The following is a 72,089-nucleotide window of genomic DNA, read 5'->3' as shown; positions in this document are numbered from 1 at the left end:
ATCCTTTAGACACTCAGAGGACTAGGTCACAGCACAAGTCATTTCCACATGCATATAGCCATTGCTTTAGATCTATAGTCTTTTAAAGAAGCATCAAGGATTCTAAAATGGGATAAGGCTATGGAGGAAGAATATAATTCATTGATGAAAAATAACACACGAGACTTAGTCCCCCTTCCTAAGGGAAGAAAAGTGGTTTGATGTAAGTGGATCTATCAAACCAAATTTATAGCGGATGGTAGTGTCGATAAGCATAAGGCTAGACTAGTTGCCAAACATTTCTCGTAGGTTCTAGTTATTGACTATACAGATATTTTTGTACTAGTTACCAAGATGAACTCCATTCACCTAACACTACCAATTGTTGTAGCTCAAGGATGGGTTGTACACCAGATGGATGTTAAGAGCACATTTTTGAATGGTGACCTTCATGAGGAAATTTATATGGAGCAGCCACAGGGGTTCATATAGATTAAAGAAGTCTATTTATGGTCTTAAGTAGGCTCCTCAAGCTTGGTATTTCAAAATGGATTCATTCCTCCTCTCAATAGGTTTCACCAGATGTCATTTTGATTCGAATTTCTACATTCTTTAGAAGGATGACTCTCACTTGATCCTAGTGCTTTATGTCGATGACTTGATCATTATAGGGAGCACTTCATCCATCATAGCTAGTGTCAAGACCTCTCTATAGGAAAAATTTTCCATGACAGACTTGGGTTTGCTACATTACTTCCTTGGCATTGAGATTACACAGTCTTCAGGAGGGATCACACTTTCACAGCCCAAGTATACTCTTGACTTGCTTTCTCAGTTTCACATGAGTGACTGCAAGCCTACTCTTACTCCCTTCTTATCAGGTGTAAAGCTAGAGGCTAAGTGCAAAACTCCACTTGTTGATGCGACATTATACATAGTTAGTTGGGAGCCTTATCTACTTGACACACACACGCCCTGATATTGCTTTTGCAATTGGTATGGTTTCATGCTTTATGCAAGAACCTCATGAGCTTCATTGGAAGGCTTCCAAGCGCATTTTGCACTACATCAAGGGTATACATACACATGGGATTCATTATGTAGTAGGTATAGGGCTTCATTTGATGAGATACACAGACTCATACTATGCAAGAGACTTAGATTCTCGCAAGTCCACTTCAGGGTACATCTTTCACCTTGGTTCTAGTCCTATTTGTTGGCAAAGCAAGAAGCAAAACAATGTTGCTCTTTCTTCCACAAAGGCTGAGTATCGAGGTGTTGCTAATGCAGCTACAGAGGCTCTTTGGTTACAACACATCCTGGAGGAGTTTGGATTTGATCTACCTAAGCCTATAGTTATTCATTATGACAACCAGAGTGCCATTGAGATCTCTAAGCATCCAGTTCAGCATCAGTGGACTAAGCACATTGAGCTTCATATGCACTGTATCATAGAGCTTATACATGAGTAGATCATTGCATTACAATACTATCCTATAGCAGAGCAAGTCCCTGATATCTTCACCAAACCCTTCACCAAGGTCAAGTACACTCATTTGTGAGATCTCTTGGGGGTGTAGGATGTTGTAGAAAGCGGAGTCCCTTGACTTCTCTCTTCTTCTTCTTTTGGGAGGGATTTTTTTCCTCTTCTGAGGTCTTCTCTCTCATCTTCTCTATTTTACTCATCTCTCTTTTTGGAGGAGGGTTTTTCCCATGAGGTTTTCCCTCTTTCTTCGCTTTATGAGAGATTGCATTACATCGTTCTAGCATTGCTTTTGTACATGGGTACCTAACATGGCCTCATAGCTGGGACCCATTATGCATTTGTGAGCTTAAGTGCACTCCCCTAAGTTGCACTTAAGGGGGGGTGTTGGTGTAAATAGGCATTTACTATTTACACTTTATTTAAGTTTACTTAGGTTAGTGCATTATGTTATTTTGCATTATTTTATTATTTCTCTTTATGAGACACTTAGGAGTTTGTGCACCTTCTTGAGTTGTCATGTTGACAGCACATAAGTACACAACTCTAATTATGCACAAGGTGTCTACAACACAGGAGTATGCATCATTCACTAAATTTTCATGTAGACAACACAATTTTTTGCTCCTAATTTAGCACATGTTATCTACAACACTGATGTGCATGTTTCACCTTTGTAGGCTTATCCTCTCATCATCACACTTACTTTCGTGCATAATGGAGGATAACCCATATCTGGTGGACATGTGCTTGGTTGTAGGACTTATCATAATGCTTATTTTGAGGCATTCTAGATGCATCTCAGAGGCCTTTATATTGAGGCACTCCTAGTGAACTTGTATATTGTATTGAATACTATACAGTTATTTTGATCATACTCTGGTCGAATTTGTGCTTGTGTTTTGAGTTCCTTGGTCTTGGGTAAATTCTGCCCTAAGGAAAATTCTTACAAGGAAAAAATCATCAAATTGGATGAAGAAATTAGAAATGAAGAAGAGGAAGAAGAACCTAAAGAGCAAGAAGTGGACCTTGAGGAGGTAAAGATGGCTAAGTTGGCAAAATCCATAAGGAATGGAGATGCAAGAGTAAGGATAGACTTACTTATGTATGGAGGGAAGATGGATGATGAAGAACTAATAGATTGGTTCGGTGCAATTGAAAATTGCTTTAAGTGTGAAGGGATAGAAGAGAAGGACAATGTGAAGATAGAAAATTCTAGGTTGAAGGGACATGCTTTGTTGTGGTGGGATTGTATCGAGGCAGATAGATGGAAGAATGGTAGACCCAAGATTACATCTTGGTATACTATGGTGGACAAAATGAAGCCAAAATTTTTGCCAAGGGATTATAGAGTATAGTTGTACAAAAAGATGAGGGATTTCAGGCAAAAGGAGATTGATGTATAGAAGTACACTGAGGAATTCCACAAGCTTGATATTAGAGTGAATCATGAGGAAAAGATGGAAGAAAATATTGCAAGATATATGGGGGGATAAGGTTCAATATCTAGGATGAACTTAGTCTTTCTACCCCAAGTTTGGTTAATGAATGTTATTAGTTAGCCTTGAAGGCTAAAGAGAATATAAAAAGGAGACAAGAGAACCAAAGCAGCAATAGGGGTGGATCTTCTATGAGAGGAAGAGGGGGAAGAGGTACTACTGATTCCCAGAATCAGAATGACAAAGACAAAGACAAAACATTTTTAGAACCAAGAGGATGTTATAGAGGTGGAAGAAGTGGAGGGAGAGGAGTATTCCTAGGAAGATTCTTCAATTTCAATGACGTAGGCCATCAATCCTTTAGGTGTCCTAAATGGAAGGAAGACAAAGGGAGAAACAGAAGAGTGAACTTGGTTGATGAAGAAACAAGAAAAGATGAGCAGAGAGAACCCATTGAAATTCATCCAGAAGAAGGAGAGTACTTGCTAATGGGAAGAAGAAATCAAATACCAAAAGATCCAAACATATTCATATCAAATTGTCTCATTCAAGGCAAGGTATGCAAATTTATAGTTGATTCAGGGGCAAGTAATAACGTGTTATCCTATGAAGTTGTTAAGAAATTGAATTTGAAAACTTTTGCGCATGTTGCTCCTTATTATGCTACTTGGGTCAATGAGAGTCAAAATTTATTGGTTAAGGATCAAGTGATGGTTGATTTTTCAGTTGGGAGTTATAGGGATAGGGTATTGTGTGATGTCATGCACATGACTTGTGGGCATCTCATTTTAGGAAGATCTTGGAAATGTTCAAGGAGAGTTATGCATGATGGCTATGAAAATACATATTTAGTCCAACAAGGAAAGATGAGGTATAAGTTGCACCCATTTTTGAGGAGTCATAAGTAACCTATACTAATTTGTTTTGGTAGGGATGTTCCAGTGCAAGGTCAGAATACCCTACAGTATGATACTGGTTAGGGTTTGAAGTAATGCCAGATTAAGGGGCAGGATAGTCCAAGGGTGGTAGGGTTGTTTTAAAAACCTTTTGGTTTGATTGGGATAGTGAAGTGTCCTATTGGGGGATAGGTAGATGAAGATAAACTAGTGACAGGACAAAGACAAATGGAGTTTGTTCAGGAGTACCAAGTACAGTAGCAATACTGTCATAAAGAAAGATAGTCATCTCCAAATAAGTTAGCACCTAATCTTTTGTGTGTGCATACATGTAGGAGGAGACAATAGCAGGTCACTTTGGGGGAGCATATCATTCCTAAACATCATATTACTATGAGAAAATATAGTGGGTACAAGGATAACAACTCTTGGGGCAAGAGTTCTTTTCATGGTGGAGACAATGGTGCTGGAGCACCTCACACAATCAATTTGGGGGAGACTATGCAAACTTTCAAGACCTTCAAAGAAAATTAGGAGGATGGATGCACAATCAGGGTCAACAGATCAATTGGAGGATCCAAGCACCTATCATGACTTTCAAATAGTACAATACATTAGCATATTTACAATGTCCTGAAAGGACTACTTTTCATTTTTTAATGTCCTCTTATGGACTAAAGACTTGATTGTAATGGACTAAAGTTTCCAAGCTTCAATAATGTTTGGAGAAGTGTAGAATGGGCATGAGATAGGTCTAGGTCATTAAGGAACAAGTAGGAAGGGGTTAGATATTCAAATAAAGTCTTTTGTTATTTTAAAAATTCAAATATTTGAAGGGTAATGGCTAGTTTGGGAATAAGCAGGAAGTTTTTGATTCGTTATCTTTTTAACATTCAACTCAATGAAAGTTGGTTGAAATTAGTTAATGAATATTTTTTATAAGTTGCAAAGTGTCTCTGTTACGAGACAGACAGGAACGAAAACTGGTGTACACAATGTTAAACTTAGCAATACAATCTTTGGTCTGCAATTTGACTCATTTCCTTAGAATTTCAATTTGAATGCTTTAATTTCCACATAAATTAGAAGGAGGTTCTTTATTGTTATAGCACTTAAGTGGATGAGTTTCTCATTCTTTTGAATCGACTGTTGTATTAGTTGTTGAGCCTGTGTGTTGCTTTTAACTATTTATTGTCACAATAAGGTTTTAGAGGATGGAACTCATCCATGAATAGTTTGAAGGCATTATATTCATGGATGAAAAATTCTAACATGTAATATACACTACTAACAATGCATATGTAGAATTGTGTAGGGAATAGTGTGATCACAAGATAACCTGTGGAAGAAGACCGTGGAGTGAATACAAATGAATAACAGTGAGTGATCTGTCCAAGAAAGGGTGAACTTTCATGATGTGGAGCATTGTATAATGTTTGTAAGATGGTGAATCATCCACCAATTTTGATTTGAAAGGTATATAATTGGGTGATTAAGAAAGCCCTAAATTACAAGGGTTTGGGGACAAATTTGGGTTTTTGCAGTTGCAGCGCATGGGGTCTAATTCCTCTGATATTTGAGCATTTAAGGACACAAACTTACACTGTCCAGGAGTCGAGGTTGATAGGGTATCATTAGTTGATACTTCCTTTGTTAAATCAATCATTTTCATATGGTCAAAACAGAGCATCGGTCTTAGACAAGAACATTGGTCCAAAATAGTCATAACAAAGTTTTTGATATGTGATCATACTTTGGAAAGGGTTTTCATGGATAATTCTAGGTTGTCAAGTGCTTTGAGAAAAGACCAAGTTATTGACATTCTAAGTTTGTTGTAGGGCTATTAGGAAAGATAATAGGCCTATGTGACCAATTTGGTAGAACCTTGATAATATGAAGTATGGAATTGAGTGAGAGTCTCAGAATCTTGAATCCAAGCTAGTGAAAGATTTGGAAACCAAATCCACCCTATTGAGTATTAAGCCTTGTTAAGTCAATTTCTTGAAGTATTTAGGATTGTTGAATAAGTCTTAGTGCCCAAACCCCTGAGATTTACAATTATCATTATGTTTTGAAGACCACCACCTTACTCTACTACATCACTATCCTACCAACATCTATGATAAAATAGTAAAAATTCCTTGAAAATAACAAAGAAATAGAATAAAAAGGGATACTATCCATGTATTTAGATGCTTGAGTCCTCCCTTTGTTTTCCTATCATGTATTTGTTGTCTTCCGATTCCAATTGTTCAACCATTCACTTATTCTTCCACTCACACTCTACATTGGGCGCAAGATCCATATTTATATATCTTCCATATTTCCATCTATCGGCCATCATCCTTTTCCATCTTTAATCTTGACTATCATTTTCTTTCGTTCCATCCATCCATGCTCACTCGACATAACCCTTGCACATTATCCACACACTATCCTACATACTCCCACTGTTTGTTTACATATTTGATCTTGACATCCTATCAATATCTTGCATCTCATAGTCCTTAGCATTTTCCTTTCCACTATCCACATCCATACACCTACATACTTCCATCCTCCTTTCATATGTCCTTGTTCTTGGTTATCCCATCCATTTCATGTCCCACATTTCATCTATGCTCTTTATATCATCATCCCTATTTAATACCCTCCCTCCCATATCCCTTATTCATTACACTTTTAGGCCTATGTGTGTGATCAATACTAGAGGCACAACAACACAATAGTCATGTGCGCTTTTGAAATATACAAGCCTTCACTTCCTCCATAAAATAGCCTTCACACCATCTATCCATTTCCATGCATCCTTTCTCACCACATTTCCTTCCATTTTCATATCCTTGGTATGGGGCATTTTAACTCCTTTGAAACATAGCCCTTGGCTCCCCATTGTCCTATACTAGATCCTTTGGTCCCCCATATGATTCCTCCATTCAGATATCCCCACCCTTTTCATCCATTTACCATTCCTTGGATCTCCCTTGTCAGTGGTCCCAATCTTGTCATTCTCACCAATTCAATCAATTCATTTCTCCTCTAATCTAATCATTTTCCCTTCTTCTAATCCTTTCATTCAAAACATTTTGCATAATCAATTACTTCATTTTTCTATCTATTTGCATATACCTTGATCAAATTTCTAGTATTCCATTAAGCAAACTTTCCTCTAGAGAATATTTATCACTTGCTCTCTCACATTCCTCTTCCATCCAATCAAATTCTTCCATCATCTGATCACATATTGTCCAAATTCTTCTATTCATCAACTAATGTCATGACACCAAGCTTCACCCCAACAAACTAAGCTTATCAAAATAGTGATTGCAAACAAACTTACACAAATTCACATCGAGACTAAATGATTTGAGAACCTTGTTCCTTTTAAACCATTGTGAGTGAAAAATCACAAACATTTCAATATAATTCAATCAAACAATCAATTTTTGCCTTACAGGATGAATTTTTCCTACACAAGCTTAACAAATTCACCATCAAAATTAAATTCATGGCAAAAATTGTGGACTAAATGACTATTTGGTTATAAGGTCTTTTGTTGATTTTATCTTTGTCTGTCAATAATAGTCTTCCCAAGTGTGCCTTGATATTCAATATCTTGGTATCATTTGAATGACTTAACCTCATTACAGGTGTCATTTTGTGATATGATCTATTTTCACAATTCTTTAGCACATCTATGTCAATTTCAAGTTATGGTTATGCATTTCTCACTAGGGGCAACGGGTTAGCACAATTTCCACCAAGATCCCTAAAAAGACTTTGGGTGTGCCCAGACCTCTCCAGTGCATATATGTCATTTGTTCCATCATGACTCTAAAACCTAGATCTATTGTGTTGAGAGTCTAGTCCACGCAAAGGAATCTTGTCATCTATGCTACTATAGCATTTGATTCATAACTCCTCTTGCAATATCAAACTAGGGTGTTCTCTCCCATATGAAAACAACTGAATCCCATGCATTCATGTAGTTAGGATGCATTTAGATTAATCATTACCCAATTCACCCTGCTTCACTCTGATCTTACCAACAAGTCATGCAAGGCCTTCTTTTAAGCCTTTTTCCTTCCCTTTTTTTTGTCGTGTCTATTTTTGAGAAAATGGGGCAAAATATATCCTTTTTCACCCCATTTCCTCGAGGGGGCACCCTCCTCCCTTGTCCTCGCTATGACACAACTCCTAGGACTCCTATCCTCTCTGGGGCAACCTATATTTTATTTTCTTTGATATAATGTCATTCTGACATAAAATCAAAGAGGGGCAAAATGTAGACACTTAAAATCATCCCAAATGCTATATTAATTTATTTACTATTTCCTATGACATTATAATTAATTATTTATTAATTATTTATATTTTTCATATTCTTCTACTTATTTATTTAAATTCATTTAATTAAATAAGTCCATTCCCTTAATGTATTTAAATTTAATTTAAATACAGCCCCTCTAATGTATTAAATTTATTTAATGCATAGTGCTCCATATATCCCCTTTTAAATAAATTCTAATTTATTTAATTCCCTCCACTTTATTAAATTCTTTAATCTTGTGATTAAGTTAAATCCTATTTAATTTAATCATAATCCCATCCTAAAACCTAGTCTACACCCATCACTATCATCCTTCTAAGCCTACCCACTACTTAATCCCACTTATTTATCTTAAACACCTTTCTAAACACCTTTTAGCTCCTAAGTGTTTTCTCACACACATGTGAGAAACTCATGATCCAATAAAGCTTCCACTTCATTTACACCTCTTACACCTTTGTCCCCCCACTCTTTTCCCCAAGGTTGCTCACACGTGTGAGCACACCTTGAGCCTCTCAATCATAAAGGCTCTATTTTACTTTTGCATGGCTTGTCCTTTAGCCCATGTGTCTCCCTTTTGGAACCTATGTGGATGCCACATAGATGCTGATGCAGAGTGGGTAGCAGAAGTGGTGGTTCAATACAAATGCTTCTTCAATTGTGAAGGTTTCCCACTAGTCCTTAAGACACTCCAAGGGTCAAACCCCCACAAAACACACAATCTTGCCTTCAAATCTCCAAGGTGGATGTAAAATGTGTAAAAAAAGTGTTTCAAACAAGAATCAATCACTTTTTACCTTTTACACAACTCCCATTCATCAAATTCTTCAAAACTATCTATTAGGCCTATTAGCCCCAATTAGCCCTACAGTGGCTTTTTTTTCAACTTTTCTCCAAACTTCACCAAAAGACTCAACAAATAAATTAAATTTTTTAGATACCCTTTTCATGGTTTTACAACATACCCAAATCCCAATATTTACTACTTTGGGAAATGTGCCTACAAACTTGATTGTCTCAATTTTTGAAAGGTTAATTTGATGGTTTTACAAAGGAACTATGCTCAAAACATCTCCAAACTCCATGAAATTCATAGGATCATCATTATTTATGTCCAATTAGGTAAATCAATGACCAATTTCACTCTATGAGGTGTTTAGATACAAAAACCCCAATTTCATGCTTCAAAACCCTCAAATCCTAGGGTATCACCAATCTAGGCCAATAACTCACTTCCAAGACTCCAAATTCAGGATTCACCATATATTCATCAGGTTATAAAAGATTATCAAATAAAAATTATATCTCATTCAGCCAGATGTACGGCTGTGTAACAGTTAGCATCAATTTGGGTACCCAAAATAATCCTTTTACCACTCAAACTTGCATATTCTCACTCCTAGGCCTGCATTCTTCACATTTATTGCGTTTAATAAGTTATTCAGACATGTTATAAATTATAGGGTCCATCCTATAGGTCAGATAAGCATTCATTGGATGGATCCCTCAATTTCCCATTGAAAACAATGCAAAACTGTATGTTTCAACGTGACAGCAGCAATAGAAGTTGTAACTTGTTAACAAATGTATCAAAATTGATTCAAAACCTCAAAATATTACCCTACCAACATTAATGAAAGGTTACTCCATCAAATAAACTCCAAATGTGCAAGAAATTTAGAAATTCATTCAATATATTGTTGTTTCGTACAGTTCCTGTCCTTTTTTTCATACTAACTATATACCATCCTTGCATAAGGCCGTGACATCTTAAATAGACTCCTAACCGATTGCCCAACTGACCAAGTTGGTTGAGATTACTTATTTTAAAAAACAAACACCTAATCCTACTTTTCCCTCCAAAACTAATGTGACCGCTTGAATTTGAAATTCAAATTACAAACTATGGTTTTATGCATTTCCTGCCCTTCTAACCTATTTCATTGACCTATGAATGATCAAATGATCTTATTAAATGCATCTAAATAATAAACTATCCCTAATCTACCCCTATGGCTCTTTTGGCCATTTTTACATCATGTTGCCCTTAGGTCCATACTAGGACTTATGTGACCTTTGTCTTTCAAAGCACATTGCTCATTACATAATGCCATGATTGGATTCAAAATGTCCCAATTAACACTCAAAGATGCCTTTGATCCTCTAGTTCCATCTTTTTCTAAGGGGTTCTTAGTTGACTTGATAGGTGCCCCTACACCATATGCCACCTCCCTAAGGCCTCTCTCAAACCTATAAATACAACCCTTGTCTCAAGAATTTGACATCTCCCTCATTTGCATTGTTATCATGCTAGTTTAGAATTAGAGCTTCATAGTGATCTTGGTAATTTTATGCATTGTTCCTAACCCCTTGGTAGTTGTTAAATTTCATTTCATTTGCATTGTTAATCTAGTTTGATTTCTTGCATCCACATTCATATCCTTTGAGTGCTTTCAAGCATGGTTTCTTCCATAGCCATTGCTTGAAGTATTTTCCATTCATCTTAGTATAGTCTCATTATCATTGCATATCATTTATCAATCATTTGGATTCATAGTTGTGTTTGGGAGAGCACATCCACATCCCCCACACTTAAGCACACCAGCAAGGTCTCTTATGGGTGCCCTTGTTAAGCTACTTTGAGGTTGTGTGGGAACTCTTGCTTTTCGGTTGCTTAAATTATAAAACTAAAGTCTAACATTAGTTGTTTTTTATTTGTTTTAATCTTTGGTATGCACATGCTACTAATTTTTGTTTGTTCACACATACAATACTAATCTATGTAGCCCAATAGGAACTCAAAATTATTATGGGAACAAATACTTTATGTTGTTTATGGATGACTATTGTAGAATGGTGTAGGTTATGTTTCTTAAATGCAAATCTAAAGCTTTTCATATGTTTGAGATATTCAAAGCTAGAGTAAAAAGGGAGACATGTAAAAGTTCAAAATGTATTTGATCAGACATAGAAGGTGAATTAAATTTACATGAATTCATTATATATTCTGAAGAACAAGGTGCCATAAGGAAGATGTCATCTCCTAGAACACCTCATCATAATGGTATTGTTGCAAGGAGAAACATGACAATCCTTGATTATGCAAGAACATTAATGTTGCAGAAAGGTGTTGCTTAGATATTTTTGAGAGAAGTGGTGAGTATTGTTTTAGATTAAGGTAAAAATAGGTTTTGAGAGAAGTGGTGAGTATTTTTGTTTACACATTAAATTTTTTTAACTTATGAGTTGTGGTATGGTTGATCACTCTATGTAAGTTGTTTCAAAGTATTTGGAAGCAGATTCTACATAAAGAGAGATGACCATTCAAGAAAGTTTGACTCAAGAGATGATGAAGGAATATTCTTGGGGTATTCTACAAAGAGAAAATCATAAAAATATTTGAACATGGGAATAAATAAGATAGTAGAAAGTGTAAATATAAGGATTGATGAATACTCAAAGAAAAATGATGAATCCATCAAAAGAGAACTTGAAGATTATCATGGGTTTATCTATATGCAAATAGTTGAGTAGAATGCTACAACAAAATTGCTTGAAGAATAGATGAATGAGAAGGAACCAATCTAAATTTTTGAAGAGTCACCTAGAGAAGAACTAGAGTTGCCAATGTATGTAAAGATAAATCATTCCCTTGATCAAATTATTGGTGACAAAAATATTGTTATGTTAACAAGAAGAAAGGAAAGAGAACATACACATCTATAATTTAGTAAGAGATGCATTGAAAGATGAATACTAGATATATGCTATGGAAGAGGAACTAGAACAAGTTGAGAAACACCATACCTATACATTAGTACCTAGACCAGTGGACAAAAATGTGATTGATACCAAGTGGATTTTTAGGAACAAAATTAATGACACTAGTAAAGTGGTCAAGAACAAGGGAAGACTAATTTTCAAAGAGTATGCACAATGGGAAGGCCTAGATTATGGAGAAACATTTGTACCTATCACTATACTTAAAGGAGTAAGAATATTAATTATATTTTCTACTTAAAAGGGGTTCAAATTATATCAAATGGATGTTAAGTCAAAATTTATTAATGGTATCTTAGAAGAAGTATACATTGAACAACCTGAAGGATTTATGAATTCAAGAGGAAAAAACATGGTGTGTAAGTTATAGAAATATTTGTATGGATTGAACCAAGCACCTAGGGCATGGTATGCAAGACTAAATTCATACCTAATCAATTTTGGCTTCATTAGAAGAAGTGATGACAAGAATGTGTATCTAAAGGTTAAGAGTGATGACAAGGTATTAAATGCATAAATATTTGTAGATGATATAATCTTTAGTGGAGATGATGGGATGAACATTACATTTGAAGATGAAATGAATAAAGATTTTAAAATTTCTATAATTTTTGAGATAAAAATATTCATTGAATTTTAGGTATACCAACTCAAGGATGGAATCTACATAAGTTTGACAAAGTATGTGAACGAGATTTTGTAGAAGATTGGGTTAGAAGACTCAAAATTGGTGGGTACTCCAATGGTAATAAGTTGTAATTTATCCAAGGAAAATGATTCTAAAGTAGTTTATGGGAAACTTTACATATCAATGATCAATAAGCTACAATATGTGGGGCACAATAGAATGGATATTGCATAGATAACTAGGTTAGTGGCTATATTTTCCTCTTATCTTAAGGAATCTCATTTGGTTGCAATAAAGAGAATCTTCAGATATCTCAAGGGGAATAAGGATTATAGAAGGTGATTTCACACTAAATATATTCACTAATTTTGATTGGTCAAATAGTGTAGACAATCAGAAGAGCACAAGTGGAGGTGCATTCTTTCTTGGAGATAGGATTGTATCCTGGAGAAGCAAAAAGAAAAATTGGGTATCTCAATCTGTAATTGAAGATGAGTGTGTAGTTGCTATGAGTAATTGTACACAAATGATATGGGAATATTTGGGAAGGAATTTAAGAGAATATACTTGAATCAGTGATTATCTACTATGATAATATAAGTACCATTATCATCTCAAATAACTTGATGATGAACTCAAACGCCAATAAAATAGCCATAAAGTATTATTTTATTAGAGAATGGGTTTAGCAAAAGAAAGTAATGTTGGAATATGTTCCAACTAAGGAATAGGTAGCATACATATTTACAAAGCCATTTCCTAAGGATACATTTGAGTATCTAAGAGGTAGGCTAGGGGTCATACCCCTACCTAAGCTAAATTAAGAGAAGAAGTTGCTACATCAAATCAATTGTATTCATTGAATATCTTCCTAAATTGAATTGATTTTAAGAGGCTACTACTTAGTGGGAGAATTTTTAATGAGTACTAGTAAGTCCAAAATTGTAGGATGCACAATAGGTGTATATTGGCACCTTCGGCATTGTTGTAAAAGGGGGAGAGAATGTATTGTTGGAATAGGAAGAGTAATATGCTGACGAAGGAGGATAATGTATCTAGATTGGGGAATTCTAGTGTAAGGGTAAGCATCTAAAGAAGTGGTAAAATTTAGAAGCAAAAAATTTTTTGTATTTCCTAGTGTTGCATGTTGGCGAATAGGTTTATGTGCAAAGTAAGAATATTAAAGCATAAGAGAGTGTTTCCAACAATGCCAAAGGGGAATATTGTTGGAGTAATTGATGTTGTGATGAAAATTTATGATTTATAATATCATGGTATATATTTGATTGTCGATGATCAATTATTGGGTTTTCATTGATGTCAACTATTGACCTAGTGTTCCTAGCATGTCGCAAAGCATAAACATGACAAGAAAAGTATTCTAGTTAATTTTAGTGGTCATGATTATCAAGAGAGCATTTGAAATGTCTTTGAATTTTTTTGATATGACCATTAGTACTATTGAAGTGAAGAAAAACATGATCGGTGAATTGATAGTGCAATTGCTAGAATGGTTAGTGACAAACAATAAGTGATTTGATTAGTTTGTCAAATCTATGATGATAAAGTGGATCATTCTTAGAATGATGTGAAGAAGATAATAATGCTAATAAAATTATGATAAAATCTCGTTATTATGATAGGTAAAGCAGTAAAAGACTGAAAGGTGACCAGTTAAGTAGTGAAAGTGTTGATGAATAAGTAAAAGAGTATTGAGTTCTTGAGTCACAGATAGTAAATTAATGATCAACAATCATTATTGAGGTTATAGTATGATTAGTTCATCTATTCATGATCTAGTGATGTGGACTCATGACTTTAGGTTATGATATGGAATCACATTGTCCAATGGAAGAGTGTGGAGAATATTCTAGACAAAGCAACTGTTTGGTCAAAATGTGTTTTACCTCATGACATAGAATTCTATGAATTATTTGATGTGATATTTTAAACATTTTTCTTGATTTAAGATTTTTCCTACGGTACATTATATATGAGTGGGGTATTTGAAGTTTGTATCTATAACATGTTTAAGGCTTGATTAATGTGTTGGACGTGAAAGATATATATATATTAATGAAGGATGGATAGTTTTTTTGTTGTTGATCGTAATTGAGAAAGTGTAGTGAAGAAGTATAAGGTGCTAGGAAACTTGACTACTAGGTAGGATCCCAACAATTAGAACTATATGATAACACTCACCTAGCCTATATGCTAGAGAATTTTCTTATTGTGTTTATGATGATACTTTATGATGTGTGTTTTGGGCTTTGACAGTATGCATTGATATTTGTGTTGCTCCTTGATGATTATTTGTGATTTTATTATTCATTTTGTGGCTTTGTATTTTTTATTTTATGCTTTGTTTATTACATCTTGTTGGATCTTTATTTTTCCTTGTTATGTTTGGGAAGGATATGCCACAAATTTAGACAACCTTAGTTTCTTGTCTAGAGTTTGTTTCTATCTCCTAAGATGGGGGAGTGGACCTTTGTGGATCTATGTGGTTGGTTTGAAAGTTATATCAAGGTATTTCTCATGGTTTTATGGGTGACTTGCACTCAATCTCTATTTGAACCTATTGAAGATCACTCTTTATGCCTTACATTTCAAAGTTTTGCATCACAAAGTGATTATTCTATGTAAATATTGAAGATAGTGATATCTTACGTAAACTCTTGAAGGAGAATCAAAGCTATATATAAATTGTAAAGTTATGGGAAAAAGGGTATCTCTAGGAGAAAGGAAAGGGATGCAAATAGTATATTTAAAGATGTAGTTTTGTAAGAAATTTTATTGTAAGTCTTTTGATGTTCATAATGCAAGGAAGTAAATCTTAAATACTTTGGAACGTATATTTTTATAATAGAGAATGTTATCTTATGTATATTGTCTTTTAAGAATGTGGAATTCAATAAAAAAAAATAGTTTCTTATTACAGATGTTAAACCTAATGAGTTCAATATTTGCACAAGTAAACTTACGAACATGGGGTGAACTAATACTTGATCAAAAGTTATGATTTTATAAGTGTAAATCTCATTTAAAATTCTTCACACATATGTAATGTGTATAATGTTTTAAAATGACAACAATAACAGTCATAATAGGACTAGCTAAATGGATACCAGTAAACCATGTAACTTGTATTTTTATTACATGTACAACTTATGTAATTCTTAAGTTCATGGATTTCATTTATCTGTCAAATTAAGTAGGCATGCATTGACAAATTATTTTATATCAATGATATCAGATTAGGGAGCCTAAAGGGATGTCTGATCTCACCCCAAATTGTAAATGTGATTGCATATTTAAGTAGGTCTTTAAAAAGAAAATTAGTCTAGATTTTAGTACTTTTAACCTATGACTTTTGGGTTCCCTAGAAGGGGCATTACATGTGGTATCAATGCCCTATGTTACCACACAAGGAAATCTTTGACTTGTAGATGGCCCATGGATAGCCCTAAATATTTTGTGTTGATCCTTTGATGATTTCAAGATAATTACTAAAAGTTAAATTGTAGGAAAGAAAGTTATATTCTTTTGTATCCATGTTGTTTTGGAAAAAATGAACATATATTTTAGGAATGGACTTATCTTATGTCAAATAATTATGTTTTTTTTTTTTTTTTTGGATCATATTGACTCAATTAGATGTCTTTCTAAACTGGTAATTGTGTTTCATTTTCTATCATTAAAATAACTCAAAATCTGCTAAACTTTATCTCCTATTCCTATCATGTTTTCCTAAATGGTTTCTAAAGTAAATCAAGATGTTGGATACTCTACTTTCCTAAATTATTTGATTTTTTCCCTTGATTATTTATACTGATGTGGTTTTTCAAGATTATTTATACTTGTGTGGTTATATATGCTCAAATTCTTGGAAAAACTCAAGGATTATGACATGTTGAGTTTTATATAGAATTTGTAACCTATTAAATGCTAGCAAAGACTAAATTATTTTATTAATTTGGTATATTGTTGATTTAAATGGGTTTATTAAAAAAACAAGTTGAGTCTTCTCCTAAGAAGGATTGTTTATGTTTTATAACTTTATCTTTTATGTAAGCAAGTTAAAGTTTGATTAATTTATAAGGAAGTGAGTGTTCAAAATTATTTAAAAATATAATAATGCTATATTTCCAAAAAAACAAAACATTTATGGCACCTTTTACTGGATACTTAGGATAGATCAGGCAAGGATTGTGGAAAAGGAGTTGATGCTTAAGTGGATAATATAACTATCACTTTTGTTGTATGAAACTAACAATGTCTTGTAATTGGATAACTATGATAGTATACTTATCATGTAGTAGATTGTTATGTTTTAGTTAAATCAACTTAAGATTGTCTTTACATTAAATGTATCTTGAAAATATTGATTGAAATAAATAGGACCCTCTTTCTCCTAATGAATTTATGCTTACTTTGGTAACAACAAGTGTGGTAACTTAGACTAACCACTTTGTAGAGCTGATGGTTGTCCTTCAAATTACCAAACTGGCTAAAGAAAATGGGGTTACCAAGCTTTGGTTGGAGGGTAATTCAATAAATCTTGTTAAATATCTTAAGGGGTTATCTAGTCCCTCATGGACATTTGATAATATCATAAAGGATGCCCTTAATATCCTTGGAACAATGGAAAACTATTATATATTGCATGCATATAGGGAGTAAAATATGACTACTGATACAATTTCTAATATGGCGATGAAGTGTAATCATAAGATGATATGGCAGGGTGACATGAATTTACCTACAATTGTCATGTCAAGTATTGATTATGACTTAAGTAACAGGAAGGAAGGATTTATAAATAATGAAAATGAAAGTACATAGAAGGGATTGGTTTATGATTATGAGGCACTAGCTGGGGTGTAAAATGGGAAAATTAATCAATTCACCTTTTATTCACACATATTATGGGTATTTTTTGGAGCCCTGACATTTATTTACACTTACTAGCTTTTGGACTTTGGTGCTAAAAAGAGTATTGAACTATTGAGTCACAGATAGTAAATCAATGATTAATGATCACTTTTGAGGTTGTAGTATGATTAGTTCATTTATTCATGATCTAGTGATGTGGACTCATAACTTTAGGTTATGATATGGAATCACATTTTCTAATGGAAGAGTGTGGAGAAGATCCTAGACAAAGCAAGTGTTTAGTCAAAATGTGTTTTACCTCATGACATAGAATTCTATGAATTATTTGATGTGACCTTCAAACATTTTTCTTGGTTTAAGATTTGTCTTATGGTACATTATATATGAGTAGAGTATTTGAAGTTTATACCTATAACATGTTTAATGCTTGATTAAGGTGTTGGACTTGAAAGTCAAATATATATTAGTGAAGGATTTGATAGTTTATTATTGTTGATCATAATGGAGAAAGTGTAGTAAAGAAGTATAAGGTGTGATCCAGAGCCATGAGAAAGCTAAGTGTGTTGTGAAATGAGTTTGAGATTTATTGGATCTTATCAAGAAGAGGTAATTTTGTTATATAGTTCATTCTTCTTTTTGTTCCCTAATAGTTACAACAATCAAAATCCCTTCACCAGGTGGATCCTAACAAGCCCTTTTGTAAAACTTTTAATAGGGTGACAATTGAATTCGTGTTAAAGTTTATTTAACTAGGCTACTCCTAATAGGGCTAGAGGTAATCCCATACCAAGTTGAGACCTTATAGTGTCTTTGTAACTCCTAACAGAGTTAAGCTCCTCATAGGGCATACTTTAGATGAGTACCTAATGTGGGTACTAATCCCCACCATGATTTTCACGCAAGTTGGGTTTATGAAATACATAAATGTCTATGTTATATTTGGATGGTCTTGTGTGTTGAATGATTTTATATGTTTTTACTAAGTTGTTCATGAAATAAACGATTAAAAGGTTGAAAATTTGAGTATTTGGTTAGTTACTAATTCACCCCCACTCTCAATAATTGAATCCCTTAGGACTAACACATCCAACAAACAAAGAGGTAAGGGATCATTTGAATAAGATTGAGATACATCCCCCGCACCCCCCCCCCCCCCCCCCGCCCCCCCCAAAAAAGAAAAAGGATAGGGAAAAGGGCCTATATACTTCTCATAATGAACGATGTGTAAAACCAAAGAGCCTCTACTAAACTAAGGTACTAAGATTACACGATGGAGAAAAAAATAAAATGAAAGAGGAATGATAACGTATGTTCTTTATATCAAAAAAATTATAAGTTCTATTGTTAATAAAACACAAGATCTAAACACTAAATCTTGAAAAAATTGTGTAGACTCAATACAATCAACAGGAGGTTGTGTATTGCTACAATGAAAAAGAAAAAGAAAGTCATCATAATAAGATCTTTGAATATATATTTTTAATGTCTAATGAAAATTAGAATTTAGTGTCATATTTAAGTCTACAAAATATTCTCTTAGATGAAATTTAGTGATCATCAAAAGAGGTGTAAAAATAGAAGGTGTTGGTAAAAGTATTTCTAGAGGAAGTTTTTGTTGGGATGAAGAAGAAAGACAAGGATTGGATAAGGAAAAGAAGTGGCTTGAGATATAAAACCTTGATCACATCTAGTGACTTGTGTGGAAGGATCTTTAGGGAATTTATACCTTGTTCATTAATACCAAGACCTCATTACCAAGATCTTATTGGTAAGTAATGTCATGTCCCCCATTGTAACTAGATTTTAATGTTGAGGGAGAAGGACATTTTTCATGAGGCTTGTGGAAAAGTGCAGTTTAAAGTGGAATAAGAAAGGAATGATATTATTTAGGGAGATGGGGATTCTTATCACTATTTGTATATTCTTTAGGTGGGGAAGAAGAAGAAGGTTTATCAATATTTTCATGTCTACTAAATTTTATTTTAGATATAAATATTCAAATCAATGATTATTATTGGGTTTATGAAAAATACTTTGATAATCATAGATATGTTTTAAATCACCAAAATAAGTGAATAGATTAGCCTTCTTCAGTTCATCCATTAAGGAGAGTTTAGGAGGAGGAGATCTAGGTCTCACCACAATAGGATTTGTAGGAGTGTGACCTCTATTCCATTATTTATTTATTTTTCAGCGAAAGTGGCAAACCACTGATTATATATTTATTATAATAAAAGTTGGTTCAAGGGCTCGTGAAGAGAAGAACACAACAAGAAACCCTTCATTCATTACCCAATAAAAAGGAGAATAGAAGATAAGTCAATTCATAGAATTACCATGGACATTAAACTATCATAAGAGCACCAAGAACCCTTATAATTTGGGTTTACATTTTAAATAGCTCAAAGATAATAATGTAGCAAACAACTCTATTAACACCCCTATCAATCCCTATTACACTTGTAACCCTCTATAAGGGTCAAATATAAAATCAATATCTCTCAACCAGAACTTTTTAACTATATTTTCCCATAATATTCAAGTTTGGCCTCCTATCTATTTTTTATCATAAAAATGTCATTCTGACACCATTTTCATGAGCACCTACAAGTTGCTCTAACTTCCTTACCTGCACAAACTTTACACACTATGCAGCTCACTTAACAATAATGGTCAGTGATGAAAAACACCTCCTCTTATTGACCCCAAAAATTAATAGACCATGCATCCTATCCAAACTAGTCACTCAAAAAGATTCAACTGGATATAACCCACTGTCATCCTACCATTACACGTACTAAAACCTATCTTGAAACAAAACTGCACTCCTTTAAATGCTTTTCATACTTGTTCCTAGTCCATTGGCATTGGACCCCCTCCTTCTGACACCTCTAAATGCTCCAATGGGTTAGTTATTTGCATTATATTCACACAAATTTCCTCTAAAACAACTAGAGACTCCCTTCCTTCATTAGCCTCACCACTCCTCACCATCTCCCCATGAAGATGATTTAATAGATCAACTATGGCCCGCCCCTTCTCTCTCAACATACCTACCACTTATGGAGGGATTCCATCTCAGTGACTCCATATAATTTGGTCAATCAACCCTATACTACCCTCTCTCATCGCTTTCCTAATCAAAGATAGAATTTGTGCAAAGTACTCTTCACCCCACTCCTCCTTCCTGTCAAACGCTCCTCCAATTGGGGCATCACCCATGGCTAGGTCATATTTTTGCATGGTTGCCTTGATTTTTGCCTTCAATGCTATGTTGTTCCAAATTATGTTGTCTACTATTCTCTCTACTTGCTCCATGTCCTAAAGGAATTCAACTACATTAGATAGAAAATTGTATAAAACTTGAGATGGAAAGATGACCCGTTGTACAGATGGATATAGCACCTTTGTCCCTAGAATACATGCAATGCTTCTCTAGTAGATTTCACATTCCACTTTAAATATCTCCTATAGAACTTTCTTTGTCAACCACCCTTGCACCAATATTTCATAAACTTTCACCTAAATTTGGACTTTCAAATTACTATTTGCAACCTCCATATTCCACCGTCACTCTAAAACTTTCCCTACACTCTAAATCCACAATACATTCAACTAAAAACTCCAATTAATTCACATCACCACTACCTTACATAATGTGAACACACATGTGAAATTTATTAAAACTATACTTTACTACCACCCATCACTAACATGGTCCTGAATCGCTACCGAGGAAATCCTTTCATCTGCCCTTAAGATACTGCAATCCTCCACCTCATCTATCATACTATACATCCATTACCTTCATAATACATCATCATTAAATCCACTTCCACTAACATCTCAAAACATCATTAATTAATACTACCACCTTCGTACTTCCTTATTACAAAAATATCCTAAATTTTAATAAAATATGCCTCACATGTTGACAAGCTTTAATTTGAATCTGACTATTTGACGTAGCAAACAAAAATGATGATACTCATCTTGGCATATGAAAACACATTAGCATGATCCAAAATCCTACTTACCCCAGTTTTAATGCACATCATATATTTACAGATGTCACTACCTCCTTCAACTAACTACTAAACATCACCATTCCCTAACCTTATTTTCCATCTTCATATTAGTGACACATACGTTGTTTATCCTTTTCAATTTACCTAAATAAATTAGAATATCTCACCAAATCAAACCTTCATAGAACTGTTTCCTCTCCCTATAAGTCATAAACCTAGATTAGGAAACATGTCTACTACATTATTCCCTTCTCTTAGGGTGTGAGAAAATAGTTTAATTTTAAATGAATCTATAATAGTCCAAGCTTGCTTTAAAATATATCCAAACTTCTAGTTCCCTAATTTTCTCTATAAACATGCATTAATTACCAATGTAGAATCTCCCTCAATATGGATGCTCTCAATTTGTAGTATTCTCACCATTTCTACACCAAATAAAAGTGCCAATGCCTCTACACTATTATTTGTACCTATCAAAATCTTTTGTGCCAACATTGCCACCACATTTCCCAAGTGATCTCTTATACACACTCTAGCTCCTAAGTCCCCAGCATGACCTCTTGAGCATCCATCAAAATTCAACTTTAAAACTCCTACACTCAGAGGAATCCATCTCACATCGCATCTATTTGCTTTCACTTTTGGGCCCAAGGTAATAAAACTATAACTCGAGGAAGGAAAATTATTCCAACTATTTTCCATCAATATATCCTAACCTGTAACAACTAAATACTATGTGGTTTTTTTGATATAAGCCAAAACTACTTCTATCACTAAGGACTCTAATGCAGATAACACTCCTTCAATTTTTTATTTCTCATCCCTAATAATTCTCTTGTTCCTTTCTCACCATATTTCCAAAATTACTAATGCTAGAATATATTTCCAAATACATGAGTAGAATGAATGATATTTCAGGCATGGTCAATCCTAAAACATATCCCATAATGTATTTGGTAGTGCCATCATGACTTTTAATCTCTATAGAATGAAAAGTCAACATTTCTGAGCCACTTTACATTGAATGAAAAGATGATCAATTGTCTCAACTTCTTCCAAACACATCACACATTGTAAATTCTATACAATAATCAATTTCTATAGTTTATCACTAGTAAGAATTTTCTTCTTTAAAGTCAACCAAGCAAAACATCTAGCCTTTGGCAAGACAATTGGATTCCAGCAAAATTTATAAGCCCTTGACATCAGTTTACCTTCTTCTAAGCTCCTAGTCGTCTTATATCCCAATTTCACCGAGTACCTCCCCTCCTGATGTGGAACCCATATCACTTCATCCAACTCATTTGATATCAAGATTATTCGCGTCTTGCACATACTACTAAAATCTCTCTTAGTCTCCTCTAGAATAGGTAATATACATGGACTTTTCCAACTAACTTGACCTAAAATTGAGTCTATGTGCTCTAAATAATTTGCTATACACTTACCCCACTGATCACAAAAGATTTGTCTCCAAGACCCTAAGGACTCAAAATCCATTAATGATGGATATCCATTCCATGAATCCTCTCAAAAAGTGCTCTTTCCTCATTATTGATTTTTCAAGATATTATCTTCTAACCAAATCTCCAGAAGCAACCATAAAATTCCAAATCACAGATCCTTTTGGTAAATTTTCAAAAGTAAAAATTCTAAATGGTTCTAGGGTATCTAAATACTTCCTTTGCATGATTTTACACCATTTTTCCTTAACTTTTTCATACATGAACCAAATTATCTTGCCACCAAAAGCTTTATTTCTTAATTCCATATTTGGAAAATTAATGCCACCTACAAATTTCTCATATGACATTTCTTTTAAGGAGATAAATGAGATTTTTTGCTCTCTTGACATATTCCCCATCCATAAGAAACCTCAAATTATAGCTTCTATATGGTTAATAATGCTACTTGGTGGTGATAAAACTGGAAAAAAAATTAAAAATAATAATAATCATAATAATTGAGAATTGTAGCTAGGACAGACTTGATTAAAAGAATTCGACTTGACAATGATAGCCATCTCACCTTCCAAGAAATGGTTCTAGATTTAATCCTTCTAATAAAAAATTTTCAATAAGAAACTTTATTACTTCCCATAAAGAATGGGACACCCAAATATGTAGAAGAAAGATAATCCTGATCAAAGTCTAAGATCTTACAAATCTTTTTGGCAATAACAGTATTAGTGAAGAACATGAAAATCTTTGATTTGGCTACACCAATCTTCTGACCTGATAGACTTGTTTATTGATCTAGAATAGTTTTAATAAACTTGGCTTCTTTTAAACTTGTTATTCCAAATAGTAAGGTATCATTTGCAAACAATGAATGTGTTACTGCCAAATCCTTACCCCCAAAATAAATAATTTTTCAAAGCTCCAACTGTTATGAATGAATTATAGCTCTACTAAAAGCTTCAGCCACCAAAATGAATAATATTACCCTATCTAATTCCTTGCAAATATTTAAAATAACCCTCTCGGGATCCATTAATTAGGACTAAAAATAGAGCACCTGAAACACAAGCTTTGATCCATTTGCACCATAAATCACTGAAGCCAAATTTCTTCAACACCTTAATAAGAAAAGACCACTTAACCCTATCATAAGCCTTCATTATATCTAATTTTATTACAAATGAAGGTATGTGATTCTCATTGACATGATGCAGAGTTTCATGTGACACAATAGCTCCTTTCGTAGTTTCTTTACCAGGCACAAAACCTCCCTATTCTGGTGAAATAATCTTTCGCAATATGCATTATAATCTTGAATATATAGATTTTGTGAAAATTTTACATATGGTATCACAATGAAATGGGCCTGAAATTAGAAAATGTTTGAAAATCACCAGTTTTGGGAATAATAGGAATATTTGTAGAATTAAAGTTACTAAGTATAAACCCTTCCTTCTAGATGTCTCCAAGGCTAGTAATAGTTCCCAACCTAAGACATCCCAACATTTCTGATAGAAAAGTGCAGTAAATCCATCTAGACTAGGAGCTTTGTCTAAAGGAAAGGATTGAACTACTTTCTAGATCTCATCCATTATGAATGGCTTCATAAGCTCAAAATTGTCCTGCTCTGTGATGATTCTTGGAACAGCTTCAAGAATTGACTATACTTGATCCTCACACTCCTCATACCTTGCTAAAGGATCAAGAAGCTCCTTAAAAAACCTAACCACCTCAACCTTGATGCTTGATTCATTTTTTATAACCTTGCCTGAAGACTGGTCAATAATTGAGAAGATGGATTTACTTGCCTTCTGCTGACTAGCTGCTGCATGAAAAAACTTAGTATTTTGGTTCCCTTCACTAAGCCATAACTCTCTTGATATATGCCTCAAATATTCTTCCTCTCTACTACATAACTCTTTCCACTGAGACTGTTTAACTTTCTGATATGAGAACAATTACAAATTTAGTCCATTAGAAATAAACTCTGCATTTATATCTTCCAACTCCTGATGAATTACTTTTATGCCAAATTTCAGTTTAGGTTTGTTGTTTTTAATAGAGTCTTATGAAATCAACATAATCCATGTATTTTTATTTGAAAAAAAATTATGAGAAAATTACATGAAATGTGGTAAAAGTCTTTAAAAAAACTTTATAAGGAGGAAGGATATTTATAAATTTCATAAAACTTTATGCAAGAACATGATGAAGTAATATAAAAAGCATAAGGTGCAAGAAAGTAGGATCCACTCCATATGACTTATAAAGAGAAGTAAGAAGTATGGTAGTAGAAATTTTGACAATGACATTAGAGAGTGTGTAAGCTCAGAGGTTGCATGTGTGAGAAGTTGTATTTACTGTGAGTTGACAATGTTTTATATTTGCAAAAATATATAATGAATTATAATATCTTAATGAGGTCCCATTATGATTAATTGGGAAAGCCTCAATTATGAATCAAAGATTATTTTGAGTATATGGTATGAAGGAAGGTTATTTTCCTTATGGTAAATTACGTAAGAGATGTGGATTTGTGAATTGTGCAAGTTATATGCAACATTTGTAAATATATGTAAGCAATCAAAGGGATCAATGTGATGTGAGTTTGAAGATATGGTATTGAGATCTAAACAGGTTTGGTCTAGTCAAGAGGAAAAAGAAGGAGTTCAAGTTATTCAACTTTCTATTATTCTACAAGGAATAATACAAAGGCCAGTTGGATAGTGAGTTCGGTGGTCTTGCCCCTGAAGTTGTTTGGAAAGTGGGTTCATCTGCCTTTTACAACTTCTAATAGGGTTGGAATCTCCTAACAAGGATTCAAAGTCTCCTAACAGGGATTGATATGTACTAAATGTATTTCATTGGCTCCTTATAGAGTCCATCCTCTTACAAGGAACTTTTATATTAGCACACCATTTTGTGGGTACCACCCCACTAGGGCTTACCCTCTAATCAAGGGTCTCCCTACTTAACATTTATGGTATTTTTGTGTATGTGTATCTTCTCATGGTTTATAATTATATTGTTCATGTGCTTAAGGTTTTAATAAGTTTGATAAAATTTATATTGATCTGATAACTGATTCATCCCCCCCCCCCTTCCTCAGTTATCTTGGTGGACTTTACTTTCTAACAATTGGTATCAGAGCATCAGGTCCTTCAAAGAAAAGCTTAATAGCTTAAGAAGATAAATGGTGTGTCATTTTAAAAAATAAATTCATAAGTTTGATGGAGTTAACTATGACAGCTAGAAAGAGAAGATGCAAACTAATCTTCTATGTATAGGTCCAGGATATTGGTTGATGACAAAGAATGAAAAGAAGATTATGGAAGAAAGAAAACTTGAAGAATGTGGTGAAGTTAAAAGAGATATATTTATGTGTAATAGGATTGTCAGAGAAGCATTATTGTTAGCTCTTCCTGAGAATGAATATATTCAAGTAAAATCCTTAGAAATATCTCATTAAATTTGGATAGCCTTAGAATCCACTTTTGAAGGTGATAAGCATACTAAGAGAATAAGAGTACATAATTGGATATGTTTGTTTCAAGATGCTAAGATGATGGAAGATGAGTGAGTTAGAAGCTATATTGGTAGAATATCAAAAAGTATTGTAGGGATTAAGTCTTGTAATGGATCTAAAGATGAGGATGAGATTATATGGAAGATCTTGAAAACCTTAACATTGCCATTCAAGTAGACATTACAGATGATTGAGCAAGTGATACCTTGCACTGATAAGTTTACCAAAGAGACTCTTCTTGGAAGATTGGAAGCAACAAAAGTGAGCTTGAAGTAGATTGGAGATTTTCCTAGAGTGGAAACCACTTTTAGTGTATTACGTATTTGCCCTTCCTTGTCAAGAAGTGCAAGTACCAATGGAGACTATGCTAGTAGCAGAAAATTTAGATCTAAGGAGGATAGAAGATTTAAAGAATGAATTTCCTTGCTTATAAGGAGAGAATTGGATGGTAAGAGAATCTTTAAATATTGGACTTTCAATGAATTCAATCATTATGCTTCTAAGAGTCCCAAAGGAGAGAAAAGGTATAAGAAAAATTTCAAGTCTATAAGGCCTAGATATTGTTTGTATGTAAATGAAGATGGTTATTTTGATGAAATAATTCAAAATGAAAGTGATGATGAGTTAGGATTTGTTGCTATAAAAGAAGAAATCATGAAATGGAAGTTAGAGAAGAGAAAGCCCTAGTTTTATAGGTTGAAAAGAAAGTTGTTTGGATCATAGATAATGGTTGTTAACATCATATGATTGGTTACATGAATAAATTTGTTAAGTTTAGTAGTAAGTTTAGTAGTCACGATGGAGAGATTGTCAAAGTTAGTAACAATGCAACTTGTCATATCAAGGGGATAGGATCTATTACTCGTGATGGAAAGACTAACACATATGATGTGTACTTTTTTGATGGATTAGAGAATTACCTATTGAGTGTTGGATAATTGGTTGATAAGGAATATTAATTACAATTCATAGAGAAGACATGCATTATCAAGGATAAAGATGGTAAGTTGATTGGAACTCGTACAATATCTAGAAGCAATGTTTTTTAGTTGAACCCTACAAAGATGACATGTTTGGTTGTAAAAGTGGATAACAGATAGTTGTGGCATAGAATATTTTTTCATATAAAATTTGGTAATATTGTGAAGGCTAGTAGTACATTTTTTGTTAGATATTTTTCGAGGATTGTAAAGCCTACTAATGTTGTGTGCAAAGAATGTGTTATGGCTAAGCAAAAGAGAAGCTCCTTTCCTAGCAAGAAGTTCTCTACAATAGCATAATTGGAGATTGTTCATACATATTTGAGTGGTCCTACTAGGAAAAGAGGATTCTACGATGAAAGGTACTTCATGATTTTTTTTGATGACTTTACTAGGATGATGTGGGTAGCATTCCTTAAACAAAAGTCTAAGGTATTTGAAAAGTTTAAGTTGAGAATGAATCTAAACTGAATATTAAATGTTTAAGATCAAATATAGGTGGAGAATTCACCTCAAATAAGTTTAACACCTTTTGTGAAGTGAATGGAAATAAGAGACAACTATCAGCACCTAAGACTCCTGAGCATAATGGAATTGTTGAAAGAAGAAATAGGTTTTTAATAGAAGCAATGAGAGCCATGATATTTGAGAATGATGTATCAAAGACATTTTGGAGAGAAGCAATCAATACAATAGTATATACAATGAACAAAGTACATATCAAAAAAGGTACAAACAAGACACCCTATGAACTTTGGTTTGGACATACACCATTAGTAAAATATTTTGAAGTTTTTGGAAGTAAGTGTTACGTAAAGAGGGATGATGATATTGGTATGTTTGATGCAAGAAGTGATGAAGGTATTTCCCTTGGTTATTCATTAAAAAAAAATCTTATAGATGTTTTAATCAAAGAACTAAGACAATTGTTGAGTGTGCGAATGTAAAAGTGGATGAAAAGTTTGGGGTCAAAGAAAGAATGTTGGATTATAATTCTAATGAAGAAGAAGCTAATCCTAAGCCTATCATAGAAAATTTTGAAACCTTCTTTAAGACTAACAATGATTTGTAGAATGATGTTCAAGTTGTAGAATAGAGAGAAGAACCAAGATCTGAACCTGGAGAAGAAGTAAGAGTTGATTCAATAACGTGTACACCTAATAGGAATTTGACAAAGAATTGCCCTATTAATTAGATTAGAAAATAAAAAGGAGTTATAAAAATAAAAAGAGTACATGAAGAATTGTTCTTGATTTCTCAAGTTGAACCAAAGAGTGCAAATGAGGCATGCAAGGATTTCCTTTGACAACATAAGGAAACTTGGTATGCAGACTAAAGGAAGTGTTGTATGGACTTAAGCAAGCACCTAGAACTTGGTATGTGGTTGGACAAGTATTTGGAAAAGTTGGAATCTGCTAAAGGTACTAAAGATAGTAACTTGTATTTAAAAGAAATTTAGAATGGATTATTGATTATTGTGATATTTGTGGATGACATAATATTTTTAGGTAATGATGAAGCAAGAGACAAATTTGTTGATGAAATGAAGAATGAATTTGAGATGAGTGTGATTAGTGAAATGAAATATTTGTTAGGTCTACAAATTATGTAGGGCATTGATGGTATTATCCAATCACAAACTAAGTATTTGAAAGATTTGTTGAAAATTTTTGGCTTGGAAAGTTGTAAGCCTATCGATACACTTATGGTAACTAGTCACAAGTTATCTAGCAAAGATGAGACACCTATAATTGAGTAGAAGAAGTACATATCCATGATTTGAGGTTTGTAATATCTTACTCACACCAGACTAGATATAGAAAATGATGTTGGTATAGTATCAAGATTTCAAGAAGATCCTAAGGAATCGCACTATAAAGTAGTAAAAAGAATATTTAGATATTTGAAGGGTACACCTAATTTTGGTTTTTGGTATGATAGATCAAATGACTTTACTATATGTGCATATACTAATGTGGATTGGGAAGGCAATATGGATGATAGAAAGAGTACAAGTGGTGGAGCATTTTTCCTTGGAGGAAGATTGGTTTCTTGGTTGAGCATTAAACAATATTGTATCTCATAGAGTACAATAGAAGCAAAGTATGTAGTAGCAGTAAAAAATTGCAATTAGATCATGTGGATGAAGTAGATGTTAAAGGATATTGGAATAGATTTTTCAAAGCCTTTTATAATACATTGTAATAACACAACTATAATGAAATTTTTGAAGAATCGTGTGTTACATTCTAGGACTAAGCATCTATCGATTTAGTATCATGTTTTGAAAGACAAAGTTACAAAGAAAGAAATCATATTAGAGTATCTGAATACGAAAGAGCAGATTGCATATATTTTTATGAAGCCTTTTCTTAAGGATACATTTGATTTTTGCAAGGTATGCTTGGGGTTATGCCCCTACCTCCTTCTGAATCGATAATGCAGAGAGTGCATCAGTCCAGTGGTACATAGCACTATTATTTATCTGGATTGAATGTTGATGCTTCTTGTATGGGGGGAGTATCTGTGGTTGAGCAGAGTCGCCAAGGACTCTTGGTAGCTGGTATGAAATAGTGTCTTTAGATGCTTGAGCTAGTTGAAGACTTTAAGCATTTGATTGACATAATGATGCCTTTGTCTTTGATGTCAATGGGTGAGAGATTGCATGAAAAATATCTCCTATGAATGAGGGAGTGTGTGGTAAGAGAGAGATGTAATGAAGGAAGATGATCACATTGAAGTATATCAATGGGGGAGAAGTGTGAATAATTGATGTCATCCATGTAAGAATGAGAAAGTACATATGGAGAGTTGTTCTTGTGAATTTTAGATTTTATTGATGAAGAGGATTTGAAAAGATGAGAGCAGTAATAACAACAACAAAGTTGGATTTGGTATTCTTGGAACTTGGATGTTTTTTCATATAAGTTGCCATCAATGCCAAAGGGAGAGATTGTTAGCATGAATATTGATGATATTCCTTTGGGTAAGCATCCTAATCATTGGAAATAATGTTAGCATGATTGACATGTTGCATTCATGACTATATTAGTCATAGATGTCAACATAGTATTAATTTTGTAAAGATTGGCATAGTAGAAGATAGAGAATGAGGTCGTACAGATTATGTATTGATGATAAGGTCAAGTGTAGTTGAAGATGTGTTCTAAATTGTGTACATTATGTTCTACATTATTCAAAAATTATAGAGGACAGTGTGCAAATAGAGTACCTAAGAAGTGGTTTGTGATGTTTGGATTGTATCTCTTAATAGGGATAGAATCATTATGAGAAAAGTTATATAGTGATAGTATACAGTCTAATGATGATGTCTGAGAATGTGCAAGGTTAGAGATCACACATTTGAGAAGTTGTATTTACTATGAGCTAATATTGTTTTGTATTAGCAAAAGGATGTAATAAATTATAATATCTTAATGAGGTCCTATTATGATTAATTGGGAAAGCCTCAAGGCTTACTCACGGAATTATTTTGAGGATGTGGTATAAAAGAAGTTTATTTTCCTAATGATAAAGTATGTAAGAGATGTGGATTTACAAATTGTGCATGTGATATGCAAAGTTGGTAAATGTGTGTAAGTGGTCAAAGAGATTAGTGTGATGCGAGTTTGAAGATCTAGTATTGAGATCTAAATAGATTTAGTCTGGTCAAGTGGACAAAGGAGTTCAAGTTATTATATATTCTATTATTCTACAAGGAATAATGTAGAGACCAGTTGAAAAATGAGTTTGGTAATCTTGCCCCTGAAGCTATTTGGATAGTGGGTCCATCTGCCTTCTACAAATCCTAGCAAGGTTGTCACAACTCCTAATAGGGTTGGAATCTCCTGACAGGAATTTAAAGTCTCCTTATAGAGATTGATATGTAGTGAATTCATTTCATTGGCTCCTAATGAATTCTATCATCTTATAAGGAACTTATATATTAATACATCATTTTGTGGGTACTATCCCTACTAGGGTTTTCCCTCTGATCAAGGGTTTCCCTAGTGGTGCAAGAGCACCTAGGGTTAAAGGTGAAACCCTAATTCATTTTTGGTTTGTAAATGGTCTAACCAAATATTGAGGAAATAAGGAATAGGAATAAAATCCCAAGGTAAGTTTAGGAGGTTTGGATAGGTAGGATTTGGAATGTGAGTCAAGTTTTGTTAATTAGGTCCTGATAGGAAAAAATTGCTTAGAAATTGGTCAACAAGGCAAATTATGGAAAAAGGCCTAAAAATGGGCTAGATGTGTTAAAAAGTGATCCCTAGGTGTTTTAAGCTTATTTGAGGAGGGTTGGAAATAAATTGGCCAAGTTTGAAGGCTCAATTTGTAAAATTGCAAAAGCTGTCAAAAAGTTGCTCATTGACAACTTTGCAATTTTCGCAAAATTGCATAGCAACATTTTGCATAGTTTTGGAAAAAATGCACCATGGGTAGTTATGGGTAGAAAAAATGGGTAAGGTGGTTAAAGGGAGTCTATAAGAACACCTTCCAACTCATTGCCATGGGTTGGAGACACCACAATACGGATAACATATGCAAGAAGGATAGTTATGATTGACAGAAAATGTGATTTGAATGATTGAATAAGATTTTGGATTGATTAGCTTACTATTCTTAGTGGAGTAGTGTCTTTTACTAATGTGTTGGATTTGTGCATTTTTTTTTTGATTTAGAGCATTCATTCAGAGCATTCATTTTACAAGGTTTGGAAAATTATTTAAGTTTTGTGTTCCTAGTGTCCAGTTTTGAGTTACTAGCACTCAAATGGCTATGGCTTGAACTTCCTTGGTCAAAAAACCATGGCTCTTGGAAATCAAGGAATATACCCTTTATATTATGTAAATAATTATTTTGGGGTTTGTTCAAGTCAAGTAGTTAATTCTTAAAGTGAGCCCTAGGCAAGCAGTAAAGGCTTGGCAAGGTGCAATGAAAGCTTGAATTGAAGTTTTGGTGAGAACAATGGATTGGCGCGTGCCAATATTGCTTAGGAAATGAAGAAATAGGATGTTAAGGTTTCATAACTCATAGGATTTTGGAAGTTTATTTTGAATCCATTAGTTAAAGATTTAGTGTCATTGCCTTTGAAACCCTTGAAATAAGGGTTTTCTAGAGTCGTATTGTACATTCATCACAAAAGCCTAAGACCTGAAAAATATTCAAGTTTAGGTCATTAGGAATCAAAATCCTAAAGAAACCAAGTGGCCTTGCTAATATTTTTTGGGAGTTATATCTTGTTCCTTGTTTTTAGGAGGGCTAATAGGGGCTCTTAGGGCTACAAGGGTAAATAGGACAATTTAGACTTTTGGGTATGGTAGAGTTACCAAAATAATGTAGAATGTCATGAAATGTGATAAGAACCATGGAAAGATGGTTTGAACTTTCTTTTGGCCCTTTAGGTACATTTGGTGAAGTTTTTCCTTACTAGGTCAAAAAGTGCATAGTTGGTGAATTAAAGGTAAAGGATTGAAACTTGAATTGTTGGGAGAGTTTCTTGGTGAAAGGGGATTTGGAAGGGGTCCTATAGGTTAGGATTAGGAGTATAACCCTAATTAGGTTAGGAGTAGCCTAGGTAGAGAAAGAAAGCTCTAGATTGAAGAAGCTCCCCATCAAAGTGGTATCTGAGCCATAAGATTGTGGCTTGTGGTGGTATGATGTATTCCACTAAGTCAAGTGGATCTTTAAGGATGGTTACCAATGCATAGTTAGAAAAGGAGGTAGATGAGCAAAAGAAGCTCATAAAAGAGAAGACCAAGCTTCTAGATGAGGCCATAGAGGAGATGAAAGATAAGTTAAAGGAGATCGAAGATGCAGCCCAAGCTAAGGAAGATGAAGACTTCACCAAGGGTAAAGAGAAGGTGAGTTTGGAGGATGAAATACCTAAACCAAATCCTCCACTTGGTGAGAAAGAACCATTCCTCAAATCCCTCAAGGCCTTTGGAGGAAAGAATATTGAAAATTTGTTAGTATTCCATGGTAGGATGGATGTAGAGGTGGTCCTAGAATGGATTGAAAGTATTGAAAACTACTTTGAGTGTAAGGGGACAACAGAGGCCCAAAAGGTGAGATTTGCAAAATCTAGATTGAAAGGTCAATCCTTGACATGGTGGAAGTTTGTGCAAGAGAAAAGAGAGAGCAAAGGGAAGAAACCTATAGCTAATTGGAGGGCTATGGTGGCAAAGATAAAAGAAACCTATTTGCCAGAAGACTGAGATTCAAATTCACAAACAAAGGTAGAATCTGAAATAGAAAGATCTTGATGTGGCTACCTACACTAAGGAGTTTCAAAAGTTGGCTCTAAGGTTAAGGGTACAGTAGGAAGAGAGAATCAAGGTGACAAGGTATCTAAATGGCCTTAATTGGTCTATTCAAGAAGATTTGAGTTTTTTTAATTCTAGCACATTGCAGAGTTGTTTTTAAATGGCTAGGAAAGTGGAAGATAAACTGAGGAAGAAAGGGGACTCAAGTTCCAAAAATAGAGGTAGAGGAAAAGACTTTAGAGGTGGCTCAAGAGGGGGCTCTAGTGGAAGGACTAATAAGTAGAGAGGCTATGGATATTCCAAATGGAATGAGCAGGCTAGTGAGACCAGTCAAAGGCTAGGTTGTAGTAGAGAAAGAGGATCCAACAATGGAGGCAAAGGTAGATATGGGAATAACAGAAGAAGCTCACACTTTGACAATATGAAGTGTTATAATTGTGGCAAGTTGGGGCATCCTACCTACAAATTTCTAGAGAAGGCATCATCATCCTATGGAGAGAATAAAATCACATACATCTAAGAGGAATATAATCAGAAGGTAGGTGAAGTGGACCTTGACATAGAGAACAGTTAAAACCTCATGTTGAGGAGAGTCTTGGTGAAGGAACTAGTAAAGGAGGAACCCAAGCAGAGAAGAGAACTACTTGAAAGATATTAGGTACAGTATGCAAAGTGATCATAGAATTAGGGCCTACTAAAAATGTACTATCAGAGGAAGTAGTACAAAAGCTTTGACTAAAAAAGATTCCATATGTGTGTCCTTATAGGGTGACTTGGTTGAAAAAGGGGCAAAATATACTAGTAAATGAGCAAGTGTGGGCATACATAACCATTGGTAAGTATCAAGACAAGATTCTATATGATGTGCTTCTTGTGGATGCTTACCACTTGTTGTTAGGAGGGCCTTGGCAACATGACAGGGAGGCAGTACATCATAGGAAGGAAAATAAGTATTCTTTCAAGAAGGATGGGGTCACCTATAGGATACAATCCTTAGTGGAGGAAGAAAAGGTGGAGAATGCCACTACCAAGACATTGTTGATGAGTGGGAAAGAGTTCCTCAAGGACTTGAAGCAAGGTGGAGTAGGGTATGCCATTTTGGTGAAACTCAAGGAGGAGAATTCATCTTCACAAACACCTATACTTGTAGAGGTACAAAACTTATTGGATCAGTTCAAGGATATAAATTTTGATGGAGCACCACCAACAATACCTCCAAAGAGAACCATAAATTGTTAGATTGATTTCATACTAGGAGCATCACTGCCAAACAAAACTGCATACAAGATGACTCTAGAATAGAACAAGGAGATTGCAAGGCAAGAGTTTCTTGATCAGGGACTAATTAGGAAGAGCATCAGTCCATGTGTTGTACCAATTGTCCTAGTACCTAAAAAGGGAGGTAAGTGGAGAATGTGCACTAATTCTAGAGCAATTAATAGAATCACAATTAGGCATAGATTTCCTATTCCTAGGGTAGAAGGTTTAATGGATTGTCTAGGTGGAGCTAGGTACTTTTTCAAAATTAATCTTAAGAGTGGCTATTATCATATTAGGATAAAATAGGGTGATGAGTGGAAGTCTACATTTAAGACCACTGATGATCTCTATGAGTGGTTGGTAATGCTATTTGGTCTTACCAATGCACCAAGTAGCTTCATGAGAGTCATGAATGAGGTCTTGAAAGGCTACATAGGAGTGTTTGTTGTAGTGTATTTGGATGACATCCTCATCTTCAGTAAAACAAAGGAGGAACATATGAAGCATCTAGAAATGGTGTTGCAGAAACTTCAAGAGGAAAAGTTGACAATAAACCTAGAGAAGAGTGAGTTCATGAAGGAGAAGCTAGTATATTTGGGTTTTTAAGTATCCCAAGAGAATCTGAAAATGGACAAGGACAAGGTGGAGGCAATCTTGATTTGGCCTACTCTTAGATCTACTACTAAGGTGAGAAATTTTCATGTCCTAGCACAGTTCTATAGGAAGTTTGTGAGGACATTTAGTGAGATTTATGTACCCATCAATGACACCATTAAAGTGGGCATGAAGACCAAGTTCACATGGACCAAGGATATAGATGTAAGTTTTGAGAGGTTGAATAAAGAAGTGGCAACACAACCAATATTGGTTTTTCCTAGTTTTGAGAAGCCATTTGTGGTGGAATGTAATGCTAATAACATAGCAATTGAGGTTGTTTTAAACCAAGAGGGTAGACAAGTAGCATTTTTTAGTGAGAAGCTTAATGAGGCCAAGACAAAGTATTTAGCATATAATCTAGAGCTCTATGCACTTTTTCAATCCCTCAAGAAGTGGAGGCATTACCTATTGCCTAAGGAGTTTTTTGTCTTCACAAATAACCAATCTCTAAGATTTATCAATTCATAAGAGAAGCTAAGTTTGAGGGACATCAAATGGATGGAGTTCTTGTAGTCCTACACTTTCACTATCAAACATAAAAATGGGACAAACAACAAAGTGGCAAATGCTTTGAGTAGGAGGTTGCTCATAGTGCAAGAGTTCAAGTTGAAGAGCATAGGATTGGATGGATTCAAGGACCTATATAAGGAGGACACTAATTTTTCAGAGGCCTAGAAGGTATGTACAAACTTTGAGAATCATTTCCATAGTTAATTTTTTGAATATACCTTGCAGAATGGATTATTGTTCAAGGGTCAACACTTGCGCATCCCAAGGGGATCTATGAGGGAAAATCTCATACAAGAGAAGCACAATGGGAGCATGAGTAGGCACTTTGGTCTTAAAAAGATCTTAGACCTTATGGAGAGGTTATATTACTAGCCCAAGATGTAAAGGGATTTAAGGAAGTCTGTGGAGCAGTGTGGAATATGTCAGAAGGCAAAGGGAAGTTCCTCAAATGTAGGACTCTACCAACCTTTACCTATTCCTAATAGGTCTTGGGAGTGCAACAACATGGATTTCATAGTGGGATTACCAAGGATTGGGATAGGGTTAGATAGTGTGTTTGTAGTGGTGGATAGTTTCAGCAAGATGGGACATTTCATCCCATGCAAGACAACACATGATGTAAGAAATATTGCTAATCTATTCTTCAAGGAGGTGGTAAGGTTACATGGCCTACCAAGGAGCATAGTTTCTAACAAAGATGTCAAATTTATGGGGCACTTTTGAAAGACCCTATGGAAGAGGCTTGGAACAAACCTAGCTCATAGATTTTCCTACCATCCTCCAACAAATGGTCAAACAGAGGTCATCAATAGGGTCTATAGGTGTTTGAAAATGCTGGAGGGTTTTCAATTATCCCGCTAAGAAAGTGACACATCTAGGGGTAGCTAACTCTCATTTTCAACATGCCATTTTTGACAACAAGCCAACTATAAGGCATGACCCTTCTTCTTCTTCAAGCTCTGCAAAACCTAGGTGGGTGGACCTATAGATTCTTTATATGGTACTAGTTATCAAAGCATACACTGAATCTAATATGAAGCAGATAAAACCCTTATTTCTCCTAATAACTCATGAAATAATCATCAATCTACAGTAGCTAAATACAGATCTAGGAATTTCTTAAGATGAGTGAGGGCATTCTATTATAGCTCTTCGACATGAAAGGGGAAAAGCATTTGATTAATGATGTTGATGTTCAACAAATCCTCAAACATGCAGCAATGAGAACAAATTGATCCTACTCATGATCAGTGCCTAATCCATTGGGTAATTCCATGAATTGAAAACATACATCTGTGACATCAGAATATATTCTGTATACCCAGACATCAGATCTATCTAATCACCTTGTGATTCAGACATCAGTGTTCATTCAGATCTCATTCTCATAAAATATCCTTCTCAAGTAACTAGTAACCTTGTTAAACATATCAAGCATTTACTTGGCCCTTTGGTCCAACAGCAAAATACATCAAACATACAACCTGAAAGGGATGCAAATGGATCTCAGCTCTTTGTTCCAAGACCACATAAGACTACAGATTACTGAGACAGGAGACAAGAACCAAAATGAAACTAGTGAAATTACTATTCATATGTATTCATTTCCTTGAAACAATACAATCAAATGCATGAAATTAAAATATGAAACAAGCTAACATATCAGAACTATCTATATTATCTTTACACTTGTTGTTCACATGAGAGAAATATGCTGAAGAATGAAGGTGAAATCACAATTCTGGATCCAAAGAAATGGTCTCACAGAATGACTACAAATTTCCTACCAACAATGGTTTCTCAGTAACAAAAACTAGAACCCCTCCAAAGAATGAAAGATAGAAAGATATAGCAAGACAATCAATTCTCGGATTGAATCTGTAGTTACCATTTGTCCACTTGAAATTCCATCTTGTTTAGTTGCAAAACCTCTTTCCTCCGTCTTCCATCTGATCTAATTTGGTTTCATCATTACTATAACTAATTTGCAAATATCTTTATGAAATGATGAAAACTTGTTAAGTCACCAAAATATCTGAAACCTTATGAAATGTTGGTGAAATTGGGTTTTTACTGAATGAATTTGAAAAAATTTTGACCCAAACTAAATTCTCACTGCCTTTTAACCATATTCAGGTGATTACTATGCTAGAAACCACAATTGACTTCTGATACCTGAATTTGGTTGCAAGATAGGTACCTGAGAGAAAACCTTGTATAGCTCGAACCAGTTGTTTCCTGTGCAAAAACCAACTACATAATCGGAAAATTCGCTCTCTCTCGATTCTAGTGATATATAACATCGCATATTTCGTATACCAGGAACCTCCAGAATATCAATTTGAAAATGACTCCTCTGGTAGAAAACCTTGGTCTACATTGCTTAATTTTCAAAAATTTAAAAATTTTCTAAAGTGTCAACTTTAGAAAATAACCCTTTTGAATTTAAAATTCACGTGCATCCCCTTTTGTAAAAATAATTTAAAATTATTTTTATATTCATCAGAATTTTTCTTTCCTCCTCATTTGGGCCCACTAGGCGCCACCTGGGCTGCCACGTGGCAGCCCTTGATTGGCTATCAAATTGCCACCAGTCTACCACATCACCCTTAGCTATCGCCAAATGACCCTGCCATGTCACCTACCTTGTCATCACTGAGCGGGCCCTCTTGACACTTGTCACATGCTCATTTTCTCGCATTATTTATCTTCTGCGCAACTTGATAATGTGAGAATGCGGGTATCGCACATCTCACCACATGGCACCATCTTATTCCATCTCCATTTTTAATGCCAGATCATCGCTTTGACGCTTTTGTTTAAAATTTTATACACACTACCTACCAACTGACGTCATCCATGTGCATGTGGGTCCCTTCACTATAGCCAGCGCATTTATAACAGCCACAACTTCTACACATTAAGTTGGATGTAAAGAATTGTATTTAAAGACTAAAAGAAGTCCACCCACGAGCAATTTGGGATATTGGTTTTGAACTGTATTCTACCCCTGTTCCTCTAGCTTTTATCTTTTCGTGAGCTTCTGCCACCTCTGCTCTGTGGATGCTTCCTTCACGTGGGATGGCTCGGTTAGACAGATTCTTCAATGCAAAAGCTTCCTTCTTATTTGACGTGTCTCCTCCTTTCCACAATGACTAATCCCTTTGAAGCAACGGCTTTATTCCTGGTATGATTGCTGTAAACTTCTTTTACTGGCAATTTTGCTTCTTCCATTTTTAAGACAAGCTGAGGATTGCCTTTCCATGCTAGCCGTGTGTCTTCAATTAATTTATTTTTCTTTGGCTTCTTCTTTGAATTTTTGTATTCACTTTCTCCATCCACTCTTCTCATATTGCTCTGATTTTCCTTGGGGCTGAGCATCCCTTTTTACTAGTGCTAACCTCTCTGATGGATTTGATTGCTGTGAATTTCTTGTTTTTGGAGGCTTTGATAGCTGTGACGTGGGGGTTGCTCTTTCCTCTTTTATTTATTAGTGTCTTCTATTCTTTTTGCATGAGCCTCCTTTTCTTTGAACTGCGCAATCTGCCTACAAATGCCTCAGCGCCTCCTATTGACTCCCCTGTACATAAACCCCTCTACAATTTCAGCGGTGAATTATTCTTATGAGGTAAGAGAAGCTTTGAAAGGTTTTCATCTACTGTACAGAATGTGTTTGACGATGTGGAGTTTGGAGAAAACTTAAATTCATGCATTTAAATGCTATGAACAAACTATTCTCAAATATTTTTTATCATTTTTTTAAAATAGTTTTGGCAAGGCTACAGCTTGTGCTTGTCACTGAAATTTACACCATGGGAGAAAAGGAAGTTTAGTCCATGTGAGCAATATATGGTGAGTATAGAGAGTATTTATTTTAAGAAGCTTTCATGCGTTGCTTTCAAAAATATTCCCTCTTAACAAATGGGGACTCCTTCAAACTTGGTGTCTTTGTTGCCGCTTCCCATGAAAAATTTGCTGCCTCCTCTTGCTTTCCACAAACATTCAAAGCTTTCCTCTTATTGCTGTTTTGAAAAGAATGTTTTCAATTTTTAACAGCAAAGTCTTCATTTTAATTTAGTTTTTTGTACTTTCGCTTCCTCCATTTTCAACATGGAGCTTTCTTCTTAATGAGCTATGAAACTTAAAAGCTAATATGTTTCAAACCCATATTTTACAAAGCTCTTGGACTCTCCCAATACATGATCCTTTATTTTATTTTATTCTTTGCACAACTCCTCATTGTGCCTTCCTTAGTAACTTATAACCTTCAATAAAGTTTCCAATTTTTTGCAAATGATACGGCAATCCTCAATATAGAGCATAGGGATTTAATTTTTCATACTAGCTTGTAACCTTTTCCAAGCCATTCATTGATGCTCACCTGCAAACTATGAATTTGTATCTAAAGGCCTGCCAACTGGGCTTAAAAATTGACTCAATCAAGTAATTAGACCATGAAAATTGGCATGAGTGTTCAATCCTACACACTCTATCATACTGCAAATTCTTAGCCCCTGATGAATTTCCAATCAAAATATTTTAATTGCCGAACATCCACACTTCAAATATCTTGCAAACAAGCAATGTTAAAAACATAAACTGGGCTCGGGTTTGGCATTATAAAATTAGGTTATTGATCACTTGGGGCTCTGAAAACTAGGGTATAAGTTTTTTTCCATGAAGAGAATATAATTCTATGGTTTGGGCTTATGACGAATCCCAAGATGCATTTGAAAAATTTTCAAAAATAGGCACTTGGAAATTTTAACTAGGAAATGTGTCAAAAAGTGGTTTTTGGCAAATATACAGGCATATGAAAGTATGCAAATGGATTTGTCATGACTTGGGAACTGGCATACTTCAAGGATTTTTAGGAGACAACACAATGATATAATCCATTTAGGTTCACCAATCACAGGATAAAAGTTATAATGTGCCGAACAGGGGTACGGATCAATTTGGATACCTTAGCCGTAACAAAACAATGCAAACAAGGTTTTTAACCATGTTAGTAGACTGATCAAATGGATTCGTCATGATCTCAAAATTGGAACATATGAAGTGTGTGACCCCTGAAACACAATGCAAAAATAATTTCTTCATTTGGGTCAACTAGGTCAAAGATATGATTGGTCGAACAAGGTTTCCTAGAATTGTGAACTACACAAATGCACAAAACAGTAAATGACCAACTTTGAGGGGTTCAAAACCTATTCAAACGAATTTGAAATGACTTGAAAACTTAAACATAAATTCTTTGTTATGGACACTAAACACTCCCAAAGTGGCTAGTCATGACACATTCCTGGGTAAAATATATTCAAATGCAAATTGGGCCTCTGGTCGCTATTTGACACTTGGGCAGAATTGCAAATTTTGACACTAGCTCAAAATAGGACTTCACAGAATGATTCAAGATGGAAAAATAACATTGTGGATCACATGCATATGTCAAATTAAAGGTGTTAAGCCACTCAAACACCATCTAGGCCTCAAATCGACAACTAGGTACAATCTCATTTAAAAGCATTTATAGGGCTCAATTTCTCAACAGTGCTCAAAATTGACCATACAATTTTTAGCGCCAACAGGGTCCTAGGAAACCTATTAAGGTGTCTTACCAAGGAGTATGGGAAAATTTTGGAGCAAGTCATTCCTCAAGAAGAATTTGCCTACAATGACAATAAGAATAGGACAACAGGGTTAAGCCCTTTCTAAGTAGTGTATGGGACTCATCCAAGGGGCATCATGGAGCTAAGAGACTTTCCAAGCCATACCAACATCAGTGGACATGTTGATGACTTTTTTCAATCCATGAAAGAAGTGCATGACTAGGCTAATTAGACCTTGAAAATTAGAAATTGAAGGAGAAGAAGGATGAGGGGAGAAGAGAATTGCAGTTTCAAGTGGGAGACTTGGTGATAGTTTATCTGAACAAAGCCAGGTTGCAAAAGGGCATCCCAAGTAAGTTGTAGATGATGAGGATTAGGCCATGTAAGGTACTTGAGAAGTATGGACCCAATTCCTATAAAGTAGACTTGCCCAAGGATATGGCTATCTCTCCCATCTTTAATGTCAAAGACCTAATACCTTATAAGGTTCCTAAGGAGGATGAAGTAGAGTATTGAGAAGCACTAAGTAAGGATATCTTAGGCCTGCAAGTAACTAAAAGGAAACAACCACAAGTGAAGAGGATATTAGATTCTAGGGTAAAGAAGAGTACAAGAGACAAGGTCTATCAAGAACATCTAGTAAAATGGTTGGATACACTTGAAGTTAAGGCCAACTAGATTCCTGAGAGTGATTTCAAGAATCATGGCATCAACAAGGAATTCCTCTCTCCAGTAGTACCTTAGACTTCTTCTTGTAGTGGGAGAATGTTGCAGGAGCACCTAGGGGTAAAGGTGAAACCCTAACTCATTTTTGGTTTTTAAATGGTCTAACCAACCTTTGAGGAAATAAGGAATAGTAATAAAGTACCAAGGTAATTTTAGGAGGTTTGGATAGGTAGGATTTGGAATGTGAGTCATTTTTTGTCAATTAGGTCTAGATAGGCAAAAATTGCTTAGAAATTGCTCAAAAAGGAAAAATATGGAAAAAGGCCTAAAAATGAGCCAGATGTGTTCAAAAGTGGCCCTTAGGTGTTTTAAGTTCATTTTAGGAAGGTTGGAAACAAACTAGCCAAGTTTGAAGACTCAACTTGCAAAATTGCAAAAGTTTTCAAAAAGTTGCTCATTTACAACTTTGCATTTTTTGTAAAATTGCATAGCAACTTTTTGCACAATTTTGGAAAAAAGAAAAAATGGGTAGTTATGGGTCAAACCAAAGGGTAAGGTGGCTAGGGGAGTATATAAGAACACCTTTCAACTCATTTTCATGGGTTGGAGACACCATTGTACGGATAACATATGCAAGAAGGATAGTTCTGATTGATAGAAAATGTGATTTGAAGGATTGAATAAGATTTTGGATTGATTAGCTTATTGTTGTTAATGAAGTAGTGTCTTTGAATCATGTGTTGGATCTTTGCATTTTATTTTTTATTCAAAGCATTCATTTTACAAAAGTAAAAAATTATTTAAGTTGTGTTCTTATTGTCCAGTTTTGTGTTACCAACACTCAAATGGCTATGGCTTGAACTTCCTTCATCAAAACACCATGGCTATCGAAAATAAAGAAATAGCCCTTGTATATTATGTAAATAATTATTTTGGGGTTTGTGAAATTCAAGTAGTTAATTTGTCAAGCGAGCCCTAAGCAAGCAGTGAAGGCTTGGCAAGGTGCAATGAAAGCTTGAATTGAGGTTTTGGTGAGAATAGTGGATTGGAACATGCCACTCTTTCTTAGGAAATGAAGAAGTATGGTGTTAAGGGTTCATAACTTAGAGGAGGAAGTTGGAATTGTAGTTTGATGCCATTGGTGAAAGATCCAATGTCATTTCCTTTGAAACCCTTGAAATAAGGGTTTTCTGGAGCCATATTGTACGATCATCACAAGAGCCTAAGACCTATAAAATATTCAATTTTAGGTCATTATAAATAAAATTAATGAAGACACCAAGTGGCACTGCTAATATTTTTTGGGAGTTACAGCTTTTTCCTTGTTTTTAGGAGGGATAATAGGAGCTATTAGGCCTACAAGGGCAAACAAGACAATTTAGAGTTTTGGGTATGGTAGAATTACCAAAACAATGTAGAATGTCATGAAATGTGATAAGAACCATGGAAAGATGGTCTGAAATTTATTTTGACCCTTAAGGTACATTTGGTGAAGTTTTTCCTTTCTAGGTCAAAAAGTGCATAGTTGGTGAATTGAAGGTGAAGGATTGAAACTTGAATTGTTGGGAGAGTTTCTTTGTGAAAGGGGATTGAGAAGGGGTCATCTAGGATAGGGTTAGGAGTATAACCCTAAGGAGGTTAGGAGTATCCTGGGTAAAGCAAGAAAGCTCTAGAGTGAAGAAGTTCCCCATCGTCTAGTTAACATATCTAGTGTTATTGTGTATGTGTATCTTCTTATGTTTTTTTATTATATTGTTCACATGCTTAAGGTTTAATAAGGTTGATAAAAGATATATTGATTTGATAATTGATTCACCCACCCCCCCCCCCCCCCACCTCTCAATTATCTTGGTGGACTTTACTTTCTAACATTCATCTATTTCATTAGTACATCATCTTACTTAATATTGTCATCATTTACATAGTTAGGGTCAACTAGAGAAAAAAAATAGGATATAAAAGATGAAACTAATCCCAATATTTGATTTTACTAGTCTTTTGTTAAGGGGGTGACTTCTTGATTCAAGAACCTTATGTCATATGCCTTCATCACTAGGTATGTTCTCTTAAATTGACCATTTTAATATCCTACACATACTAGTAAGTAACAAAATGCATATGAGTGTTTGTGGGAAAAAATTATAGCTATTAGAGATGACATGTTCAATTATGTTGTTTGTGCTCATTCATTATGAATTTTTCTCCTTTCCATATATTAGATTATACACAATGTAGTAGAAAATAATGTTGATCTCACACTATATTTAGTGATAACTAGAGACTTATTGAGCAATGAGAATATTTTTTGTGATAGTTCATAATGCATCTTTCTTGTATTCCTTTCACATTTAACCCTTGATGATATTGTCATTTCTTTGACTGACATACACACTCATGTATCTAAAGTGGATTACATTCCTAAGAAGAATTTTGGTCATTTGAACCTTTGTATTGTAATGGCCTTCTAACCCAAACAAATATTTTGGAGAACTAAGAGATGTAATTAGAGCTCTGGGGTATTTTGCCAACAAATGTGTGGTTTTGTTTAAGTTGCATGGCTATATTCATTACGTTCTACATGTGATTCGTTGTAACAATGGTAAATATGTTTTAGGTTTCCTTGGACTAATATGATGAGATACTTTAAGAATGTTCTTGATGATATGTTTTATGATCATGATCTTGAATGTCATTTAGTTAAGTATCATTCTAAGTGATTTAAAATGATGTAAATGTCTTCCTATTTGCATGACCAATAATGATGATTTATCTTCTTTATTGCATTTTCAAGATTATGATTATTTATGGGCTAACAATACTAACCAATTATGTATCGTTTAGCATGGATATTATTTGATGTTCCTATAGGATGAGGGGAGACAATCATATTCACTCCTTTGAGAGATCTACATGATGTCATACTCCTCCTTCCTTGTATGTTACTGCCTTCTTATGTATATATGCGTGTATTTTTCTTTATGTCTCAGTGATGTAGGAAGCTACAAATTCCAAACATTGAATTCACCTAGATACATCGGTCTGAGCATTCCTTAAAATCCTCAAAATTTGTTTACTCAGAGGTAGCATCAAGGTTTTCCACTAGCTTTCCCTCTTTAGACATAGATTATTATTTAATGGATTTACCCTTTACCTAAGATGAGCTTGATTATGATCTTACATTAATACATATTCTTCATTGGGAGATTTTTCTATGTTTTGAGTTGTTGTCTCTTGTGAATTTTCAATTGGTTGGTGTATTGCTTATTGACCATTCTTGGATGATCATTCTGGTTCTTACATGATGGTTTTTCTTATCCTTTGCACATTATCTTTATGTTAAACTATAGTAAGTAATAGTTTCATTAGGCAATGAATATTTTGTGTTAAAACATCTAATATTAATAAAGAAATAAATATTTATGTCTATGATTAATTCATATATGTAAATATGTATTTGAATAAATAACTAATATACATAAGTATGCATATATGGGTGCACATGTGTGTGTTTATGCACGTAAATATGTGTGTATAATATTTAAGCAAGATATGGTAGAATAAGATTTTAATATAACCTAATAGAAAATAAATAAAAAGAATAAATATTTAAAGATGAGTAAAACTTAAAACCGAATTTATATCCTATTGGGACTTCATTTTTTTTGGTCAAAACTTGGAATCCCCTAAATATACAAAGAATGGTTATAACATGTTAGGAATCTTGCAACAAAAAATATCACCATTTTTACATAACCCATAATAGATCTGAATAAAATAAATACTTATAATCCACGTCATGCAAGAGAATAGACAACATACCCACAAAATGTGCACAAGATTAACCTTGGGAAACCCCCATTGAAGGAAAAAACCTGGCCTCCAAAAGCATCCATCACCATGTATTACTTAGCAAAAAAACATTACAATACAACCATGGAAGCCTTCAAAGCCATAACTACAAACCAAGAAATCCATGTGAACAAGCATGAATCGACACATCGCATGCTTCCAACCTCTAGAAATGGTCCCTTAGCTAACCTATCTCTTTTTCTTCCTTATCAACAACTACCTTGTATTTTCTTTTATAGTGGCAAGATCTCACAAAACCACTAAGTGGTATTACATAAACCATGTGCTAAAACCATGTGGTACCTAACTCCCATTTACTCACATTTAATATTGATAATTTAGTTATTTTTTCCCAATATTAAATAATTACATAAATATTATCACAATGTATTAGTACAACACATCAAGAATATTCCATGTGAATCTCTACATTTTGCATGTCCATCTAGGTGCTCCTAGTGACATAATTATACAATAAAATAAAATATTATAATATAAAAAATATTATGCAATGTGTGCAACACACATAATCTCAACAATCTCCCACTTATTATTTACATTGCATAGGTTCAACTGTAGCTGATGTAGAGAGATCAACATTGGAACCCTGTTGATGTAAATAGGTATTTAGTATTTACACTTTACTTAAGTTTACTTAGGTTAGTGCATTATTTTATTATTTTGCATTATTTTATTATTTTATTTTATGAGACACTTAGGAGTTTGTGCACCTTCTTGATTTTTCATGTAGACAACATAGAAGTACGCAATTCTAATTATGCACATGGTGTCTACAACATAGGAGTTTGCATCATTCACTGAGTTTTCATGTAGACATCATAGTTATTCGCACTCCTAATTTAGCACATGTTGTCTACAACACTGATTTGTGTGTCACACCATTGTAGGCTTATCCTCTCATCATTGCACTTACTTTCGTGCTTAATGGAGGATAACCCATATCTGGTGGACATGTGACTAGTTGTAGGACTTATCATGATGCTGATTCTGAGGCATTCTAGATGCATCTCAGAGGCCTTTATATTTAGGCACTCCTAGTGTACTTGTACATTGTATTGAATACTATACATTTATTCTAATCATACTCTGGTCTAATTTGTGCTTGTGTTTTGAGTTCCTTGGTCTTGGGTAAATTCTGCCCTAAGGTAGATTCTTACATGGTATCAGAGCTAAGGGAGATACTCGTCACATAGCCATTGGAGACCTCATTGCTTCATCTCTCTAAGGGACCCAATTTAAATTTAGAGTATCAATAGCAATTGGGAGTGTCTAGAGTTGAAGCAGACCTTGCCATTGCATCTGGAGCAACAATTTGGTGAAGATTGACTATAAATTTGTCTATTTTAGGCCATAGTCAACTGGGAGGCAAAAAAATTTTGCAAATCGGAACCTAAAGGCCCCATTTGCAAATCTGGGTATGATCTTTTTTCGATCTAATTAATTATTTTTTGGATCCATTAATTCTGCATTTTTCTTCTTTTTCGGTGCTTTTTTGGAATTATTTTTTTCAATTTTAGGCACCCAGGCAGAGAAAAAAAATTTTCCCAGGCATCGAGTAGTCACACCCTGGCCCTATTCAGTGGAGAATAATCTGTGAGTACTATTTTCTTCTGTAGGTTTATTATTTATTTATTCACAGACGAGCATCTATTATGTTTGGCCAACAAATCTAGCTTCTTCAATTCCACCGGCGACCAATTATATTCTGGCTCTTAAATCCGGCGAGACCATCATACCCACGGTCCACTCTCCAACATCCAAAGTTGGCTGTTTGATTTATTATCCCAGTGCTTTTTTTTTAAACAACAGCACAAACTACTCTTTAGTCAATGTGGGACTAAAAGTCCCAATGTTGGCAACGAAAATAGGAACTCTGACAATCTTTTTTTTTTTAAAACTCGGCGACTGTGGTGTTTGCCATGCGGTGCTACTCCATTGACCCCATTGCACACCACATAGCAGTATGCAAATAGTCCACGCATTCTTCTGTCAATACAGGTACCTTCTATACCAAGTCAGTGCCAGCTTTGCGACAAACATGCAGTCTGACAGCTGTACACACGTGGTAGACATGTACACGATTCCAGTCAGTGCCAAGTCACGCATACCATACCGCCACGTAGCCTTTGCCATGCAAGTGTCGTACCTTGCCCAATCAATGATTAGTCAACAGTGCACATCATTTTTTATGTACCATTCATATAGTACAAACATACCTAGTCATACTGCTAACATCACCAGTCATACAAGGTGATGTCATCATAGGCCTGCACCTATGTTGATATCAGCAAATCACAAGCCTAAATTTGACAACTATTTGACCATCATAACAAGGCATTTTTGAACTCCTGTGATGGTTGTTTGATCATCAAATTTAACATAGTATTTTCCCCTACAGACCCCTGTTCAAATGCAGTTTTGATTTGGCAGCCCAACTTCAAATGGCCATAACTTGGTCATCCAAACTCCAAATCATGTGTGATTTTTTTTTTTTTTGGGTAAAATTTCCTTAATTTTTTAATGGTGTAGCTATTTTCTAGCTTTGGTGCATGGATTTTCTAGAATAAGCATTTTTTGGCAACTGTACCTATCTAATCCTTCTTTTTGCAACTTCAATCGCATCGTACAAGCTTATCTAGACTCCTTTTCAAATTCTATTTTTTTTGAAAGTGTATTTTTTTCATCTAGCTTTCAGATCTATAGTTAGATTGTAATCTTATTTGGACAAAAGTATCACTTTCATAGATAGGTCCTATTTTGCATTATATTGCTTCACAATTGTTGTAATTTTCAGCTACATTGTAAAAGTCCAGACTTGTATTCTATACAGAGGTTGTAATCAACAAAATCAAAAATTCCACTATGTCCATTTTGGCAAGTGGCCCATTGTAAACGCACTATACATAAAGTGCCAAAATCATTCATTTGGGGGGGGGGGGATTTTTTGATTGAGTGAAAAGAGGGGTGTGTGTACTATGTATTGTGTCTCCTTGATCTTGTGTTCTTGTGTTATGGGTTCTTTTTCAAAGTTAACTCCACATAATTATGCTGCTTGGAAAGAAAATATTAAAGAGCCATTGGTAGAAAAAGGTTTATTGCATTATGTCACTAGTGCTGCAAAGAAACCTCCTGCTAATGCTGATGAAGCTCAAAAAGAAGACTGAGAATCCAAACAAGAGATGGCCCTAGGAACCTTGTTGAAAAATATCTCTGATCCTATCAAATTTCACATTAGGAAGTTTACAAATCCAATAGAGGTTTGGGCTAAACTTGAAGCTTTGTGTGGGACAGTAGATGAAGACATGGCTTACACTATAGAGGATAAACTTCTCAAGTTGGATCCTAGAAATTTTGACACCATCAAGAACTATCTTACCCAAGTAGAAATGTATAGGGCATGACTAAAGGATTGTGGTGAACCCATCAAGGATGACAAGATGATCAAACACATCGTGACTCATCTTCCACCTGAATATGCTCCTTTTGTTTCTAGCTTTAATACACACAAATTAACAATGGGTAGTGCCTATGTTAAGCCTTCATTCGAGAAATTCTCAGAAATGTTGGTCTTAGAACATGACAATCTAGTGGGTATGGGAATTCTCAAGTCTTCCAAAACTAAAGACTTGGTAGCAAATGAAGGTAATTCAATGTGTAAAAAATCTAACAAGAAGTAGAAGCAATGGAAGGCTAAGCCACAAGATGACACACAACAGTCCTTCTCAAAACAACAATCTTCCTGAAATCAATCTTCTTCCACTCAAAACTCTTCTTCACAAAAAGGAAAGTCTTCTTCCAACAATAATCAAAAGGGGAACAATTCCAAAAAAAGGAGAAGAAAACTTGCTCCTATTGTAAGAGGAATGGTCATGAAGAACATGAGTGTAAAGATAAGTAGATTGATGAATTGGTCAACATTATGAGGAAACACAAAATTGATGTACCAAATGCATATAAGGACAAGGGATCATCATCCACTTTAAAGGGCAAGGGAAAAACTTTAGTTGCAAGTGAAAACAATGCTGAGAAATTGGTTCTTGATTCAGGAGCAACACATCATATGGGTGCTTCAAGGGAGAAATTTTCCTCTTTGAAACCATCAAATGTACCTTACATCTATGTGGGCAATGATACTCAAGTGGAAGTAGAAGGTAAAGGAAATGTTGAGTTGGAAAATGGCATCTTCAAGGATGTACTACATGTTCCTAACCTTAGCACCAACCTTCTCTCCATCTATCAAATCACTCACTATGGATGTGGCAACAAATTCAAATTCCTCCCCAACATAGAAGTGGTGAAAAATATCAAAGATGATTGAATGGTGGTGGTAGGAAAGGCAAATCATGAGACAAGACTTTATTCTTTCTCACATTTTGTGCCTAAGTCCACTTCTCTTGCCTTGTTGACTCATTCAAACACACAAAGTAAAATATGGCACGAGAGATTTGGACACCTTAATTATCACTACCTTCAACAACTCAGCAGCAAGGAAATAGTCATTGGTCTACCTCAAGTCAAGTTTTCAGAAGGTGTATGTCCAAGTTGTGAAGCTGGAAAGCATCCCAAAGAGAAATATGACAAGGAGAAGTCTTGGAAGGTAACTGCAGTTCTAGAATTGGTTCATAGTGATGTAGCTGGCCCATTTCTAGTACCATCCTTTGGTAAGGCCCACTATGTTTCTACATTTATTGATGACTTCTCAAGGTACACTTGAGTTTTTTTTCTTGCTCATAAGAGTGAAGTCTTTGATAACTTTATCACCTTCAAAGCTCAAGTTGAGAAAAAATTAGGGAAAGCCATCAAGATCCTAAGGACGGATAATGGCAGAGAATATGTCAACTCCAGACTTATAGACTTTTGCACACATGAGGGGATAGATCTTCAACATTTAGTTGCATACATGCCACAGCAGAATGGTGTAGTTGAAAGAAAAATAGAACCCTTAAGGAAATGACTACTTGCATACTTCAACACAAATCTCTAGATCAAGTGTTTTGAGTTGAAGCCATGTGTTGTACCAACTACATCCAAAATAGGAGTCTGCATAAAGCATTAGATGGAATAACACCTTTTGAGGCATGGTGTGGTAGGAAACCAAGTGTCAAGCACTTCAAAGCTTTTGATTGTCCAGCATGGGCAACAATACCTCCACAAAAGTGAAAGGCATTAGAATTGCAAAGCAAACCATGCATATTTGTTGGATATCATGATCATCTCAATGCATACAAACTAATGGATCTCGAGACTCATGAAATCTTTTATGAGAGGAGTGTTCAGTTTGAAGAGACATGTCCAAGTTTGGCTTCTTCAACTCCTCCTTCTTCCTCCTTCATGGACAATGATCATAGTGAAGATAGTGACTCGAAAGATGAGATTCCTCCAACTTTGACTTGCAAGACACCACCTTCGCAAGGTCAACAAATAGTTAAGGCCACTCCTTCTTCTTCTTCCACCAAACCTCGTTGGGCACATCAAACCCTTGATGCAGTAGGTTCATTGGTGGGAAATCCTTCAAACACTCGGAGGACTAGGTCATAGCACAAGTCATTTCCACATGCAAATATAGCCATTACTTTAGATCCATAGTCTTTTAAGGAATCATCAGGGATTCCAGAATGGGACAAGGCTATGGAGGAAGAATATAATTCTTTGATGAACAATAACACATGGGACTTAGTTCCCCTTCCTAAGGGAAGAAAAGTGATTCGATGCAAGTGGATCTATCGAACCAAATTTGTAGTGGATGGAAGTGTTGATAAACATAAGGCTAGACTAGTTGCCAAAGGTTTCTCGTAGGTTCTAGGTATTGACTATACAAAGACTTTTGCACCAGTTGCCAAGATGAACTTCATTTGCCTAACACTCATAATTGTTGTAGCTCAAGGTTGGGTTGTGCACCAAATGGATGTTAGGAGCACTTTTTTGATGGTGATCTTCATGAGGAAATTTATATGGAGCAGCCACAAGGGTTCGTACAAGATTCTACTATGGTTTGCAGATTGAAGAAGTTTATTTATGGTCTAAAGCAGGCTCCTCGGGCTTGGTATGCCAAAATGGATTCCTTCCTTCTCTCAATAGGTTTCACTAGATGTCACTTTGATTCAAATGTCTACATTTTTCAGAAAGATGACTCACACTTGATTCTAGTGCTTTATGTAGATGACTTGATCATTACAGGGAGCACTTCATCCATCATTTCCAGTGTCAAGACCTCTCTATAGGATAGATTTTCCATGACAGACTTGGGTTTGCTACATTACTTCCTTGGCATTGAGATCACACAGTCTTTAGCAGGGATATCATTTTCACAACCCAAGTATGCTCTTGACTTGGTTTCTTAGTATCACATGAGTGACTACAAGCTTGCTCCTACTCCCTTCCTCTTAGGTGTCAAGCTAGAGACTAAGTGCAAAATTCCACTTGTTGATGCTACATTATATAGGCAGTCAGTTGGGAGCCCTATCTGCTTGACACATACATGCCTTGATATTGCTTTTGCAGTTGGCATGGTTTCATGCTTTATGCAAGAACCTCATGAGCTTCATTGGAAGGTTGCCAAGTATATTTTACACTACTTCAAGGGTAAATATACACATGGGATACATTATGCAGCAAGTACAGGGCTTTAGTTGATTGGATACATAGACTCAGAGTATGCAGGAGACTTAGATTCTTGCAAGTCCACTTCAGGGTACATATTTCACCTTGGTTTCGGCCCTATTTGTTGGCAAAGTAAGAAGCAGAATAATGTTGCTCTTTCTTCCACAGAGGCTGAGTATCAAGGAGCTTCCAATGCAGCTATAGAGGCTCTTTGGTTATAGTATATCCTAGAGGAGTTTGGATTTGATCTACCTAAGTCTACAATTATTCATTGTGACAACCAGAGTGCCATTGAAATCTCTAAGCATCCAGTTTAGCATCAGTGGACTAAGCACATTGAGGTTCATATACACTATATCAGAGACCTTATACCGGAGTAGATCATTGCACTATAATACTATCCTATAGCAGAGTAGGTTTCCGATGTCTTCACCAAACCCTTCACCAAGGTCAAGTATACTCATTTGTGAGATCTCTTGGGGGTGCAGGATGTTGCAAAAAGGGGAGTTCCTTGACTACTTCTTCTTCTTCTTCTTCTTCTTCTTCTTCTTCTTCTTCTAGGAGGGATGTTTTACTCATCTGAGGTCTTCTTCTCTCTCTTCTTCTTTATTGTACTCATCTCTCTTTTTGGAGGAGGGTTTTTCCCATGAGGTTTTCCCTCTTTCTTCACTTTATGAGAGATTGCATTGCATCGTTTTAGCATTGCTTTTGTACATGGGTACCTAACATGGCCTTGTAGCCAGGACCCATTATGCATTAGTGAGCTTAAGTGTATTCCCCTAAGTTGCACTTAAGGGGGGGTGTTGGTGTAAATAGGTATTTACCATTTACACTTTACTTAAGTTTACTTAGGTTAGTGCATTATTTTATTATTTTGTATTATTTTATTATTTTATTTTATGAGACACTTAGGAGTTTGTGCACCTTCTTGAGTTGTCATGTAGACAACACAGAAGTATGCAACTCTAATTATGCACATGGTGTCTACAACACAGGAGTTTGCATCATTCACTGAGTTGTCATGTAGACAACATAGTTATTCACACTCCTAATTTAGCACATGTTGTCTACAACACTGATTTGCATGTCACACCATTGTAGGCTTATCCTCTCATCATTGCACTTACTTTCGTGCTTAATGGAGGATAACCCATATCTAGTGGACATGTGTCTGGTTGTATGACTTATCATGATGTTGATTATGAGGCATTCTAGATGCATCTCAAAGGCCTTTATATTACATTGTATTGAATACTATAGAATTATTCTGATCATACTCTGGTCTAATTTGTGCTTGTGTTTTGAGTTCCTTGGTCTTGGGTAAATTCTTCCCAAAGGTAGATTCTTTCAAACCCTTCTTAAGAAATTAAACACTCAAGGGAGTTAACAATGGATGTTTCTCTACATCACAATAAGATTTAAAATAAGCTCTTTACTCAAATTATGTGCATTTTAGCATATCCACAAATATGTCTTTCCAAATCTATCATAAAAAAAAAAAGAAAAAAAAGAGGAAAACTCAAAGTAAACATATATTCTTTCTACAAATCTAGTGTAACATGGTTGTATCCAAAAATGATAGGAAGATGACTCCTTTCTGTAGCATATCTGTTATTATTTGTCAACATATTTCAAACTTGAATCCAAATTGTATGAACTCCCATGTAAACAACTCTGAACTAAAAACCCACAAATAGAGATCAATACATATTCTGCAATATTTCCATACATGATTGAATCAGTTACACAACTAAATAAGAAAGACTAAAACTTTATCCTTTATAAGGACGACACCAATAAATAGAAGAATAAATCTAAAACTAAACTATGAAAATCTTTATTAAAAACTAAACAAAACTACATAAAAGAAATGGTTGTCTACAGCCAAAGAAAACTTATAAGACTACATTTTTTTACTATTCTTTTTGGTGTTCCCCTTTTTCAAGAACTCCAAACCATTATATATTGTTCATGGGCAGTAATAAATGAATCTTCTTATTTTCGTTATCTGATTGTTCATATTCCATTGGTTACAATGACAAGTGAGAATCATTAAAATTTTATAATAAACTTCTACATTTGAATATGTTGTCCTATCACTTTCAGACTTCTTGTCACCATCAGACTTCCTATCGCAAAACTTCTACATTTTACTCATATTACATGTTGTCTTCCTATCACCACCAAACTTTCTATTACAATAAAATTTTTCATTAATAATAGTATATGCTATCTTCCTCATGCCACTAGACTTCCTATCACAATAAAAGTATGCATTAATAATATTGCATGCCATCTTTTGTTGCCACTAGACTTCTTGTTGCAATACAATTCTGCATTAATAATACTACATGTTATCTTCCTATCGCCACTAGACTTTCTGTCACAAACATGTGCTCCTACACCATACTCCCAAATTTAAAAAATTTCCATGTCCCATGAAAACATTCTTGACTGAAACCTGAAAAAAATATGAAACTCTATCTCTTCCTCTTCACTTCCACTTCCTTTTATGTCTCTATTGAACCATTTATTCAAACTGAGATTCTCATCACCAAAATTTGTAATGTTTGCCTCCAAACAAAAGTTCACTCCTCTAGTGTTGAATCTCACACACACAAACAATTTCTTTGCCTCACCCAGGGCTTCCTTCCATGCCTCTCTCCTCAAAACTTATGGAAAACAACTTGGACCTCCCTCTAAGGCCCTCATGGTAGACCTCCATGTCCACCTCTTACAGCAAATGAACAAAACATCTGCAACTAATAAAAACTCCACTAACCAAAATCAAATCATAAAACTCTTCCACTTCCCAAATCTTTTACTAAGGGATCAACATTAGAACTCTCCTTAAGGAATTAAACACTCAAGGGATTCAACAATAGATTTTTCTCTATGTCACAATAAGATTTAAAATTGTCTCTTTACTCAAATTCTATGCATTTCAGCGTATCCACAAATATGTCTTTCCAAATATGTCATAAAAAAATTAGAATAGAGGAAAACTCAAAGTAAACATATATTCTTTCTGTAAATATATAATAACATGGTTTTTTCCAAAAATGACAAGAAGATGAAACCTTTTTGTAGAAAATTTGTTATTATTTGTCAACATATTTCAAACTTGAATCCAAATTGTATGAACTCTCATGTAAACAACTCTGAACTAAAAACCCACAAATAGAGATCAATACATATTCTACAATATTTCCATACATGATTGAATCAGTTACACACTGTATGCACCCAAAAATGGTCGCCTAGACTATGGGCCCCCATTATTCAATTTATCAATTTATCAAATTTTCTGAATCAATGGTTTGTAATATTTTATTAAATCAATTCAAATCAATTTCCTTGATCAAATTCGATTTATTTCATTTCTAAGATTGATCATTTTATTCCAAGTCTTATTTAATTAAAAGAAAATCTTCTCTTTTAATTAAATTAAATAAAATCCCCATTTAATTAAAAGAAAACCTCTCTTTTAATTAAACAGTTCATCCACATTTAATTAATTAAGAGAAAAACCTCTCTTTTAATTTAATTAAATATCTTCTATTTAATTAAAAAGAACTTGCTCCCTTTTAATTAAATAAAAATCCCACTTAAATATCTCTTTTGATGAAAAAAGGAAATAAAATAAATTCTTTTTATTTAATTTCTCTACACTTAAAAATGTGATCTAAGTGGGATTTATCTTTCCACTTTCTCCTCAACCACTCCTCTTTTCTAATTGGTGGAATCTTGTCTCACATGGATCACCACTTTCTTCTCAACCACTCCTCTTTTCTCATTGGTGGAATTTTCTCTCACATGGATCAAGCTCTATTATCCCATATTGGTTGTGAGAAGCCTCTCACCTCCATAATTTCCTTTATAAGGGAGAGCCTTCTCCTCACGTTAGACACCCATGATTATGCTATCGTTATGCTGCAGGTTTGAAGACCAATTTTTGAAGGAGTTTGAATACAAAAGCTTTTTGTGGAGAACTTCTATTTTCTTGTCTTTTTCTCTCTTGCACCCATCATGGGCTTTTAGCTTAGATCTTGCATTTATAGATTAGATTTTGATTTCATAGATTAGATCTTATTTTCATGTATATTTGAAGATCATGGAGACTAGCATTCTTGCTTTTCCTCTTTGAATCTCTCATCTCATGGTGTGCTTGCATGGGCACAAAAATAGGTCAAACTGAGGGCCTCCATTGCAAACCCTTGCACTCTATGAGTAGAGAGCTATGGATCGATTTGTGAGGGCTCATTCTTGATTTTTCTTACATGTAATGATTCATAGAAGTGTGACAACATTTTAGCACACACACACCTCAATAAAAAAGACTAAAACTTTATCTTTTACAAGGATGACACCAAGAAATAGAAGACGAAATCTGAAACTAAACTATGAAAATCTTTATTGAAAACTAAACAAAACTACATAAAATAAATGGATGTCTATAGCCAAAGAAAACTAATAAGATTACATTTTTACTATTCTTTTTAGTGTCCCCCTTTTCAATAACTCCAACTCATTGTATATTGTTCATGGGCAGTTATAAATGAATCTTCTTGTTTCAGTTATATGACTCTTCATATTCCATCGATTACAATGACAAGTGGGCATCATTTAAATTTTTTTAATAAACTTCATCATTTTAATATGTTGTCCTCCTATCCCTATCAAACTTCCTATCATTTTCAGACTTTCTATCACAAAACTTCTTCATTTTACTCGTATTGCATGTTGTCTTCCTGTCACCACAAGACTTCTTGTTGCAATAAACTTCTACATCAATAATACTATATGTTGTCTTACTCTCACCACTAGACTTCCTATCGCAATAAAATTCTAATTAATAATATTGCATGCTATCTTCCAGTCACCACTCGACTTCTTGTTGCAATCCAATTCTGCATTAATAATATTGCACACTATCTTCTTGTCACCACTAGACTTCCTATCATAGACATGATCATGCACTAGTAGCCATATAAATGAACAAGAAAATAATCCCTCTTAGCACATCCACCATCATGAATCAAAATGTGCCATGTGTTCCATCTAGGTACCTATAACAAAATCAAAGTACCCAACACATCAAACATGAATGATCCCACTTCCTATTATACCATTTCCACTAGACATACATCAAAGCCATCCAAAGAGAAAGCCATCCAATATGTCACATAAGAATCATAAAATCATGTACCAACTAAAATGACAAGTACAAACACCTAATCCAAAGGTAGTCACATGTATCTATAGCTATCAAAAATTCCATTGATAAAATAGCACACATAGCAAGTGTCAACCCGTCCAACTAACCATACCTCCAAATACATACCAAGTGAACTGCACATCATCAACATATCCAACCTATAACTTGCAATCACAAGCCTTGAGAGAAATACTTGTCACATATACACCAAGAAGCTCCCACTACAAAAGATAATGTCAAATGTGTAACCAATCCACTCAAAACATATCATAGACATGATTCCATGTAGTATCAAGGATGTTCACAACACATAAACCAATAACCTACAAGAAAAACTCTGATAACAAGTCTCCAATACTCTTCCAAGTTCTCTACAACCAATAAAAGAAAGAGATTAAGGAATTGTCAAGTCATCTCTCACATGACATACATGAACAAAAGCCAATGATCATAAGATCCAACCAACCTCAAATACAATGTCAATGAAACTAAACATCCAAGAAGATAACCAATACCAAATAAAAACCATACAAATCATAACTTGTGTAAGGGGTTGTTGATTCACAAGATGAAACTCTAAGAGTATGGGTCTATGTGTCAAAGTTGGTGCACACAAGTGTGGTGTAGGTGAGGCCTCACATTGATCCAAGAACTATCTGATAGGGCTATCTCGTGTGCTAGGTATGCATAGATGTGGCATAGGATCCCATCATTAGACAAATCCAAGGTGTATCCAATGGGGTTATGCTACGTGATGTTTCCACTAGCACGATTATGGTTTATGTGAGACGCAGAGCTAAGACGAGGTGTAAACTTGGGGTTGTGTTATGTGATGTTCCCACTAGCATAGTTTTGATGTAGGTGATGCATGGAGCCAAGCTAAGGTGTGACCATAGAGGGTAAGTGTCAGTGTGCATTAAGGGAGGCTTAGGTAGTCGACCTCCCTCAAGAGGGATGAAGAAGAGTAGTCCTCCCCTATAGTCTCGGGATGAGATAGAGGCAATGCATAGGTTTAGGAGTGAAGAAGAGTAACTCTAATTTATCATGTTGTGGTGATGTTTGGTGGCAATACAAGGGTCCCTATCTCAATGAAGTGGAGTAACTAAGCCAATGTTGGTGATGAATCAAGGTGGGTTATCTAAAGTTTGAATTTTGGGGAAGAAGAGTACCTAGTCATGTGGTAGGAGGAAAATAGTTTGTTTGAGTAGGAGTGTTGGGGCTTATAGTGAGCTATTGTTGGGAAATGTTGTAGAGCTAGTTATCTATGCATGGTAGTATCAAGGGGTGTTGCACTAATTGCACATCCATGTTACTTGTTGGATTGGGTTTGCATTGAGATAAGGTATCTCAAGGGTCATGTTGGTCCATTATGGAAATCGATATATGATGTTATAGGGGAGTGCTTGAGGTGAGCTCAACCATGAGGCAGATCTATGTCAAGTGACTAAAGAGGTAGTTGTATGGCATGATTTGAAGAGGCGGCTCATGAAAGATGACAAGAATTGATGGCTTGTGGTGTGTGATTGAAATGGGTGAAATGATTCATAGGTTAAGCTATGGTGGCATAGTCAAGTTTGAAATGGAGTACAATGTCCTAGGGATTGGGTGGATTATAGAAGTAAGGGTATGGTACTCAAGTAGGTATGCATTACAAAGGAATCCATTGAGTAAGACTATGTGTATGTGTGGGGGTTGGTTTGAGTGCAGTGGTTGCACCAGTAACAAGGTATTCACCAACAAGGCATCTCGACATAGACATGGTATTGAGACAGTCAGGGCTCAAAGTTTGGATTCAGTGTTGGGCTAAGGCAATCAACAGTTTTGTAGGGAACAAGGTTGGTGCTTCAAGATTAATTGTAAATTGGGGGAGACAAACAAGAGATGCTACATCATGGAGATAGGGGCATGTTATGGTAGTATACATGGTTGGACTTGAGGAATCAAGGATGTTTTGAGGTGCTTTGGTACTATTGAGTATTCTTTGGCAGTATGTGTACCAAGCAAGAGAGGACTCAATGGTCCAAGTCACTCAAGGTTGATGTATTGTTCAACAAGGGAGTCATGGTGATTCTTGATGTAGTAGCACACTACATTTCTTTGGTAGAAAACATAGTTGAACAAGGGGAGCTATGGTAGTTTTGAGCATTCACCAAGTGGCACAATGGTGTTAAGGGTGATCAGGAGACTTGGAGGGTTGAGATCACATATGGCCAGCACTGGAGTAAGGTTGTCTTATAGGGGACACCAAGGCAAAGACACAAAAGGATTTAGAAATGGGTGCAACATGGGTTGAACAAGATTAGATCTTAGAGATTGAGGATGCATGCATGGTGCAACAAAGGAAGTAGAACCATAGTGGTTTGGCATGCACTTCTATTCTATAAGGGTGTCTATTAAAGCAATCAGGTGTATGGGCACTTGATGAAGATTGGGGGTAAGGCATAGTCTAGGTGAACAAAAATGGTTGTACTAGAAAGGGAGTTAGTAGTAATGATTATTAGTGTCATGTGTGGTTGGATATTCTAAGGGAGAAGGATCATCCTAGGTGTGAGCTAAATCTAGCCCTGTGACAACCTATATCATGTCCTTCTACACACACATCTAGATGTAAACTATGCAAAGTAAGATCTCCTCCATAAAACCCAAACTAAGAAGCTACAACAACACCCAAACCACATCATATAAAAAATCATGGATAAATAACCATTCCTAATATAAGGAATATTGTTAATATAAAACCGTCTCCAAAACTCAACGTACATAACAACATATACACAAGGAGATAACTAATGATAAACCATTTCTCAAATAATCCCTCTAGAACTAACTCATGTACCATAGCTCAAGATCTATATCAATGAAAGATAAGCATAAGCATAATAAATCTAAGAGAAATAATGGGTTATTCCTCTCAAGTATTAAATTTTGGAGTAGAACAAGAGCAGGGCATGAGAATGTTCACCAAGATATCCAAGTCTCCAACCAAAACTAATCTAAGAAAAATCTCCTCTTAATTCATATCAGGTGAACGCCCCTTATACATACTACTAAAAATATCAACCAGCCTAACAAAGACATCTCTAATCCAAGAGAAATCAACATCACCACCATCTATAAGTATCCATGAGCACCTGTAACTAATCAATCAATGCCAACTCCAAATGCAACATAGAAATGCCAAGAGGCATCCAATAAATGATGAATGTACTCAATAAAAAGAAAGTAAACCTAGATCAATGTAAAAGTTCCAACCATGGCCTTGGGAACATAAACTTGACAACATGATCTAACCATCTCATCCAAAGAGATAACATATTCCATATGAACATACCATAACATGTGAAAAAGTAGAACACATATCAAAAGTATACCATGACATAATAATTAAAACATACTAATACAAAGGATAACATGTCAAATGAAAGCATAAACTACACCTTTACCAAGAACCCCATGAGTCCTCAAGATGTAAGCATCTATACACATTGTGATGATAACCAAAATTAACAAGTGTACCATGCAAATGTCAAAGATAATTTCACAACAACAAGATCTCAGACATCCTCCAACATCTGCAAATAGTCAACAAATATATCAATGCTAATAACTCCTACTCAATTGCGGTACCAAGTCGCTGATGGAATCATAACATCCATCTCCTACATGAAGATCCCCCAGGTCTACACACACCTAATCAAATTTTTAGTACCAAGTAAAACCAAGATCTCCAAATCAAGAATATACAAACCAAACTAGGAACTAATCCTCCAGTACCACATCATTACCATCACAATCTTCCACTGAATTGTGTATCCAAGCTATCCATGATATCATGATGAAAAACCATCATCTAACCATGAGAATAAATCAAGGCATCAAACCATTAAAGAACTCAAAGTGCACATCATGAGCTCCTCAAAGAAAATTAAATAACCATGATGCTCAAACAAGAAGATATGCATGTTAGATAAATAGTGGGGGTGGGGGTTGGTGAATCAGTTATGTCCAATTATTGCATAGTCTATTCCACATTTCATCACCATCAAATCAACATATAAATCAACAACAACAACAATAAATTCAATACATCCAATAACTCGGTAGATATATCCAACACAAAACTTTACTCATACATTAACTTCTTCTCAAACTATTAATAAATTGTTCCTTGAAGTACCAACTATCAATAAATTTATAGTTATTGCCTAGTGATCATTTAATTATTACTAAGTTGTAGCAAAGTATGAAAACATGTAAATCAACTTGCAACACAAATAACATTCACACAATTTCAATGCCAATATGTAACATGGAATCCTTGTTAAGGGTAAGACCAGTTAGGACTGACAACCCAAGCATTTTACTCTTCTAAAATGATCTCTATTAGGAGACTACCTTGTTTAAGGTTAGATACGCTTTGTTAAAGTGGCCTTGTTAGAATATTTTACCAAAGTATCATCTAGAAATTATTACTCTCTATCTAGGACCAAAAAGAGTGGCTTAATTTAAATTACTTACAAGAACTGCTAATTAAGGTTACCATATAGGGATTTCACAGACTTGTTAGGTCCACTCGGTGCTTCCAAGATTTTTTGCTACAATGGTCAAACTATAAATCATATAAAGTGATCTATAAAAATAGCAACTAACGTTTCTTGATCAAATCTCACTTCTATTACTTTCTCTATCCTTTACTCACTTGGAAACTTCTTTCTCTTCTCTCTACTTGTCTTGGTTCACTTGGCTCAACACTTAGGTCTTCTCCTTCAACAACTTCACTCTCCACAACAAATGTCAATCATGTCTCTTTCAGCTTCATCAACTCTCGAACAACATCACTTGATATCATTACCCACTTCAAACTAGCAACCTAAAACTATTATTTTCTCATCCTTAGATAGATTTCTTAATGCTTCCAGATCCTTCCATAGTTTTCCACATAATTAGAGTCGTCGATCTTAGGTTTGTTACTGAATTCCTTTATACAATGAATTTAGACACATAGAAAATATAACTTTTCATAGAACTTTGTGTCAATCCTTATCCTTCTTCGATTTCCTTCATTAGATCCTTCTTGATTATTCTCCATCGTTGATCTTGCAACAAACTTTGACTCTTGCAATAGGCCTTCTCAAACTTTTCAAATTTCTATCAAAATTTAGCCTCGAATTCCAATTTCTCAATCTTGTTCATCTGGTTGTCACTCTATAAAATTACATTTACTTACGCAACATATAACTCAGTTAACATTAAATTTCTCAAATAACATTGCATTCTTCATTACTCTTTGCAATCGCTTAGGCAATACATGTAGTTACTCAGTGAATACAGTCTCCCTTAATTAACCTCATGACTTGGTTAAGCTTGTGAACTTCAACATATTGCAACAATACATTATTATGAAACAATCAAACCAATTACATGATCATTGTCCATCTCATTCAAGTACCCATTGAATACCTTACATATCAACTCTATCTTCATCATACTTTCTCCAAATCCTCTTCATCAATCAAATGATATGGTACTTTCCTAAGTTAGCATAATGTCTAGGCAATTAAGACTTTGGCATCAATGACAATATAACAGTTGATATGACTCTTTTACATGCATTCATATCATATCAATTGAGATTAATAATCTCCCCCTTTGGCATTGATGGCAACACATAACATAAGATTTTACATTACAAAATATTACATGAGATAATCAAATGTATGCATAGTCACAAGTTTACAATTTTGGTTCTTCAAATTGATACTCGGTTTGTATCTTTAGTAGTAACAAAACTTCAAATTCTTTAACATTGCCCCCCTTTGATTATGATCTCTTGTTCATTTTTGATTTTTTGTGTTCTTCATTTGATTATTCTCTCTATTCAATATTATCTCCCTCTTTCATTACTCTTCATTGTGTCTCTCCCTCTTTTGGGTATATTCTCCCCTTTTACAATAAATGCCAAAGGTCATTATAAATTTCAATATGAAACTAATAAAACCTTGCAATCACCTTTGTACCTTGCATGCATAGATTATATCATATTCATCATAGTTAACTTCACAATTTCAAAAATACTCTTGAAGTGTGAACACTTCTACATCAACTCCATAAGATATTTCAACTCATTCATGAATTGATGCATCATGCAACTTCACCTAGTAAGTTTTGGATAGGGACAGGACCCCCAGTTTACCTCTTAGATACTCAAAAGAATCCTTATGCATTGGCCCAGTAAATATATCAATAATTTTCTCCTTGGACTTCACATACTCAAGTCTCCCTTGATTTTCTTGAACTTTCTCCCTCAAGTAATGATATTTGATAGATATGTGTTTTGTCTTTGCATGCATCATCGATTTTTTTGATATATTTATAGCACTTGTGTTATCATAGTAAATAGTCGCAAGCTTGATTACTTATTTTTCCATTCTTTCCAATAGTTGTCTGATCCATACAATATTTGAACAATTGATTGCAGCAGCAACATATTCAGCTTCAACAATAGATTTTTAAATACAACTTTGTTTCTTGCTTATCCATGTGATCAAATTTTATCATAAAAAGAATGCTCCTCCGCTTGTATTTTTCCGTCATCAACATTTCTAACCCAATCAACATTTGTATAGACTTGTAGATTTAAGTCATCTTATTGTTTATACCATAGGTTATAATCTTTAGTTCCTTTGAGATATTTGAATATCCTTTTCACAACATTCAAATGTGTTTCCCTTGGATTAGATGAAAACCTTGCAAGAATTTGAACAACTAGGGTAATACCTAGTCTACTATGTACAACATATTGTAGCTTTCCAATCATAGATTTGTATTGTATTTGATCAAACCCACTAGTAGTATCTTCATTTAATAATTTCACTCTAATCACTATAGGTGTACTGGTTGGTTTAGACTCATCCATCCCAAATGTTTCCAATATTTCCTTTACATACTTGGATTGAGTAACATAGATACCTTTCAGTGTTTGACATACTTGTAAGCCAATAAATTTTTTTATCTCTCCAAACATTGACATTTCAAATTTAGTGCTCATTTGATTTGCAAATGGCTTACTAAACATATCATTTCCTCCAAATATAATATCATCAACAAATATTTTAGCAATTAATAATATGTCTTGTGATTCATTCTTCAAATACATATTACTATTTTCTCTTGTTCTAGCAAATCCCATTTTAATTAGATAAGAGTGTAACCTTTCATACCATGCTCTCGAGGATTGTTTCAGTCCATATAATGCTTTGTCCAACTTGCAAACCATTTCCTTCTTTTCAAATTCACAAATTCTTGAGACTGTTCAATTTAGTCTTCCTCTTCAAGTATTCAATTCAAAAATGCAAATTTAACATCCATTTAACATACCTTACTCCTAGTCTCGCAATAGGGGCAAAAGTCTCACTATAGTCAATCCCTTCTTCTTATGCATAAACTTTGCAAACAAATCCAACCTTGTTTGTTACCACTTCTTCATTCTCATTCAATTTGTTTTTGGAAATTCACTTTGTTCCAATCACATTCTTATTAGCAAGTCTCGATACAAGTGTCCATGTGTTGTTCTTCTCAATTTGATCAATCTCCTCATTCATAGCATTGATCCAACATTCATCATTTAATGCAACTTTAACTAATCTAGGTTCAAAATCAACTAATGGGCATGTACCTTCTCTCTTTTTTCTATTTTTTGTACTCCTTCACTTCTATCTCCAATTATTTTCTCAGGTGAATGGTTCTTTCTCACATATTTGGCTAATATAGGTTCAGTTCTTAGGTTCTTGGCATTTTCTTTGCTCAGTGAGAATTCAACTTCTTGATCAAGTTGTATTTTCTAGTTCTTGTGTATAACTTTTTAAGACTCAGTAGTCATTGTCTAAGACTTGGGTGTATCCATCTGATGTCTGGGTGCTATTGTTTATGACTCAATAGGCTTGTGTTGTAAGTTAGGTAGAGAATTAGGTGCTTCACCATAGATATAAACAAACTTGTTGTAATCTTCAAGTTTCTTCTTACTTTCTAGATCATTCTTCTATGCAAACTCATCAAATCTCACATTTTCACTTTCAATCATATTGTTAGTAGCCTTGTTCAAACATTTGTAAGCCTTGCTCTTAGATGAATATCCTAGGAATATACCTTCATTTCCTTTGACATCAAGTTTTTCATTCCTAGCATCCTTGTGAATATAACATATACTTCCAAATATTTTGAAATAGCTTACATTCAATATATGACCATACCATAGCTCATAAGGTGTCTTATTTGTTCCTTTCTTCAATTGAACTCGGTTGAGTGTGTAAACAATAGAACTAATTGCTTCTTTCCAGAATATCTAAGAGACCTCCTTCTCAATCATCGATGTCCTTGCATAGTCCATGATAAATCTATTTCTTCTTTCAATAATACCATTCTATTGTGGATTCCTTGGTGCAAATAATTGTCTTTTGATATCATTCTCAACACAAAAGTTAGTGAATTTAGCAAACATAAATTCACCACCTTTACCAGATCTTAAACATTTTAGAGTTTTTCCAATTTCCTTTTCAACTCTTTCTTTGTACCATTTAAACATATCAAAAGCATGTGGTTTCACTTTCATAAACATTACAGTCATCATCCTTGAATAATCATCTACAAAAAATATAAAGTATCTATCACCATACTAACTATCAACTCCAATTGGACCACATGAATCAATATGCACTAATTCAAGAATATCATTGGAAGTGTGTGACTTGCTAGAGAAACTATAATTTTTCATCTTACTCAGTTGATATTCTTTGCACATAGCATTATCAAGTTTTTGCAGATTTGGTAAGACTCTTACTCTTTTCTTTCTACAATTTTCACCATATTTTCAATGCTTACATGACATAACCTTTTATTCCATAACCACACATCCTCAATTCTATCAAATAAACATGTATCAACCATAGGATCAAGGTAGAATAATTTACCTTTGGTTTCAGTTCTATTCCAATCAGATTGCCTTCATCATCAAAGATTTTGACCTTCCTTTTCTTATATTCAAGCTTGTGACCTGAGTTATTCAATTGTGCAACACTCAATAGATTATATTTGAGTCCTTGAACCCAATATGCATCATCACATCTAATCTTATCATTCAACATTAATGATCCTTTATCTTTCACCGAGTATGAAACATCACTACCAAACTTAATAGTTCTACCTGTTGGAAATATAAGAGGAGTAACTAATAAGAGGGGAGGGGTAAATTAGTTACCACTAAAACAATTCCAAATCCCTTAGATGTCAATACAAATTCTCTTTTAACTCATAGCTCAGTTAGAACTAGAAATCCATTGTAACTCGATTAACAAAGTAATCTTGAGATATTAATGTGTATTAATCTTTAGTAACCTAGTTGCAGAAAGATAAAGCAATAAGAAAATAACATGAACACATGAGACACCAAGATTTAACATGGAAACCCAATTTGGGAAAACCACCAATGCAACTAGTTACAACTTTGCACTCTTTTGAAGTGAGCCCTATTAGGAGCCAACCCTATTAAAGGTTACAAAACATGTTATTAGGTGTGACCCTATTAAAGGATTTAAATCACCCTATTAGGAGTGGCCTTGTTAGAGGTCTTAAGACACTTCAATCTAGAAATGCCACCTTGTTAGAGGATTTACAACATGATTGTTAAGTCAACTCTATTAAGAGATTTCTTCATTGCTACAATTATTAGAGAGTAACAATTATTGACCCAGGATTGATAAATCAACTGGATTATAGACTCAAATCATTATTCTATTTTATCTTTTGGATCCTTCCTAATCAAAATATTCTTTGTAGCTCCTTGGATGTTCTTCCTTTAATCAGATATCCTTCTTTATTCGCATCTCATTCTCTTTCCACAACTTCCATCTTTTCAATCCACAACTTGACCTTTCATATATATGAAATCCAAGGCTAAGTAGGCATGAATATCTTTTCAAATAAACAAATAACATCCACTAAGTTGGCTTGCATAAATAAAATAAAGAAGAAAGTTATTCTATTGCAGGTCAGCTTGCACTGAAACTAAGTCACTCGGTTACCATTGAGTTCCTTGGTAACCAACCTAACTCAATTTACACTAAACTTCTTTGGTAACCGACCTAAGTTTATACTAGATCACTGAACTTTTCTTCTTCTCTGAACTTCTACTCGACTGATACTGGAGTCTTCTGACCTCTTTTACAACTGTCAGTGCTCAGTTAGAGTATAACATTTCTATGACATCAATGAAAATATACAATTGAATAATTGTTATCAACACTACCATCATTAATTTCTTCAAATTTCTTAAACTTACTTAGATCACCAATCATATGATGTGAACAACCACTATCAATAATCCATGAATCATTCTTTGTAACATGTGAAATAACAGAAGTTTCATTCACATACCTTTCACCATTTGGCTCTCCCTTGATTGCAACATAGACTATTTCAACTACTTCCTTGTCATCATCATAACTTGGCTTGGTATGCTCTTCTTCAATAATTTAGCATGACTTCTTTCCTTTGTCTTCGTAATCCCTATTCTTTTTGTACGTTTAATCTTTATTGTCATTTCTATCAGACTTGCCTCGATTAGGACATTTAGTAGCAAAGTGACCAACTTTATTACATTTGAAATGTACAAGATAGATTATCTTTATATTTACCTTTACCTCTTGATAGCCTTATTGCAAGAAATTCTTCAATTTCATCTAGCTCATCTTTAGTTTTAGACTCACTTTCTTCTTTGGTGTTCTTCTCTATTTTTGAATTGCTAATGGTTAGTAAATACTTAAAAGTATTTCTAATCATAACCATACTTTTGTCATAATTTTTCAACTCAAATGCAATCAACTGACCAACTAAACCATCAAGTGTCAGATCATTACCAAGCATAGCTCTTACTTCTTGAATAACAAAAACTTTGATAGCATAAATAGGCAAAAGAGTTCTCAATATTTTACTTAGAATTTCAGAATCCAAGATTTGTCCTCCAGTAGCTCTTATTTCACTCACAACATCTTTTATTCAGTTCACATATTATGCAACATTTCCACTTTCTTTTATTCTCATGTCATCATACTTACCTCTCAAGCTTTCAGATTTAGCTCTTCTTACATTGTTATCTCCTCCATAGACTATCTTTAGTTTATCCCACATTTTCTTTACAATGGTATAATTCTTAACATCATCAAATTCATCGTCAATGAGAGAAGATGCAATATCAATCATCGTATTTTTATGATTTTGCTTCTCAATCATTTGATCCATAGTCAAAGGACCAACAGGTGTAACATATTCATCTTCCAACCAATGTGTGACATCATCTCTAATACATGAAATATGTAGCTTCATTCAGTCTTTCCATGAGGAAAATTTATCCTTTTTCAACTTTGGTGGCTCTCTCTTATGCATCTTTATCTTTTTCTTAAGTTCCTTTAAACTTCTTCCTTCAAGCCTTGAGTGATCTGATACCAAATTGTTAAATAACTAAGGAGGGCGGGTGAACCAATTATGCCTAGTTATCTCACAGTCCCTTCCACATTTCATCACCATCAAAGAAACATAAACATCAACAACAACAACTTCAATACATCTAATCACTCGATAGAGATATCCAACATAAAATGTAACTCATACATTAACTTCTTCTCAAACTGTTAACAAATTGTTCCTTGCATTAACAATTGTTAGTAAATTTCTAGTTATTACCTATTGAATTGTAAAAACATGTAAATAAACTTGCAATGCAAATAAAATTCACATAATAATGACACCAATATTTAAAGTGGAAACTATGTTAAGGTAAAAACCACCTGGGACTGGCAACCCAAAATTTTCACTCTTCTAAAGTGATCTCTGTTAGGAGACTACCTTGTTAAAGGTTACATACAATTTGTTAAAGTGACCTTGTTATAGGATTTCACCAAAAGATCATCTAGACCTTATCACTCCCCATCTAGGTCCAAAAAGAGTGGTCTAATTTAAAGGACTTACAAACACCACTAATTGGCGTTGCCATATAAGATTTTACAGACTTGTTAGGTCCACTTGGTGCTTCCAAGAATTTTTGCTACAATGGTTAAACTATAAACAGTATAAAGTGATTTGTAGAAATAAAAACTACCTTTGCTTGATTAGATCTCAATTCTAACATTTTCTCTATCTTTTACTTACTCATCAACTTCTTTCTCTTCTCTCTTCTTGGCTCAATTCACTTGGCTAAACACTTAGCTCTTCTCCTTCAAAAACATCACTCTCCATAGTAGCTATAAATCATATCTTTTTCAGCTTCATCAACTCTCAAACAAAAATCACACTAATATCATTACCCACCTTGAACCAACAACCTAAAACTGTCATTTTTTCCTCCTGAAATAGATTTATCAATGCTTCCAGATCCTTCCATCTTTTATCGCTTAAATAGAGCCATTGATCTTAGGTTTGCAACTGAATTCCTTCATACAATGAATTTAGATACATAGAAAATATAAATTTTCATAGAACTTTGTGCCAATTTTTACCCTTCTTCAGTTTCCTTTATCAGACCCTTCTTGATTTTTCTCCATCATTGATCTTACAACAAACTTTGACTCTCGCAATAGACCTTCTCATACTTTCTAATTTTCCATCAAAAGTCGACCTCATATTCCAATTTCTCAATCTTGTTCATCTGGTTATCATTTGGTAAACATTACATTTACTTGGGCAACATATAATTCAGTTAATTCTAACTTGATAAGTAGGAGATAATTTCCACAACAATTCAAATTGTGATATTGCTATTAGGAGTTAAATCTTGATAGCAATATCATAATACTAACTTGATTGGGCAACACTACATTCTTCATTCCTCTTTGCAATTGCTCAGGAAATACTAGTCACTCAATTAATACAGTCTCCTTTCATTAACCTTGTGACTTGGTTAAGCTTGTGAACTTCAACATATTTCAACAATACATGATTGTAAAATAATCAAACCAATATTACATTATCATTTTCCAACTCATTCAAGTACCCACTGAATAACTTACATATCAAGTCTATCTTCATCATATTTTCTTCAAATCCTCTTCATCAATCAAATTATATGGTACTTTCCTAAGTTAGCATAATGTCTATTCAATTAGGACTTTGACATCAATGACAATATAACAATTGATATGACTCTTTTACATACATTTATAGCATCATCAATTACAATATCAGTTGAGGCTAACAATACCACCATAACCAAATCAAGAATCCAAACCAATGAATATCATGCATATCTAATCATGTCATGCCAAAATCCATGCCAACATGATCACATCTAGGAATAAAGCATATAACTCTCAAAGCATCCAACCTATCAACATAAAATGGTCAACCATAATCCTCCACCATAACTATACCTAGTAACAACATATCTTCCTTTCTACATTAATACAATTTTTTTTTAAATCATGTGAATAAGGGCACAGACAACCCAAATCCAAGATACCAATCTAAATATGCATCAATAATAAAAGATCAGCTAGGAAAGATAACCAATATACAAGTTATAAATACAACTTTTAAATATAGACTACTTACACAAGTGCACAACTTGTAGACCCAACAAGTCATCATATATCCAAACCAAATATCAATAACCTTATCATTACGAGACCAAATTGAAATATAAATTGAGTATACAATGACATCAAATCTCAAATATTCAAACATGCACCATGTCATAAACTCACAATTTTACCATAGTCAATATAAATCATAAACTATTCAAATCAATATATCACCAAATAAACCATGCCAAACTTGCACCAAATCTAAACCAATGTGTAGAGCTTTGCAAGAGGTTATTGTTAACTATTTAAAGTCCAAAATTTGACTCTATATGTCCAAGTTATACACAAAATCATGCTAAAAATAAACAACATCTAACTTTCAAGCTCATAAAGCATGACAAAATGTAAAAATCATAGAATCAAACCTATACCAAGTT

Source organism: Cupressus sempervirens, chromosome 3 (genome assembly GCF_028749045.1).
Source record: "Cupressus sempervirens isolate cs-2001-9-10 chromosome 3, ASM2874904v1, whole genome shotgun sequence".
In the NCBI taxonomy this organism is placed as follows: domain Eukaryota; kingdom Viridiplantae; phylum Streptophyta; class Pinopsida; order Cupressales; family Cupressaceae; genus Cupressus; species Cupressus sempervirens.
The sequence above is the reverse complement of the archived record's forward strand: the minus strand, read 5'-3'. Positions refer to the sequence as shown.